Source organism: Phocoena phocoena, chromosome 1 (genome assembly GCF_963924675.1).
Source record: "Phocoena phocoena chromosome 1, mPhoPho1.1, whole genome shotgun sequence".
NCBI lineage: Eukaryota > Metazoa > Chordata > Mammalia > Artiodactyla > Phocoenidae > Phocoena > Phocoena phocoena.
The window spans coordinates 37,698,159-37,770,247 of record NC_089219.1 but is presented as its reverse complement, the minus strand read 5'-3'; the positions used below and the strand labels follow the sequence as shown (position 1 = coordinate 37,770,247).

At 38.3% G+C, this 72,089-nt stretch overlaps 2 protein-coding genes and 1 non-coding gene across 3 annotated transcripts; 2 read left to right on the top strand and 1 right to left on the bottom strand.

Annotated features, from left to right (window-relative positions):
- Window positions 1–22,756: 22,756 nt before the first annotated feature.
- Window positions 22,757–22,829, top strand: TRNAG-UCC (transfer RNA glycine (anticodon UCC)). Its single transcript has one exon. It is a non-coding gene; the product is annotated as a tRNA-Gly (tRNA).
- A 3,718-nt stretch (window positions 22,830–26,547) lies between these two features.
- IPP (intracisternal A particle-promoted polypeptide) lies at window positions 26,548–66,533 on the top strand. Its single transcript, XM_065890382.1, has 10 exons — window positions 26,548–26,567; window positions 27,260–27,263; window positions 29,217–29,554; window positions 36,982–37,413; window positions 43,157–43,312; window positions 44,855–45,022; window positions 48,391–48,528; window positions 49,702–49,824; window positions 51,838–52,058; window positions 64,536–66,533. The coding sequence occupies exons 3-10, from the start codon at window positions 29,263–29,265 to the stop codon at window positions 64,758–64,760; spliced, it is 1,755 nt and encodes a 584-aa protein (XP_065746454.1). The 5' UTR covers window positions 26,548–26,567; window positions 27,260–27,263; window positions 29,217–29,262; the 3' UTR covers window positions 64,761–66,533.
- Window positions 66,534–68,607: 2,074 nt separating this feature from the next.
- On the bottom strand, window positions 68,608–70,531 carry TMEM69 (transmembrane protein 69). Its single transcript, XM_065894511.1, has 2 exons — window positions 70,490–70,531; window positions 68,608–69,321 (listed from the first exon to the last, which is right to left on the bottom strand). The coding sequence occupies exons 1-2, from the start codon at window positions 70,529–70,531 to the stop codon at window positions 68,608–68,610; spliced, it is 756 nt and encodes a 251-aa protein (XP_065750583.1).
- Between the last annotated feature and the right edge of the window lie 1,558 nt (window positions 70,532–72,089).

The window sequence follows — 72,089 nt, the reverse complement described above, 5'->3', positions numbered from 1 at the left end:
ACTGATCTCCTTGGAGTGGGTGCCTTAATTTGAATTCCCCTAGAAACAGACCCTGAGACAGGGATTCAAGAACAAGTAGTTTATTAGGTGGTGCAGGAAACACTAGAAGGGAAGTGAGGAGTGAGAAAGGAAGGGAGGGAGGTCCATAATGGACAAATGATCAAACCAGCTATCACTGTAGGTGACTGGAGCTTAATGCCATGCAGAAACTGTGGGAAACTGTGTTGAATACAGGCCTCAGGGTTTGCATGTCAAGGGTGAGAGAATGGTGTTATATACACCAATTCCCATCAGTCATTTGTTGAGGACTGCTCCAGGGAGTATTAATTCCCTCCACTGCCACCCCTGCCACTGTATTTCCAGCCTGCCAGATACAGGGGCTGTGTGACCTTCAGGCAGAGATGCAGATGCAGGCAGGTGGAAGTTTGTTAGTGAGCACTTAGTGATAAAGCCCTAAGGTGAAGGGCAGAGCACCGAAAGCATCTGCCACAAAAGGGCTGGAGCATGGTATACATCATGTCTTTGTGGGACTTGGGGTACATTTGGGGAAGCTTTAGGGCCTCAATGGCAAAGGTAGGGAGCTGATAATTCCCTTTTTTCCCCCTCCTCTACTACAAACTACAGTGTCAAGGTCAGAGCTGGAGGATGCTTGCTGGAGAATTCTGGCAGAGGGTACCAGGCAATGGGAAGATTCCTTGAAGAGGTGTTTGGAGGATAAGAATATAAACAACTTCCCTTAATACCTGTGAGACACCTCTGAGTACTCCTTGGAATGTCTGAGGAGACTTTTGAGGGGGACTAAGGTCCTGTATGGCAAATGGTTGGCTAAGCACCACTGTGATTGGACATTAATATTAACACTGTGATTGGACATTAATATTAAGATGGCTTCTTTTGAACCCATAGTCTGGTGAGGCCTAGAATATTCAGGTTGCATAGAACAGTGGGGAGACTCCATGAGATGGCATATATCGATACAAAGGGGCTAAGGCAGTACTGAACACAGAGGCATATTCAATAAAAGGCAACTTTTGTTACTTTGGTGATCTCAGTCAATAAAAGGGGTCATCAAAGACAGAAAAGGCACATTCCTCAGAATGCCAAGTCCTTCTTTATATAAAGTTCTACCTGTCTGTCTCAGACTTTGGGGAGTAAAAGGGAATCAGTCAATCACTTTCCCTACCCAACCTAGACTTTCTGATCTAAGGTATTTGTGTCAGTGTGTATTTATGTATATAGGTGATCACATCCATCTGCATGTCTCTGTATATGTAAATGATGTGTGTGCATTGTACATGTGTTATTGTGTGTATATGTCTGTGGGCATGTGTGTTAGTCTGTGAGGTTTGAGGGGTGGTACCAATATTGCCATGTTCTCCTCTGCAACTTGAACCAAGCCCAGTGGTCTCTCCTTCAAAGCTGCCCTGTGATCCTGGATCCGGGAGAAATTAGAGGAGCAAGTTCTTGGGGCCAGCCTTATAGAGACTAAGTGGTGGGCTAAATAGATGACTGATGGTTCAGCCAGGCGCAGCCCAGGGAAGAGCCTAAAGAACACATTTGTCAACATGAAGCAGAGACAGGAAACAGAGAAAGCAGAGAGAGGTGAGGACAGGAGTGGGATGGGGCAGCTCAAAAGCTAGAGCCAAGAGCCAAGAACTGAGAAGCTCTTTTCTGTGATGTACAGGATCCAGATAATGATTTTCTAACCCCTTATCTCAGGAGGCCCAGATTGGCCAGGCAGAACTTCCTGGACAGTCTGTGTTCAATGCCAGCCCAAGCTGAAGCAGGGCCAAGTTACAAAACAAACTGGATGAAGGCGGAAACACAGCTTGGCTTCCCTGGGACCCAGCACAGCAGCCAGCGTCTGAGCAGATGCGTGTTTCATGTGCAGGAAATCCACTAGCCACTTTGGCCATACAGGAAGCAATCGTCCTCACAATAACAGTGTCGTGTGTTTGCACAGGGACAAACAGTTTATGAGGCCCTTTAACAGTATTATCTCATTTGGGCCTCATTCGGGCCTTTTGGAAACAGTGTCATATCCGTTTTATAGATGAAGCAATGTAAGCTTAGGGGTTAACTGATTTTCCCGTGGTTATATAGTAACTGGTTAGTGACACAGCTAGGACTGGAATTCAGGTTTGTCTGTCTCCAAAGCCAGAAAATTCTGTCTCTTCTGTTTCCTTTCCAACTGGTTTCTCATTGCTCCCTTCCTGGAGACATACAGGGGCCCCTGGAAAAGCAAGGGTCCACTTTATTGGGCCCCAGAAAGCCCAAGAACCTGGTCGTTCTTCAGCAGATAGTGTCCGCAGCTCAGCCACATGATGCTCTTCCTGCCAGTCCACCCAGGGAACCTTGTGTGAGCTGAGATAGAGGGGACCTGGGAGCAGAATGTCTTAGGACGTGTCCAGATGTGTTAGAAACCTTGCCCAGTATGCGTCTGGGCCTGGTTCAGCTCAGGCACAGAGAAGGAAAGCAGAAACGCCTCCAGGGCTCCTCCACTGGAATCAAAGTACAAGCCCCTCAGCCTCAGAAGGAGACCTGGATGCCCTTAATTCCTGGCTATGAAAATAGCCATTTTCTCCAGGAAGATTCTTGGATTACTAAAAAGATTAATCCTCATTGGTAGAGGAATAAATGAATTGAGTCTGTTCCTCTGCATTTCTTTGTACTTTTTGTTCTTCTACCATTCAGCGGGCTTACTGCTTCACTTAGTTCTTCAGGGAAGAAATGACATAGCAGGCCAAAAAGTTGTTTCTTAGCTTTTGAGAGTTAAAACCTTAGGCTTCAAGTGCATGTGATGTAAAAGCAAGCTTCCTGTGACTAAGACTAGCTTGCAGTATGTTGAAGTTGGGCAGAAGATTTGAGGGAAAGAGGATACAGGAGATGTTGTACCTAAAGTTGACTGATAAGGTGTGGTTGTGACAGAAACTTCAGTTTTAGAGAAAATCCAAGCACAAGGTAAACCTTGCAACCTTTTCTAGGTAGAGACCACAAAGGCAGCAAGCCCCAGAGTGGAGATGGCTGGGTGGTATAGCTGGGCAAACAAATCTGAGTCTACCTCACAGAGCTCCTTGCTCCTCAGTGCAGCAAGGGGCAGTAGCAAGATTCCTGTGCTCCGAAGAGTGGCATATAAGTGATAAATGATTACAGAGAATCCCAAGTTTCTTGAGCTTCTAGCTAGTTAGATCTAGAGATCAATAGAATGATCCTGGGTCCCTGAGTGGAGTATGAGAGTGGTATGAAAGAGCTGAACCTAAAGGAGTCAGGGCGATTAGAATGATGAACAACCCAACAGTGATCCACATGCCTCTAAAAATATAAAACTATATATGCACAGCATGTGCACAAGTTTATTTTCATTGTGATAATATTCCTAATAGCAAAAAAAAAAAAAAAGAATGAGGATGATCTACCAATTCCACTTCTGGATATACACTCAAAAGAATTGAAAGCAAGGACTTGAATGGATATGCGTAGATCTGTCTTCATAGCAGCATTAATCACGACAAAATAAAGTGGAAGAAACCCAAGTGTCCACTGACAGATGAGTGGATAAACAAAGTACGGTATGTGCATACAGTAGAATTGTATTCAGCCTTTAAAAGGAAGGAAATTCTGACACATGCTACAACATGGATGCACCTTGATGACATTATGCTAAGTGAAATAAACCAGTATAAAGCATGCTGCTTTTTGGTTAGAAAGGGGGGTATATTCTAAGGATGAAAAAACTGCAAAAAAATCTTAAACATTATTCAACAATTTAATTGTTGGTAGTCGTATTGATAATGCAAGTTGAATCTAATAATGTATATTATAGAATAAAACAAATAAATGTTAATATTATTAAGAACCAAGATTTTCAGTATAAGAGAAAGGGGATACAATATTAAATTCTAAGGTAAAGGAAAAATGCAATGTTCATTTTGAATTGGAAATATTAACATTAATTCAGTTTTTTTTTAAAAATGTATTTTCCAGCTCTGTCTTTTGAAAGCACCTGCAAGCAATAACCTGTAGTAGATGCTATGAATGCCCTGTCCCACACATCCTCTTACACCTGCTCTGAGTTCACCTGAAGTGAATAGTTCTAGTACACACTTATCAACTCAAGCTCCTGATGAAAGTGCTGGGATTTAAAAATCTAGGGATAGTTCTAGAACAGTGAGGAATGAGAGTTGGTGGGTAAATAACCCAGCATTTCTGTCCCTGGGTGGGACAGTTCTGGGGCACATTCTAGGTCGTTCCTCAGAGGGTTCTCAGCAGGATTGAGCCCCATTTGCTCACAGTAGTAATTTGTTCATTAATACACGCTTTATTGGCTTTTTTCCCTTTGCTGATTCATTTCCCCACTTCTTGATTTGTATTTCTGGGGATCATCTTCCAAAGAAATTACCTGACCTCAAACCCTTGTCTCAGGGTCTGCTTTCAGGGGAATCCAGATGAAGAAAAACCCTGATAGTAATCAGTGCAGCCCATACTGTGACCACTAATTATTATTTTTCACTAAAACTAGCCACAGTTCCTTAAAGAAATAGCTTATGAAAGGTATGAGGCAGGTAGAGTACAAGGTGAACCCAGGATATCTTATCATGCCAGAAAACAAGGAAGCTCTCAAAGACTAATGGAGACATATAAACACAAGGAGCCAGTTTGAAGGAATTCTCATTGACCAACTCTGGGATTATTTGAGAGTCAAAAAGAAAAATGACTGTGAAACAACAAGGTCCTACTGTATAGCATAGGGAACTATATTCAATATCCTGTAATAAACAATAATGGAAAAGAATATATATATACATATAACTGAATCACTTTGCTGTACTGCAGAAATTAACACAACATTGTAAATCAACTATACTTCAGTTATATATATATGTATATATATATATATTTTTTTTTTCTTTTGCTGCACCACTCAGACACATAGGATCTTAGTTCCCCAACCAGGGATCGAACCTGTGCCCCCTGCAGTGGAAGCACAGAGTCTTAACCACTGGACCTCCAGGGAAGTCCCAATAAAATCAATTTTAAAAAAAGAATGATGACTGTATTTTTTAAATATTTGAGTAAATAAAATTTAAAAGTCCATAGTGACTCTCAGAGAGAGACAGAAAAAGAGAGAGAGCTAATTGAAAATAAGCTTGTATATACAATATTCTGAAAACTGGCAACTAAATGAAATTAAGCATTTACCCTGCCTTTTTAGGAGGAGCTATGTTTAATCCCCAGTGGAAGAGGTGAAGCCTTTCTTTACAGGGAATGTAAAAAGGTAATATTGATAGGATTAACAAATTGCCATTTTTCTACTCCTCGTAAAATAATTGGTTAAGGCATGGAAAAAGAAATCAGTGGATGCTGAAATCATTGAGTGAAAGGCTTTTGGGGAACAAGATATTTGCACTGTGCCAAAGTATCACCCACAAGTTATCTTGTTGCTAATTGCACAGAGAAAAACCAATCTTGACAATTTAGAGATCTGGGAGTCATTAACTTAACCAAGTCCAATTAATGGAATAAACTAGCATGATGAGCCTCATGATGTGATACAGTATGAAGTGCACAGCAAAACCTATGAAATATTCTTGCCTAAATGTTTAATTGAATTTAAGCAAATTTTCAGCCTTAACTTTCAGTTACAGGAAATATAGGAAATATAAGAGCAAGATAGGGAATTCCCTGGCTGTCCAGTGGTTAGAACTCTGTGCTTTCACTGTCCAGGGCGCAGGTTCAATCCCTGGTCGGGGAACTAAGATCTCGCAAGCCACACAAGGTGGCCAAAACAAACAAACAAACAAACAAGATACATTACACCATTAAGACACATATAGACAATCCAGAACATAGGACATTTATGAGGTAACTAATGAGTCTCTTCAAAGAATTGATGTCATGAGAGAGAAAAAAAGGGTAGAAGAATTTTTCTAGATATGAATACACTAAAGAGGCATAACCAAGTCCAATGCATGAACTTTGATGCAATATTGGTTTGGTAAAACAAACACAGCTATAAGAGACATAATGAGTGTCTAGTCTGGGCATCGGTGTGATAATGCTGGTCTCATAGACTGAGTTGGGAAGAATTTTCTTGAAGACTTTGTGTACTGTTTGTGAATTAGTATTATTTCTTCTTTAAATGTTTGGTAGAATTTATAAGTTAAGCCACTTGGGACTGGAGTTCCTTTTGTGGGAAAGGTTTTTAACTAAAAGTTGAGTTTCTTTAATAGATACACAACTATTCAGGTTGTTTCTCTTTTTTTGGCAGTGCCGAGCAGCATGCAGGATCTTAGTTCCACGACCCGGGGTCCAATCTGTGGCCCCTGCAGTGGAAGCCCAGAGTCTTAAACACTGGACAACCAGGGAAGTCCCATTATGTTTCTTTTTGAGTGAGGTTTGGTAGTTTATGTGTTTCAGAGAATTTATACATTTCATCTAAGTTGTCAAAAATTTTGCATAAAGTTGTTCATACTATCTCCATACAGTATTATGATTATAATGTCTATAAGAACTGTAATGATATCTTCTCTCTCATTCCTGATATTGGTAATTTATACCTTATTTTTTCCTGATCACTTTGCCTAAAGTCATATCAATTTTATTGATCTTAAATAATCAGTTCTAGTTTCATCAGTTTTCTATGGTTTTTCTGTTTTTTATTTCATTGATTTATGCTCTTTTTTAAGATTTATTTATTATTTATTTTTAATTTTATTATTTATTTTTGGCTGCGTCAGGTCTTAGTTGCAGCGTGCGAGATCTTCGTTGAGGCATGTGGGCTCTTTCACTGCGGTGCACAGGCTCTTCGTTTCAGCACGTGGGCTTCTCTCTAGTTGTGGTGTGCGGGTTTGCTCTTCTCTAGTTGTGGCGCGCAGGCTCCAGGGTGTGTGGGCTCTGTAGTTTGCAGCACACAGGCTCTCTAGTTGAGGCACGTGAGCTTAGTAGTTGTGGCACACGGGCTTAGTTGCCCTGCAGCATGTGGGATCTTAGTTCCCTGACCAGGGATCGAACCCGCGTCCCCTGCATTGTAAGACGGATTCTTTATCACGGGACCACCCGGGAAGTCCCACATGCTCTTATTTCACTTATTTCCTTTTTTCTGCTTACTTTGGGTTTCATTTGGGTTTTTTTTCTACTTTCTTAAGGTGGAAGCCTGGGTCATTGAGAGCTTTTCTCTTTCTAATACACACATTTATGCTATAAACTTCCCCATATGGAATGCTTTACCTGTATCTCACACGTATTGATATCATGTTGATATGTTCTGTTTTCATTTTCCTTAAGTCCAAATTGTTTTCTAATTTCCCTTTTGAGTTTTTTTTTTTATAGATTTATGTATTGATTTATTTTGGGCTGCGTTGGGTCTTTGTTGCTGTGCGCACGAGCTGGGAGCTGCTCTTGGTTACGGTGCGCGGGCTTCTCATTGTGGTGGCTTCTCTTGTTGCAGAGCATGGGCTCTCGGCACATGGGCTTCAGTAGTTGTGGCACGTGGGCTCAGTAGTTGTGGCTCGCGGGCTCTAGAGCACAGGCTCAGTAGTTGCGGCGCATGGGCTTAGTTGCTCCACAGCATGTGGGATCTTCCCGGACCAGGGCTCGAACCCGTGTCCCCTGCATTGGCAGGCAGATTCTTAACCACTGCGCCACCAGGGAAGTCCCCTTCTGAGTTCTTTGGACAATGTGTTACTTAGAAATGTGTTAATTAACAAATAGAGAATTTTCTACATTCCTTCTATTTATTTCTAATTTAATTTTATTTATGGTCAGAGAACATATTTCATATGATAAGAATCATTTTACATTTATTGAGACTTGTTTTAAAGCCCAGAATATAGTCTACTTTGGTAAATATTCTATGTGCACTTGAAAACAATATCTATTCTGCTGATCTATAGTCTGTTGAGTTTAGAGTTCTATAAATGTCAGTTAGGTCAAATGAGTTGACAGTGTTGTTCAAGGTTTCTGCAGGATACACATGCCATCAAGGTCAGAGACAATGAGAATTGGCACGGGTTTCAAGGCATTCTTGTGATCTCCAGCTTGTGCTTGTGGCCATTATTTCTCCAGCCTTTTTTCTCTCTGTGTTTCCTTTTGGCTGTTTTCTATCGCTATGTCTTCAGGTCAACTGACTTGCAATATCTGCTGCTAATCTCATCTAATGTATTTTTTTTCATTTCATTCTTTTTTTTGCCTCTAGAAGTTTATTGGGACTTTTTTATATCTTCTGTGTTTTTCTTTAACATGCTCATGCTTCCTTCTACTTTTTTGAACATACAAAATGTATTTATAATAATTTTAATGTCCTTGTCTATTAATTCTATCATTTGTGTAATTTCTGGATCTGTTGCTTACTGATTGATTTTCCTCCTCATTATAGGTTATATTCTTTGCTTCTTTACATGACTGGTAATTTTTGGTTGGATGTCTTAACTTTGTCAATTATTGGGTGCTGGATATTTTTTGCATTCCTATAAATATTCTTGAGCTTTTTTCCAAGAAATAGTTTGATCCTTTCAAGGTTTGCTTTTAAGCTTTGTTACTTGGGACCAGAGCAACTTTTAGTCTAGGGCTAATTTTGCCACACAAGTGAAGCAATACTCTTCTGGGTACACTACCTGATGATGTATTCTGGCTTTGGGGGACATGAAACATTTCTAGGCTAAGTGAGGCCAGAATTTTTCCACTTATTTTCCAAAGACTTGGATAGTTTTCTTATGCACATGTACTGATCAGTACCCAGATGAAGACATGAGGAGAACCTTCTGAAGATCTCCAAATTGCTTACCCTTTTCAGCTCCTTCTTCTTTGTGCTGCTCTCTCCTCTCTGGTACTTTACCCTGAAAATTCTGTCCAACTTGGCCTCCTCAAATTCTCAACTTTGTCTCCTCAACTCAGGGAGAATGCTGAACTCTGGGTTCTCCCTCCTTGAACTGTGGCAGGGGATGCACTCCACGAAGTAAGCTGGGGCAATTATAGAACTCACCACATTTGTTTCCTTTCTCTCAAGGATAACTCTCCTGTTCTACCTGTTTTCTAACATCTGAAAGTTGTTTCAAATATTTTCTTCAGATTTTTAGAATTTGTTTTTTACGCCAGAGGCTAAATTATGGTTGGAAGAAAAAGTCTATGAGGAGATACTTTGAGACTATGTAAATGTCCTGTTCTCCAACATATTTTTATACGCTTATTCCATTGATTATTCTTATTTATATCATTTATTGCTAAGGTGGTTGGAAAATAATGATTTCCTGTCTACTATTCTTTCTACGTTGATAAGTTGGCCTGTGTGAATGAGAAATGTTGCCCGCCCTGTCAGTCAGCAAAGGGTGCTGCCGCCGTCACAGCAGCCACCCCCAAAGGTGAGCCCTGTGGGAGCTCAGGATGGAGACAGATGGGCTCCCTGATGCCCGGCCCTCAGCCACTGCAGCCACCCCAGGGGTGCACCCTGAGTGGACTCAGGATGGGAAAGAACAGGATACCGGCTCTAGAGAGCTAAGATGAATATCAGAGGAATGATTTCAGTGAGCCCAGACTCTTGCATCTTCCCATACATAGAAAAGCGCTAAATTCATTTACTTGAGATATCTGGTTTTCTTTAATTAACAGTGATCTTTGATGTTTTCACTACCTGGTCGTTGTTGCAAAAACTCCTATGTATCCCGGCTCCTCCCTTACCTCTTTGGAGTAGTCCCTCAGAGCTGTCTGAGAGGCTGCCTCCCAGGGTTGAGGTCCTTAGAAAAACCACCAAATAAAACATAATTCTCAACTTTTAGGTTGTGCATTTTTTTTCAGTCGACACCTGTTACCATGAAAAATAGCTTTCCCTTTTCCCTCTTTCACTTGTGTATTTAGGTATTTAGTTACTGTGGTGGACAGACTCTGAGGTGGGCTCCATGATCTTTGCCTCTTATATGATCCCTTCCCTTTGAATGTGCGTGTAGACCTGTAACTTGCTACTAACCAACAGAATACGGCAAAGGTTATCTGTATGTGATTGCATTACCTAAGATTGTAACTGTCTTACTTGGAGAGTATCTTTCCTTTGCTGACTTGAAAGAAACAAGCTGCCATGTTGTGAGCTGCCATATGGAGAGGAACACCTGGCAAAGAGCTGAGGTGGCCTCCTGTTGACAGCCAGCCAGAAACAGAGGCCCTCAGTCTAGCAGCCTGCAAGGAACTGAATGCTGCCAACAATCACACGAGCTTGGAAGTGAGTCCCTATCCAGTCAAGCCTCAGATGAGATGGCAGCCCTGGTAAACAAGCTAATTATAACTTCGTGAGACCCTGAAACAGAGGATCCAACTAAACCATGTGCTGGTTCCTGATTCTCTGGGACTATGAGATAATAAATGCGTGCTGTTTTAAGTTACTAAATTCATGACACTATTGTTACATAGCAACAGATAGCGAATACAGTCACTTAGTTTTTCACATCTTTTAGTGTCAGGACTGAAAGGACTCATGGATCTTTTTCCTAATTAATTTTTTAAACTAGAATATACATTAAAATTAAGTATATAAATGAATTACACTTAGAACTAGATCTTCAAATTACTGCTGCACAAGATAATCAGTCAAGATTTTTAGGAAGAATTAAGCCTACTCTCTTTCATTACTCTCTATAGAAAGAAATTAAAGAGCTTTTTATACCATTCATAATGAAGTGAAAACTTTTTTTAAAAATTGTCATATTTATATCTTTTAACTTTATAGTTTGTGCTATATATAATTTACACAAAAATAAATATACCTATATTTGGAATACACTTAAAATATCTTTCTGACGGAGTATATAATCAAACAGTTTGGAATATACTGTCCTCTGTGTGTAACATTTTTGCCCTATTATCAAAGGTGCCTTTTTTTTTTAACCCAAAATCCTTCAGGTCTTTTACTCTGTTTAGGACAGTAGTTCTCATCCCTAGCTGCACATTAGAATCACCTGGGACTTTTTAGAACTTAAGAAGCTGGTGCCCTACCCCAAAACAATTTAATCAGCGTCTCTTGGGGTTAGGCATAGTAACGTTTTATTTATTTTGAATTATTATTTTTAAAGACCCAAACTCCCCAGTGGCTTTTGGGGGAAGGGTTTTTATTTTTTATTTTATTTACTTATTTATTAAATTTATTTATTTTTTGGCTGCATTGGGTCTTTGTTGCTGCGAGCGGGCTTTCTCTAGTTGTGGTGAGTGGGGGCTACTCTGTTGTGGTGTGCGGGCTTCTAATTGTGGTGGCTTCTCTTGTTGCAGAGCACAGGCTCTAGAGCGCAGGCTCAGTAGCTGTGGCGCACAAGCTTAGTTGCTCCGCGGCATGTGGGATCTTCCCGGACCAGGAATCGAACCCAGGTTCCCTGCATTGGCAGGTGGATTCTTAACCACTGCGCCACCAGGGAAGTCCCAGGCGTGGTATCATTTTAAAAACTCCTCAGGTTATTCTAATGGGCAGCCAAGGTTGCGAACTACTGCTTTTGAGATAAGCAACTGTCTTTGAAAAGTGCTTTGTGAAAAAAGACCCAGTTGGAAAAACATCCTGTTTGAGGTGTGATTCTCTGGCTAAACCCAACTCCCTGGAAGCCCTGAAACTGACCCCTAGAGGAAATGTAATCCAGATCACAAAATGTTCAGCCAGCATTCATCTCTTTTCTTAACCAAAATAAATCCATGAGTATTAGATAAAGGTCAAAACCAATGCATGTTTTAGATGGAGAGTAGTCCTCAACCAAGATTCAAGAAGTTTTAAGTTTTGAGGGAAGTAAAGACACTGGTGGACTGTGAATTTTGAGTTCAGTTCTATTCTCATGTGTAAATAGGCTATTTACCTGTTCTTTTATTCCCTATTAATTTGCTTGCCAAATTAGTATATGCAATGACTCTGCAGAATAATTGAGCACTTCTGGACTGGGCACCAAAATGAAGTAGTAGGTACTTCCTATAACTTGCTGACACACCTTTTCTTCCATATCCCTCTTCCTGAAGGAACCACTGAGATGTTTTCTATCTCCTCTGCATTTCAAGGTTATATATTTCTTTGGCTAATATAAGAAATTCCATCTTGTCTCTGTCTCTGGTAATTCTACAATAAATTTTCGTTGAAACCTAAAAGCAAGCTTTTTTATCAAAACACTTTTCTTCGTTACTCCTCATTTCCAGCTCAAATTTTTATTTCTCAGGAGAAATGAAAAAGAGAAAAACAAACAATAGTGAGCTTCTGGTTAATAAATTCAGGCTATGTGAAATAGATTGCTTAATTGGAAAGTCTCCATTCTCTAATCTTTAACATAACCATGTGAGGAGAACAGTGATATTATCCAAATCATGTACTAACAACTCAGGATCTTTTTAAAAAATGAGGTATGTTCTAACAGTAGCAGTTAGTTCCCTCTGATACCAAGATTGTGGTGTCTAAATACCATTTCTCATTAAAAAGGATCTAGAGGGAATTCCCTGGTGGTCCAGTGGTTAGGACTCTGCTCTTTCACTACTGAGGGCGTGGGTTGGATCCCTGGTCAGGGAACTAAGATCCTGCAAGCTCTGCAGCATGGCCAAAATAAATAAATAAATAAAAATAAAGGATCTAGAGGTCCTTGGATAAGTGGCTGATTCTCAGGCCTGGGACGAGAAATGTCAAGATGAGCCTGAAATATCTTGTTGTGCCCAAAAGCAAGAAAGTTATCAAAGACTACTGGTGGTACATCAAAATGATACAGGAGCCAACTAGAAAGGGATTCCCACTAGCCAAAAATAGGATAATTTGAGTATTGAAAAGAATGATGGCTTCAATGAGTTGAACCAAATCAAATACATAATCTATGATTTCATAATGATACTAAAATGTACTGTGAAATAAAAGCCATATTTTTATGGCATGACAAGAGAAATTTAAACAAAAAAAATCTCTGCACTTCGGCCTCCTCTCTCCCCACACTGTGCATTGTGTACCTGCATTATACATCACCAAATCTCCCCCAATGACAGAAAGACTTATTCAACCTAAAGAGCAAAATTCTCCTACATGAACAAGACAACTCCTTAAAGATAGCATTCCTTCTTGATCTCATAAGGGGTCACATGACCCACCACGATGATGCATAGATCTGGATTATGTAAACTGTCAGTAATACATCATTTGCATACAGATGGCCAAAAGGCACATGAAAAGCTCATCATTGCTAATTATTTTCACTTTCTTAACGGTGTCACTTGAAGCACAAAAGTTTTAAATTTTGATGAAGCCCAATTTATCTATTTTTTATTTTGCCACTTGTGCTTTTGGTGTTGTATCCAAGAAGCCATTACCTAACCCAAAGTCATGAAAATTTGTGCCTATTTTTTCTTTCTTTCTTTCTTTTTTTTTTTTTTGGCTGCATGGCTTGCAGGATCTTAGTTCTGTCACCAGGAATTGAACGTGGGCCCCAGCATTGAAAGCACTAAGTCCTAACCACTGGACCGCCAAGGAATTCCCTATGTTTTCTTTTAAAATGTTATGGTTTTGGCTCTCATATTTATGCCTTTGGTCCATTTTGAGCTGACTTTTGTATATGGTGTGAGGGAGAGGTCCACCTTCATTCTTTTGCATGCGGTAAACAGTTGTCCTGCACCATTTGTTGAAAAGACTCTGCTTTTCCCTTTGAATTGTCCTGGCATCTCTGTTGAAAATCAATTGACCATACAACATACTTCAATTAAAAATAAAATGCATGGACACTGAGAGGATATGCATCAAAATGCTAAAGGTGGTGGGACTTTCCTGGTGGTCCAGTGGGTAGGACTCCGCACTCCCGATGCAGGGGGTCCGGGTTCAATCCCTGGTCGGGGAACTAGATCCTGCATGCGTGCTGCAACTAAGAGTCTGCATGCTGCAACTAAAGATCCCACATGCCACAACTAAGACCCCGTGCAGCCAAAATAAATAAATAATTTTTTTTAAAGTGCTTGGTGGTTATCTCTGGGGGGTGAGGATTATGGGTGATTGTTATTTTTTACTTTATGCTTTTACGTATTTCTAGTTGTTTGCAGTGAACATATATTGCTTGTAAAATTAGAAGGAAAACAATAGGGACTTCCCTGGTGGCGCAGTGGTTAAGAATCCACCTGCCAATGCAGGGGACACGGGTTCGATCCCTGGTCCGGAAAGATCCCACATGCCACGGAGCAATGAAACTCGTGCATCACAACTACCGAGCCTGTGCTCTAGAGCCCGCGAGCCACAACTACTGAGGCTGCGTGCTGCAACTACTGAAGCCCGTGTGCCTAGAGTCTGTGCTCTGCAACAAGAGAAGCCACTGCAATGAGAAGCCCACGCACCACAACGAAGAGTAGCCCCTGCTCGCCGCAACTAGAGAAAGCCTGCTCACGTCAATGAAGACCCAACGCAGCCAAAAAAAAAAGAATTGTCATTAAAAAATGAAAAAAAAGGGCTTCTCTGGTGGCGCAGTGGTTGAGACTCCACCTGCTGATGCACGGGACACAGGTTCGTGCCCCAGTCCGGGAAGATCCCACATGACGCGGAGCGGCTGGGCCCGTGAGCCGTGGCCGCTGAGCCTGAGCGCCCGGAGCCTGTGCTCCGCAACGGGAGAGGCCACAACAGTGAGAGGCCCGTATACCGTGCAAAAAAAAAAAAAAGAAAAAGAAAGAAAATCAATTGACCATAGACGTGAGGGTTTATTGCTGAACTCTCAATTCTATTCATTTATCTATATGTCTATCCTTATGCCAGCTCCACACTGTCTTAGTTACTGTAGCTTAGTAGCAGGTTTCGAAATTGGTAAATGTAAGTCCTCCAACATTGTTTTCTTTTTTAAAATTGGTTTGGCTATTCTGAGTCCCCTGAATTCCATATGAATTTTAGGATCAACTTGTCAGTTTCTACAAAGAAACCAGCTGGGTTCTTTTTAATAGAGATTTCATTTAATCTGAGATCAATTTGGGGAGCATTGCTATCTTAACAGATTGTTTTATGATCCATGAACACATGATGTCTTTCCATTTATTTGGTTCTCCTTCAATTTCTTTCAACCATGGTTTGTAGTTTCAGTTACACTCATTTCTTTTGTTAAATTTACTCCTAAGTATTTTATCATTCTTGATGCTATTATAAATGAAATTGTTTTTTTAATTTTGTTCATTTCTAGTGCATGGAAATACAACTGATTTTTGTACATTGATCTTGTATTCAGCAACCTTACCAAATTCAATTATTAGTTCTAATAGTTTTTGTGTATGTGTGTGGATTCTGTAGGATTTTCTATACAAGATCATGTCATCTGCAAATAGAAACTGTTTACTTCTTCCTTTCCAACTTGGATGCCTTTTGTTTCTTTTTCTTTCTTAACTTCCCTGGTTAAATCTCCCACACAATGTCGAATAGAAATGATGAGAGCAGTCATCCTTGTCCTATTCCTGATCTTAAGAGGAAAGTATTTAGTCTTTCACTATCAATGCTGTAAGCTGTGGGGGTTTTTATACATGCCCTTTATCAGATAGGTGGAGTTCCCTTCTATTCCTAGTTTATTGTGTGTTTTTATCATGAAAAGGTACCTATGTTTTAAATGGATCATTTTACTTGCTCTGTAGAGAATGGATTGGAATTGAACAAGATCTAAAAGAGGGAGACTGGTTAGGATGCTATTGTGATAATCCAGGTGAGAGATGATGATGGCTTGCAGTTTTCCAGGCAAGAAATGATGAAAGAGGGTGGGATAACCCAATGGTAATCAGAATATAACAAGAGATATTGAGAGAATAGGATTGATAGAACCTTGTGACAATTGAATGTGATACTAGGCACAGCAGATAATGTTGCAGATCTTCTTTACTAGGCTGGTACAACCATCCCCCAACTGCTGTGGCTGTTGGCTGATAATGGCTCACATTTGCGCTTCTCTTTTTTTTTTTTTAATTTATTTTTGGCTACATTGGGTCTTCGTTGCTGCGTGCGGGCTTTCTCTAGTTGCGGCAAGCGGGAGCTACTCTTCCATGTGGTGCGCTAGCTTCTCATTTTGGTGGCTTCTCTTGTTGCACAGCACAGGCTCTAGGGTGCACGGTCTTCAATAGTTGCAGCACACAGGCTCAGTAGTTGTGTCAGGTGGGCTCTAGAGTGCAGGCTCAGTAGTTGTGGTGCATGGGCTTAATTGCTCTGTGGCATGTGGGATCTTCCCGGACCAGGGCTCAAACCCATGTCCCCTGCATTGGCAGGCGGATTCTTAACCACTGTACCACCAGGGAAGTCCATATCTGCACTTCTCTTGACAATTGACATTAGCTGCCTCATCCAGAGATGTCTGGAAGGTTAAATGACTTTCATCCCTGTGGAAGCCAATGACTAACTGGTGTGAGAGTTCACCATACCGAAAGGGATTATATATTATATATTATTATATATATTATTATATATTATATTATAATTATATATTACTAAGATTCTGATCCTTGAACTGCCCAGTGGAAGTGAAAAGCTGCCGCTTTGACATGATGAATTCAGTTATTAATGGAAACCATATATTAAGCTGTTGAGATCCACTATGATAACTGGTCCCAGAAATTTACCAAGCAATTTGCTGAAGGACTTTGGAGATAATGAAAATACTTGTGGTTAGAAAATAAAGGAAAACAGGACTTCAAAAGTTATGTCAGTTTATGAGGTGTTGGAAATAGTTTATATTTTGATTGTGGCAGGTACATGACTTTATACTTGTGATGGACACTTGAGTGTGCCTTGCACACTTCCAACAACAGGGAACATAATTGACCAAAGCCCTAGCTACTGGGCCCAGAAATCCATCACCATATTTGAACCAATGCTACATTTCAATGGGTTATTCTCAGATAACAACTGGGCACAGCAAGGGTACTAAGGCAGGTCTATTGGGGAAAGGTCCTTAGAAGGTCAACTTTAGCTCAAAGATTCCCAAAGGCCTTGCTTACTGATCTTTCCTTAGATTTCCTAGCATTCAAGGACACTCCCAACCTCTTTTCCTTCTCTTTTCACTCAGGATCAGGCTTGCATTGTTATCAGAGAACTCTCCCACCCTTGCCTGGCTCCCTTCTCATTACTATCACAAGCGTTGTCCTAAAAGAAAAAAAACTCCTTGGACTTCCCTGGTGGTCCAGTGGTTAAGATTCTGCACTTCCAACACAGGGGGCATGGGTTTGATCCCTGACTGGGGAAATTCCACATGCTGCGCACTGCAGAAAGAAAAACAAAAAACTTTGTATGTTTAATCTCACATTGGCATCGGCTTTAAGGATAACCTGGACTAGTACAATACACTTGTGAAAACTTAGAACTGTGCAGTCAAAAGGAGTGAATTTTATTGTATATAAATTATACCTCAATAAACTTGACTTTTTAAAAAATCGTTGGGCTTCCCTGGTGGCGCAGTAGTTGAGAGTCCGCCTTCCGATGCAGGGGACACGGGGTCGTGTCCCGGTCCAGGAGGATCCCACATGCCACGGAGCGGCTGGGCTGTGAGCCATGGCCGCTGAGCCTGCGCGAATGGAGCGTGTGCTCCGCAACGGGAGAGGCCACAACAGTGAGAGGGGCCCGCGTACCACATAAATAAATAAATAAATAAATAAAAATAAAAGAGTTTGTTAGTTTTAAACATTTATCAAGAGTAGGTGAGTTATGCCTGTTTCTTCTCCACTCCACTTCAACCGCCTGTTTCCAAGATCTCATCCTGGCTCAGGTCGCCACCTAGAACTGCTGAAATTCCACATCTCACAATGACCGCATCCACCTAGCCTTGCAATTTGCTTCCTCAGTTACTCCCCAAATCTGTATGTCCTGGTCTCTCAGGGCTAGTTGGAGACAAAAGTGACATAATGACTGAAGTTTACAACCAATGAGAACAGAAAAGGTGAGAGATCTGGACATAGGGGAGAAGAGTACCTAGGCTAGACAGAGAAACTGGCCTTATAGTCCCCTCCACTGACTGCCAGCAATCAGATCTCTGGGCACACCTAGTTCTTTAAGGAATCAAAAGACTGATGTCAAACAACTTGACTGGGGTTTTATGTACAGCAATGTGTGAGAGCCATTTGTCATACAAAACAAAACAAATAACAACAAAACTAAACAAATAGAATAATTATTTCACTCAGAAGAAAAGCCAAAAGTCTTCTACTGGCATACAGAGCACTACATGATACTGCTCCTAGCTACCCATCTGCCTTCATATCCTATGAGCCTCTTCCCCCTTGCTAATGTTTCTCTAGTAACAATGGCTTCCTTGTTCCTTAAACATTCTAAGCATATTCTCACCATAGGACCTTTGTGTTTACTTTTCTATCTGCCTAGAATTCTCCTCTACATGGTCTCTCTCTCCAAGAAGGCCTCTGATCAAATGTTATCTTCTTAGAAGGCTGTCCCTGATCACATTGTCTAGAACAGCACTCCCTTCCTCACTATGTCACTCTCTATTCTCTTATCCTTCTTTATTCTTCTTCATAACACTTATCATCCCCTGACATATCATATTTATTCATTTTTTTGTTTATTTTCTGCCTCCCCAACTAGCATGTAATCCCACAAAAGCAAGAACTTTGTTTTGTTCACTGCTATATCGCCACGACCTGAAGTGCCAGGCACATTGTGGACACTCATTAAGCACTGGTTGAATAAATGAGTAAGTGAAGCTCACTATCATGACTCCTTTCTCTTCCTTCCTCAGTTCAGTAAAAATAGAAAATTACCAAGAGGAGAATCTCCGCAAATGGTAGACTTAGGACTTAATCTGGGGGCCTCGAGTATGTTGTCATGCTACACTGAACAAGTTTCTTGTGGCTTCTGAGAAGGACTCTTCTAGTCCATTCAACCACTATCTTATTAACATTCTCAAGGTCCTTGACCGATTTTCTTTTCATAGTACCTACCTAGCAAAACCTTAACCCTAGATCAATTCAAATGGTTGATTTTCTGCATCTAGGCAGGTTGTGGAGCACTGCTGAAGAAAAATCATTCAGCTGGGTAGACTGATGCCACTCTAAATTCATGGTCACTCATTTCAACAAACAAAGACATGTAAGAAAAGTAAGAGCTAATGTTTATTCCTGAAAATGGCATAAATACTTTACATGCATTAACTCATTTCATACTTATAACACCACCATAAGTAGATAGATATTCATTCCATTTTACTAATGAAGAAACTGAAACGTAGAGAAGTTAAGTAACTAGCCAAAAGTCACACAGCTAGTAAGAGTCAGAGTCTAAGTTTTCAACTCAGACATTCTGATTTCAGAGCCTGAGTTTTTAAGCACTACTGCCAGGAAATTTAACAATGTTTCAGTAGTCAGTTCTACCTCTTTTCTATCTATAACCAACAGGGCTACTTTGTTACCTAACTCCCAGGGGTACTATTCATGCCTACATTATAAGCGATATTTAGACAGAAATTTATAGCCTTAAACCTATATTTTAAAATAAGAAAGACTGAAAAGTCAGGAACTAAGCAAATGAAAAACTTAAACTGATAAAGAAGAAAAGAATAAATCCAATGAAAGCTAAAATAAGGAAATAATAAACATACAAACAGAAAATAATGAGGTAGGAAACAAAGATAAAGTGGAGAGGATCAACAAAGTCAAAAGTCAGTTCTTTGAAAAGAATAATGAGATTGAGAAACCTGTGGCAGGATTTATCAAGAAAAAAAGATTCGTAAATAAATATGAAAAAGGAGCCATGACTATAGATAATAGCAGAGATTAAAATTTGAGAATATTGTTAACAATGTTGTTTCATTGTCTGTGAATGAATTTGAAATTTTAATTAAATAGAACAAATTTATAGAAAAATATAAATTAGCAAAATTGCTCAAGAATAAAGAGAAAATGCGATAGAGATTGAAAAAAATCTTTGCACAAAGAAAACAACAGATCCATATATTTTTACAGGCAAGTTCAACAGCTTCTATCTTACTCAATTCCAATCTTACTCAGACTCATGTAGAGAAAAAAAAAAAAGAAAAAGGAAAAACACTCCTAAAACCATGTCAGGGGTTAGTTAGTATAATACTGATACTTAAATCATAAAAGAGTAGTATAACAAAGGAAAATTAAAGGTTAGGCTCACTCATGAATATTGATGCACATATTCTAAGCAAAATCTCAGCAGGATTTCCCTGTTGGTTCAATGGTTAAGATTATGTGCTCCCAATGCAGGGGGCCTGGGTTTGATCCCTGGTCAGGGAACTAGATCTCACATGCATGCCGCAACTAAGAGTCCACATGCCACAACAAAGATCCCAGATGCTGCAACTAAGACCTGGTGCAGCCAAATAAATAAATAAATATATTTTTAAAAAGTGTTAGCAAAGTAAATCCAGCAATGTTAAGTTAATGATAAACACATGAGGACCAAGTGAAATTTGTATCAGAAATGAAGATTATTTTAGCATTAAAAAACCTATTAATGCAATTTAGCACATTAACAGGCTAAAGAAGAAAAATCATATGATCATCTAAACAGATACAGAATTCATAGCACCACTATTTACAATAGCCAAGACATGGGAGCAACCTAAGTGTCCATCAACAGATGAATGGATAAAGAAGATGTAATATATATATCTATATATTTCAATGGAGTATATATATATTCCATTATATGTATATAAAATATTACTCAGCCATAAAAAAGAATGAAATAATGTCATTTGCAGCAGTGTGGATGGACCTAGAAATTATCATACTAAAGTGAAGTCAGTCAGAGAAAGACAAATATCACATGATATTACTTATATGTGGAATCTAAAAAAAAGTGATACAAATGAACTTATTTACAAAAAAGAAACAGACTCATAGACATAGAAAGTAAACTTGTGGTTACCAAAAGGGAAAGGCAGGGGGAGGGATAAATTAGGAGTTTGGAATTAACAGATACACACTATTATATATGAAACAGATAAATAACAAGGACCTACTGTATAGCACAGGGAACTATATTCAATATCTCGTAATAACCGATAATGGAAAAGAATCTGAAAAAGAATATATATAGAAAGAATCACTTTGCCGTATACCTGAAACTAACAACATTGTAAATCAACTATACTTCAGTTTTTAAAAAAAGATACAAAAAAGGTGTTTGCTAAAAGGCAATTCATGAAATACTCAGGAGATGCAATAAATTTAGGGATTAAAAGCATAACAAATACCATATGTGTTCAGTATTATCATCGCTATCAGTTGTAGTAGTACTAATTGTAGTAGTTGTAGATGGATTTGAAGGGAACTACCTGATAAATATAAGCCTACCAAAAAATAACCTACAGCAAACATTATATTTAATAGTAAACTATTATTTAAAATCAGGACCTGTGTAAGGATACTTGATTTATTATTACTTTTTTTAAAAAATTAAAACGAATGTTTTTAATTTTTTGGCCACGCCGCATGGCATGAGGGATCTTAGTTCCCTGAACAGGGACTGAACCTGAGTCCCCTGCAATGGAAGCGTGCACTTTTAACCACTGGACCACCAGGGAAGTCCCTATTATTGCTATTTTTGTTTTATTAATAATTTTAAAGTGCTAACAGTTGCTAGATACTAACTGCTTTATATATGTTAAATTAATCCTTACAACAATGATATGAAGTACAATAATTAGGCATTGTTTAACTTGAGAAATCTGAGTTTCAAGAAAAGTTAAATAGATTGCTTAAGGACTCAGTGGCAGGGCTAAATTTTGTACTTAGGCATTTGGCTCCAAAGTCTATGCGTTAATACCTACACTACTCTGCATCTGCAGTCAACCTCACACTGGAGATCTTAGCTAGCTGAGTAAGACAAGAAAAATAAACATAAAGTATAAGGTTTGGAAAAAAAGAAGCAAAACTGTCATATGTGCAGATGATATGATTATTTACACAGAAAAATCCCAAAGCCCCTATGGATAATTTTTTAATTAATAAGTGAATTAAGTAATGTTGTTGTCCATAAAATCAACACACAGAAGTACCCCAACAAACAAAATGTAATCTTAAAAAGATATTATTTATAATAGTACAAAGAGAAAGTACTCAGGAATAAAGTTAATAAAAGATATATAAGACCCTTATGAATAAAAATATAAAACTTTAAACTTTTCTAAAATTTAATTTTATTAATGGATAAAAGTATTCAATATTATGAAGGTGTTAATTCTCTCCAAATTGTCCTATAGGTTTATTGAAATATTAGTAGAACCTCTCCTTCCCCCCTTGTATGTATTTGTGTGTGAAACTTGACAGGTTGGTTCTAAAATCTATGTGGAAGAACCAGGTGTTCCAAGAATAGCCAAGACACCACTGAAGAAGAACAAGACAGGGAAACTTATTCTACCAGGTATCAAGACCCATTACAAAAGTATAGTAATTAAAGCAGCAGGGCATGTATGAATAGACCAATGTAACTGAATAGAGAACTGATTCCAGCCCAAAAGGAAACATAAAATGGGAAAGAGCTAGCATTGAAGATTAGTGAGGAAATATGAAATATTCAGTAAATAATGTTGTGACAATTAGTTATTCATATGGGGAAAAAAATTGGATCCCTATCCCAATCCATACTCAAAAATTAACTCCTAGTGACTTAAAGAAGTAAATGTGAAAAGAGACATTATAACACTTTTAGAAGAAAATATAATATAATATCTTTATAACATTGGGGAGGAGAAGAATTTCTTAGGCAATATACGAAAAGTGCAAAACATAAATAAATAGACTAATACACTGGTAAAATTATAAATTTCTGTTCATTAAAAGAGACAACGAAGGAAATTCCCTGGTGGTCCAGTGGTTAGGACTCTGTGCTTCCATCGCAGGGGGCACGGGTTCGATCCCTGGTCAGGGAACTAAGATCCCACAAGCCACACAGTGTGGCCAAAAAAAAAAAGAGAGAGATAATGAATAAAAAATTGACAACACATATAATCAAAAAACATCCTAAATAAGAAACTAAAAATTCAATGGAAAACTGGGCAAAACACATGTATAGCCATTCTACACAAAAGGAAACTTAACTGGCCTATGTATTAGTTTGCTTTGACTGCCATAACAAAATTCCACAGACTAGGTCACTTAAATCAGTGGTCTCTAACATTTTTGGCATCAGGGACTGGTTTTGTGGAAGACAACTTTTCCACGGGGGTGGGAGGGGAGATGGTTCAGGTGGTAATGGGAGCGATGGGGAGCGGCAGATGAAGCTTTGCTCCTCAGTGCCCACCTCCTGCTGTGCAGCCGGGTTCCTAACAAGCTGTGGACCGGTACCACTCCACGGACCAGGGGTTGCAGACCCCTAGCTTAAACAACAGAAATTTATTTCTCACAGTTCTGGAGACTGGAAAATCCAAGATCAAGTTGCCAGCCAGGTAGGTTTCATTCTGCGGCTTCTCTCTCTCGACTTGGTGATAGGCAGCCATCATCTCCCTATGTGCTCTTATGACTGCTTCTTTATGCAAATGGGGGCTAGTTGGCCACCTTTTCACTAGACACTTACATGGCCTTCTATCATGCATGTGTGGGTGGAGTGAGGGAGAGCAAGCATGCTCTGGTGTCTCTTCTTATAAGGGCACTAATCCCATCATGAGGGCCCCATCCTCATGATCTCATCTAATCCTAATTAACTCCCTCAAGCCCCACCTCCAAATATCATCACATTGGGAATTAGGGCTTCAACATACAAGTTGTGGGGGGACAAAATTCAGTCCATAGCAGCTTATAAACATCTTTTTACTGCCTGATTTCATTAATAATCAGGGAATGTAAATTATAATAAAAATAAAATACCATTTTACACTCATCAGATTATACAATATCGAAACATCTGATGATACTAGGTGTTGGCAAGGATGTGAAGCCAGGCAACTCTCATTTGCTGCTGGTGGAAATGTAAACTGGAAAAATGAGTTTGGATAAGAAGTATTTTCTAATGAAATTGAAGATGCACATATCGAATGTTCCAGCAATTCTGCTCCTAGGTATATGCTCTAAGCACCAGTTTTCATATTGCTAGGTGCAATACAATAGTAAATTGTGAAATTAATTTTAGTGGTGCTGAGGTATAATTTTCTGAAAGGTAAACCGACGATTTTCATAGGAATATAAAATAAACACGTCAAAATGTTATTTATCTCGTTAATTAATGAGTGAGCCAGTAAAATATTACAGGAATGTTGTACGAATTTGCTAAGAAACAAGAATATTGAAATGAATTCACTAACAGAGGCAAAGTGGTTTAATACCCTATAGGTCAATAAAATGTAATGTTTGAAGGTATCTTTTCTCCGACGTGGACAAGAATTATTCTAAATATTACCAGTTTTCTTGTAAAAGATCTTAGTCAACAGAAAGACATCCCTATGCATTCAAATTCTTCCAGTGTCTGCTAGACAATGCCCAGGCTTACACTGAAAAGTAATTTCTTTTGCTCATTTCCAAGTCTTTGACAATTTTTCCTTACAACAGTTCCCTTTCAGCATTTTTTGGGTAATGAAATCAAAAAGAAGCAATAGAAATTTAGTGCATTGCTGGTAGTAAATATAAATAAGTGTTGGGGCCCAGGGTAGGTTGCCCCAAAATGTACCTCAATGGCATATTGATCTTTTTTTTAAATTTATTTTATTTATTTATTTTTGGCCACGTTGGGTCTTTGTTGCTGTAGGTGGGCTTTCTCTAGTTGAAGTGAGCTGGGGCTACTCTTTGCTGCAGTGCGTGGGCTTCTCATCGTGGTGGCTTCTCTTGCTGTGGAGCACCGGCTCTAGGTGCACAGGCTTCAGTAGTTTTGGCATGCAGGCTCAGTAGTTGTGGTGCATGGGCTTAGTTGCTCTGTGGCATGTGGGATCTTCCCAGACCAGGGCTCAAACCCATGTCCCCTGCATTGGCAGGCAGATTCTTAACCACTGCACCACCAGGGAAGTCCCAATTTTTTTGAATTAAAGTAACTTAAGAGATGGCCAACGCAAGAGAGACACTCTAACCCTCCTTTCTATCTCCCTGAAAGCAGGAAATAAATCTCTCAGGTGAAAGGTGCACTCCCTGCATTTGGAGGTAGAAGGATACTCTTATCTCCAGAGATAGGGAATTCAGGTCAACAAGCCTGTATAAACAAACCTTGTTACTTCCTCCCATTTACTACCCCAAGCCCAAACTGTTTAGATTCTTCGCTAATTGAACTCCCAAAACCTAGTTTCTTTGTCCTGTCAATTCTTCATAAATTGATTGTTTCTCTGTTTAAATATATAAAAGCTGTCTGCTTTGGCCACTTCTTAAGCCCCTTTCTATGAGTCCTCCCTGTGAACAACTAAATTTCTTTTTTTTCCTGTTAAACTGTCTTGTGTCAATTTTATTATTAGTCCAGACACAAGAAATCAAGATGAGTAGAGGGGGAAATTTCCCCCTCCCCAACAAGAGTTTTGTGAAATTTTTGTTTCAGATATGTATATCTATCTGTGTGGTAGGTATGTGGTATCCGGTTTGATGTAGAATGTTTTTGTTCACTGTGAGCTGGAGTCCGAAAGTTTGAAAGCCATTTTTAAATGTGCCATATTATGAGGTTCAACAGTTTAAATAACTGGACGTTTTGAGTTGTCCCTTCACTCAAAGTAGACATCCACTCATAGCGCGGGGCTCAGTCAGGCAGAGACTCAAAGTGATCTGAGTGAATGGTAAGGAACAGAGAAGCGCCCAGCCCTGCGTGAAGGGTGCGGTGATGTGGGGGTGTTTTTTTGTGTGTGTCTGTGTGTGCGCTACTCACCATCTTTACTGTTTTGAAAAAATCCCATAGTTCTCCTCCTCAGTGACCCACATGCAAATGAGAAGTATGCTGCTTTGTAAACCGACCTAGGAAAATGATTTGTTGTAAACTTAAATAACAGTGTTATAGAATTTGTAAGAAAGATTCTTACAAATTAATACACACAAAAAAGGAAAATATATTGTACCTAGCAGAAAAAGAAGTGACATATACACCTGCAATTCCTTTCACTGCAGAAATGACTTTGTCCAGATCTTGGGTGTGGGTAACATTGAATTCTACTGTGTGTTCCCTCCGTGGGGCAGTCAGGAGCTTTGGAAGGATGGATGGGCCTGGAGGTGCAAACTGCAAGCCGTTTAGCCAGCCAGTTGTTGACTTCCTGGGGAGCAGCGTCATAGGCTGCGTGAGGAGAGGAGATCCCGACTCTTTCATTAGCACTGAGGCTCGCTGGTTGCCTGAGACGCCACAAGAATCGAGAGAGGGTAGGCGGCGTGGAAACGGCAAGCCGGCCAGCCCCAGAAGGCGGGAGCTTAAGCTGGCCAAAGGCCATTGCCCTCCGGGAATCAAGCACGAGCCCAGCGGCGCAGCAGCCGGCACCGAGAGCCGCCGCTCTACGTGAACGAAAGAGCAGAGCGCACGCGCAAACCCGCCCTGCCATCGGAGCGGAGAGGCCCCCCTCAGCCGGCCGGACCTCGCCTCAAGCCCTCAACGATTTGCACTGCCCATTCACCCGCGCCTTGTCACCCCGCCGGGCTTTCCCCGCCCCGTCTGTGCGCTAGCTTATCGCGGCTGCGCACGCAGAGCCTGAGCGGGCGCCAGCGGGAAGGGGAAGCGGCGGGTAAGAAGGGCCTGTGTCCCGGGGGCGCCTTTGACGGGATTGGGAATTTTCTCCTCGGCTGTCTCCGGCTCTCGGGATCCTTGAGGAGGAGAGTGCGAGGAGCCTCAGGAACCGGCTTCCTCCTGCCGTTCAGGCGTGCCTCTAATAATCGAAGTGTTTTCGCCCGGAACGTCGTCTAGTCCGGTCCCTTCCTGCCGCTCTTCTCCCCGCCCCCACTGGGGAATCCGAGGCCGAGTTCCGGCCCGTCTGTTGTCACCAGAAGTATTTGAGGTGTCTTCCCCGCCGTTTAGGTAGCACCGGAATGTTTATCTGCCATTAGTGTCGCAGCAGCTTGGGGGTAGCTCTCCAGGTCCAGCCCCCAAGTCAAGCACAAAGAGCCTCATTTTTTTTGACGCTTGCTAGTCCTGGGATTCTTTCTGACACGCTTTGCTGAATGAAGCAGCTTCCAGATCCTCGCAGCAGTGACTTCGAGGCCACTAAACATAGGTCCTCTTTACTTCCTCTGGGCGTCTCCACCGTTTCCTAAATAATCTGCCTTTCAAGTTTGTGTCTCTTGGGGCACGTCCCTTACATCCGTATGCGATGTCCCTGAATTATGCTCTTTCCTTTTGGAAGTAGGGTCATACCACGTACCGCCTTTTGGAATGAAGTACTCCAGTGGCAGTGGGATAGTATCAGCAGTTACTAAGAAGCGTAGTAGTAATAGAGTAGGATTTCTGCTGTCGGCTGCCAGAGTGGATGGATAATTCAGTAACTTTTTTGTAGCAGGAGGCAGCATTTTAGTTCAGTAGCTGTGCTTGATGCCCTGAAGTTGGGGGCAGAGGAGGTACCTTGTAATTAAACAAACCAGTTGGGTCCAAAATCTGCTGATAGGAAGAAATCTAAAACAGAAGAAAGCCTGACAGCCATGCCATGTTTAATAATATCTGCAGGTCAAATTTCTATGTAGAGACAAATACACTGTTTGCTTTTATATGCCAGTTAAGTGTAATATGTTGACATTTATGTTGATGCTGATGTGAAGTTTTAGCAGCTACCTCGGAACTTTTCAATAAAATTTCTCAATAAGTTAATTCCTAGATAATCGTGATAATCAGCTTAGTTATTTTTACTTTAATAAGTTTGACTGAATGCTATAAATTTAGCCCCCCCTTTTCTTTAACATCAGGTCACACCATTTCTGTCAGTCTTATTACTAATTTTCCTTGATGCCTAAATACCTTAGTCATCTTAGATTTCCCCTGTGCTTCATCTCCATATCTCTTATATTACTGGATCTCATGGTTTCTTTATTCAAAAAGTAACTTGGATTTATCCCTTTGATTCTCATTGTTAAAGCTGGAAGGCTGTTTTCTAAGACTTTGCTACCTCTTAGCTCATCCCCTGAAAGCTCAAATAACAGTTCTGAAACATGACTATTGTCATGTTTATTCTCCATAAACCTGTAAAGGTTCATGTTAAGTTGCTATGCTTGGGTTTCAAAGCTCCTTCTCTATATGCACATGATATGATGGGAAAAACCCAGGATTTAGGGTAAGAAGACCTGGGTTTAAATACCAGGACTGTCATTATACTAACTCTGTGACCTTGGGAAACTGAGCTTCAGTTTCCTTCTCTTATTTCAAATAACAATATCTTTTTCTTCCAGCCTCTTAATTATTGTGAGAATTACAATTGGCATAATGTGTGGAAAAGTTATCAGAATTAAACAAAAACAACCTAAGCTATTATTGTTATTTCTTTGTGCTCATTTATTTTACAGACATTTGAAAACAAGATATGTTAGATACTGGTGCTACAGCTATGAAAGATAGTCCCTAAGGAGTTGTCTTTCAGATAACTTTCAGAGTGTGTGTGTGTGTTTGTTGTGTCTGTGTGTCTGTGTAGGGAGTAGGGTGGTAAAATGTCTAACAAGGTAGAATGTGATAATATACTGTAAAATAGGTAAGGTTAGGGTGAGCACCAAACCCAGAGGAAAGAGGAACAGGGAAGATTTCCTGGAGGAAAGTAAGTTTGAATAGTCTTGATTTATAACAAAGATCCAGAAAGAAAAGGAGGGGGAAGGGTGCCATGAAAGAGATGTGTTTAGAGAACTGCAAATTGTTAGGTTTTGTTGGAGTATTAAGTTCAAAGGATTATAGGAGGTAGGACTGGATAGGTAGAGGTGAAATTTGAAGGGCTTTGTGTGCTAAGGGAAGTGTACAAATTGAAGGATCTTAAGCAGACAGTTGGCCTGATCACAATTGTTTTTTGAAAGTTCATTTTGGCTGCCGTGTATGCTTCCTTACGGCAGTGTACAAAAATATCTTTATATCTTTGTGCCTTTCCTCATTTTCTTTACTCCACCCAAAAGGGTTTATGCCCTCTCCTCATATCTTAATACACTGTCACTCAGTGTCCAGTTCAGGTTCCATTTCTGCTGTGAAGCGCCATCTAATTATTTTAGGCCCCATTATTTATTCCCTTCTTTGAAACCCTGTTAGAAATAGTACCACACAATTTAGCCCTTATTTGTTTCATATGTGTTTTTATGTCCCTAAATAGATTGTAAGCTCCTTGAGGATAGGGAATGTTTCATACATGTATGAATAGAAGACATGTTAAACACAAAAATAAATTGTTTGGTCTCTTTGGTTTTTTTTTTTTCAGGGACCAGATTATGGGCAACAGTCCTTTTAATTAATGTGTCATCATCATGGCTAATGAGGGCTGTGCCAAGGCTGGTGATAGTCCTTTTTCATCAGATAAACATGCTCAACTCATCTTGGCCCAGATCAATAAAATGAGAAATGGACAGCATTTCTGTGATGTGCAGCTGCAAGTTGGAAAGGAAACTTTCAAAGTTCATCGGCTGGTTTTGGCTGCCAGTAGTCCTTACTTTGCAGCTTTGTTCGCTGGAGGAATGAAAGAGTCCTCAAAAGATGTTGTACAGATTCTAGGAATTGAAGCTGGAATCTTTCAAATACTTCTAGATTTCATTTACACAGGTATGTTAAGTGAACTTGTAGCTTTGAGTGAAGAATGATGCAATCACTCACGTTCTGCTATGGGAATATAACTTGATCTAACATATAGAAAGTGATTTAACAATATGTTATTATGAGCCTTCAAAAAGTTCATATCGGGACTTGCCTGGTGGTCCAGTTGTTGTTAAGACTTCACCTTCCACTGCAGGGGGCTCGGGTTCAGTCCCTGGTCGGGGAACTAAGATCCCTGAATGCTGCATGGCATGGCCAAAAAAATCAAAACAAAACGAAAAGTTCATATCTTTTGACCCAGTATTCCTTTTCTGGGAATCCTAAGGAATTAATTAGTGATACAGGCAAATATTTACATTTATTGTAACATTATTTATAATAGTATATAATGGAATACAGTTTGATTGTCCCTCAGTAGGTTATATGGTTAAATAAATTATGGTACATGTATATATAATGGAATAATTTTTAGTTCTTACAAATTATATTTGTATATATGTACACACACACATATACATTCTCATGGAAGAATGTTTGCAATATATTAAGTGAAAAAAAATCTGGATATAAGATTCACCACAATTTTGTAAAAAGAAAAATTCATTTGTGTATTTGTGCACAGGAAGAGACTAGAATATTTATAAGTGTTTATCTCTAAATGATGGAATATGGAAGATTCTTATTTTTCCATTTTTTGTTTTTTCCTCAATATGTCTATAATCAGCATGTATTAATTTAAACAAACTTTTATTTTTTAAATGTTTTTGAAGAGTTTTAATGACATTATAAAATGTACACAAAAACCATAGTGTAAAATATGTCTTATATGTAATATAAATATACATGGAAAAAAGATTTGAAAGAGATACACTAAAGTATTAATGTTAATATAGGGATTTCCTGGTGGTCCTGTCTTTAGGACTCCACACTTCCTGCAAGTCGTGCAGTGCGGCCAAAAAAAAAAAGTGTATGTGTATGGGAAAATGTGATTTTCATTTTTGTGCTTTTCTGCCTTAAAGTTATTTTGTTTTAGTTTTTTTTAAAGATTTAATTTTTTATTTTTAGCTGCATTCGGTCTTCGTTGCTGTGCACGGGCTTTCTCTAGTTGTGGGGAGCAGGAGCTACTCTTCGTTGTGGTGCGCGGGCTTCTCATTGTGGTGGCTTCTCTTGTTGCGGAGCACGGGCTCTAGGCACGTGGGCTTCAGTAGTCGTGGCTCACGGGCTCTAGAGAGCAGGCTCAGTAGCTGTGGCACACAGGCTTAGTTGCTCCGCGTCATGTGGGATCTTCCCGGACCAGGGATCGAACCCATGTCCCCTGCATTGTTGACAGGCGGATTCTTAATCACTGCGCCACCAGGGAAGTTCCTAAAGTTTTTTTCTGTAGTGAATATATATTACTCTTACAATCAGGAAAAAATGTTTGAAAACAAAGACTGTGTTTGTTTACACTCTAGTTTTGAGAATATACCTTGCTCTCCTTAAAGGACTACTTGGTGGGATATGGCCTGATAAAGTATTGTTTACTTAAAGCACGTTATTTAAACCTGGAAAATGAGAAACCAGGGCTCTAACCCGTGTCCCCTGTATTGGCAAGTGGATTCTCAACCACTGCACCACCACTGAAGTCCCAAGGTGATTTCTTTTCTTTGTGTAGTTTCATATTCCTTTTTGGAAATTTTCAGAAAACAGCTTTTAATTTGCGATTGTAAAAATTATTATCATGTTAAAAAAATAAATTAAAAAAATAAAAATGATTATCTTTTATCTGCTGAAAGCAGTGCAGCTCTGCCTATTGACTAGTGTACAGATTAACATTGAGGGGTTCTTGACCTCATTTTTCTAAGTGACTTATGTGAGCTGATTAAACTATTTCATAAATGCCCCTGCTTCTCTTATTTGCAAAGTATAAATTAATACAGATTAATCCAATGCAATTAGTGTCAAACAACATAAAAACAGAAGAAGTTCCACAAGTTGCTTATTCTGCCTCTGCTGTCTGATGGTAGCAACAAGAGATATCTAGTGAAAGAGAATGTTCATGGCATCATCTCCATATTGCTGATGATTAGCACTTCCATCAAAGGAATAAAAAGTAGTAAAACCTAGAGAAATAAAAGCTACTGAGCATATCTGGGGGGTAATAATGTTGTAGAATATTGACATTTAAGGTAAAATTGGTTAACAGTAAAGAACAGCATTTGGCTGCTAGTAAAAGATATAAAATAACAAGACAGGAGTTAATTTTTCCAACAAAAATGAATCCATAGAAGCCATCCCAAGGCTGGTATGGTGGCTTCTTGATGTCATTACTAGCCCGTTATTCTTCCAACATTTTGCTCCACCATCTATAGCTTGTAGCTTCTAATCTCATGATCCGTGAACTTTAGCCAGTGGAAGGCAGAAGAGGAAAAGGTAAAAGGACCTGCCGGCTGAGTCTAACCCTTTTTAAGCTTTTCTGGTAGCCCTCCCCAATAACTGCTACCTGTATCAAGTTGGCCAAACTCAGTCAAAACTTCACCCCCAGGGCTTCCCTGGTGGCGCAGTGGTTGAGAGTCTGCCTGCTGATGCAGGGGACACAGGTTCGTGCCCCGGTCCGGGAAGATCCCACATGCCGCAGAGCGGCTGGGCCCGTGAGCCATGGCCGCTGAGCCTGCGCGTCCGGAGCCTATTGGGAGAGGCCACAACAGCGAGAGGCCCGCATACCGCAAAAAAAAAAAAATTCAACCCCATCTGCAAGGGAGGATGAGAAATTTAATTTTCAGCAGGACACAGTTGCCACTCACAACAAAATCAAGGGTTCTGTTAGTACGGATTAAATGAAAATGAATATTGGGTATTTATTGGACAGGGAACTTTGTAATCTTTGATACAATTAGTTCTTTAAAAATATGATCTTTGATTTTCATTGTAATAGCATTTCCTTTTTTGGGATGGGGCAGCAAAACCTGTTATTCTATTAATCTCTCCTCTGGACATTTTTTTTAAATTAATTAATTAATTATGGCTATGTTGGGTCTTCTTTGCTGGCACAGGCTGTTCTCTAGTTGCGGTGAGCGGGGGCCACTCTTCACCACGGTACACAGGCGTCTCACTGCGGTGGCTTCTCTTGTTGTGGAGCACGGGCTCTAGGCGTGCGGGCTTCAGTAGCTGTGGCACGTGGGCTCAGTAGTTGTGGCTTGTGGGCTCTAGAGCACAGGCTCAGTAGTTGTGGCGCATGGGTTTAGTTGCTCCGTGGCATGTGGGATCTTCCCGGACCAGGGCTCGAGCCTGTGTCCCCTGCATTGGCAGCAGATTCCCAACCACTGCGCCACCAGGGAAGTCCTCCTCTGGACATTACTAACCGATCACAATTCTAATAGGTCTTAACAGATTCTTCTCACCATAGATTTTTACGCACTTCACTTAAAATCAAATGACCTGGGTTTGTGATCTAGCTCTGCCACTAACTAGCTGTGTGATACAAAGCATTTCATTTAACTTTAGTCAATTATTCATTCATTCTTTCAATATATATGTGAATATATTTTTTAAGCTAGGCACTGGGGATATGATAGTAAACAAGACAGGTGTGGCCTGTGCCTTTACAGAGTTTTATAAGTAATGTAAAGTAGGTACTTAAAAAATAGAAATGAGCTTGTGAGAGCCTCATTCTCCTTATTCACAAACTGGGGATAGTAGCACTTTTTAATTCATGTGAAGGTTGGATGAGATAAATTTTAATAAATGTAAAAATACTTTTGTTTTTAAACCCTCAGAAAGTATATTTAGATTTCATAAGGTGAAGGTCATACTGCTGGGGTAGAACTAGAATTTTATTTTATTTATTTATTTTTAACATCTTTTTTGGAGTATAATTGCTTTACAGTGTTGTGTTAGTTTCTGCTGTATAACAAGTGAATCAGCTATATGTATACATATATCCCCATATCCCCTCCGTCTTGCGTCTCCCTCCCACCCTCCCTATCCCACCCCTCTAGGTGGTCACAAAGCCCTGAGCTTATCTCCCCGTGAGATGCAGTTGCTTCCCACCAGCTATCTATTTTACATTTGGTAGTGTATATATGTCAATGCTACTCTCTCACTTTGTCCCAGTTTACCCTTCCCCCTCCCCGTGTCCTCAAGAGTCCATTCTCTACATCTGCATCTTTATTCCTGTCCTGCCCCTAGGTTCATCAGAACCTTTTTTTTAGATTCCATATATATGTATTAGCATATGGTATTTGTTTTTCTCTTTCTGACTTACTTCACTCTGTATGACAGACTCTAGGTCCATCCACCTCACTACAAATAACTCAATTTCGTTTCTTTTTATGGCTGAGTAATATTCAATTGTATGTATGTGCCACATCTTCTTTATCCATTCATCTGTCAATGGACACTTAGGTTGCTTCCATGTCCTGGCTATTGTAACTAGTGCTGCAATGAACATTGTGATACATATCTCTTTTTGAATTATGGTTTTCTCAGGGTATATGCCCAGTAGTGGGATTGCTGGGTCATATGGTAGTTCTGTTTTTAGTTTTATAAGGAACCTCCATACTGTTCTCCTTAGTGGCTGTATCAATTTATATTCCCACCAACAGTGCAAGAGGGTCCCCTTTTCTCCACACCCTCTCCAGCATTTATTGTTTGTAGATTTTTGATGATGGCCATTCTGACCAGTGTGAGGTGATACCTCACTGTGGTTTTGATTTGCATTTCTCTAATGATTAGTGATGTTGAGCATCCTTTCATGTGTTTGTTGGCAATCTGTATAACTTCTCTGGAGAAATGTCTGTTTAGGTCTTCCGCCCATTTTTGGATTGGGTTGTTTTTTTTTTGATATTGAGCTCCATGAGCTGCTTGTATATTTTGGAGATTAATCCTTTGTCAATTGCTTCGCTTGCAAATATTTTCTCCCATTCTGAGGGTTGCCTTTTTGTCTTGTCAGGTTTCCTTTGCTGTGCGAAAGCTTTTAAGATTCATTAGGTCCCATTTGTTTATTTTTGTTTTTATTTCCATTTCTCTAGAAGGTGGATCAAAAAGGATCTTGCTGTGATTTATGTCATAGAGTGTTCTGCCTATGTTTTCCTCTAAGAGTTATATAGTGTCTGGCCTTATATTTAAGTCTTTAATCCATTTTGAGTTTATTTTTGTGTATGGTGTTAGGAAATGTTCTAATTTCATTCTTTTACATGTAGCTTACTGTTTTATTTTTATTTTTTAATTTTATTGAAGTATAGTTGATTTACAATGTTGTATTAATTTCTGCCATACAGCAGATATTGATAGTTCCCTGTGCTATACAGTAGGACCTTGTTTTTCCATTCTGTATATAATAGTTTGCATCTGCTAATCCCGAACTCCCAACCCATCCCTCCCCCACCCCCCACCCCCTTGGCAACCACAAATCTGTTCTCTATGTCTGTGAGTCTGTTTCTGTTTTGTAGGTAAGTTCATTTGTGTCATATTTTAGATTTCACACATAAGTGATATCATATGGTATGTCTTTCTCTTTCTGACTGAGTATGATAATCTATAGGTCCATCCATGTTGCTGCAAATGAAATTTTTAAATTCTTTTTTATTTTTATTTATTTATCTATTTATTTTTGGCCTCGAGGCATGAGGGATATTAGTTCCACGACCAGGGATCGAACCCGTGCTCCTTGCAGTGGAAGCACAGAGTCTTAACCACTGGACTGCCAGGGAAGTCCCTGTTTCTTTTTTTTTTTTTTATGATGAGTAGTATTCCATTGTATATATATCCATTCATCTGTCAGTGGACATTTAGGTTGTTTTCAGGTCTTGGCTATTGTGAATAGTGCTGCCATGAACAAAGGGGTACTTGTATCTTTTTGAATTATAGGTTTGTCCCAATATATGCCCAGGAGTGGAATTGCTGGATCATATGGCAACTCTATTTTTAGTTTTTTGAGGAACCTGCATACTGTTTTCCATAGTGGCTGCACCAACTTATATTCCCATCAACAGCGTAGGAAGGTTCCTTTTCCTCCACACTCTCTCCAACCTTTGTTATTTGTAGAATTGTTTATGATGGCCATTCAGACTGGTATGAGGTGGTACCTCATTGTAGTTTTGATTTGCATTTCTCTAATAATTAGCAATGTTGAGCATCTTTTCATGTGCCTGATGGCTATCTGTATGTCTTCTTTGGAGAAATGTCTATTTAGGTCTTCTGCCAATTTTTCAATTGGGTTGTTAGTTTTTTTGTTGCTGTAAAAGTGCTTTTAATAATCTGTAAAGCCTTATTAAGCTGTAGGGCATTCTTTTTAGTACTTTCAAGTAACTCTTGGTTTCATCCAGTAGCAGTCATTCAGTTACCTTCCATCACAACCCATGATCTTATCTTCTCCAAATTTGTAATGAATTCTCATTTCATTCAATTAAGTCTTATCGCAGTTTTCTCTGCAGCCACTACCATTTATTCCCATGGTAGATTCCATTTCCTATACTTTTCAAAAAACCCCTGTTTGCATTCATCAAGCCATAGTCTTCCTCTCACCATAATGTCTTTGGCCATTCATTCATATATAATAATTTTTTTGAGCACCTAGTGTGTGCTAGGCATTGGGAATACAGAAAGAACAAGCCTTGCCCCAACAGAGTTTATAAATCTATTTGGGAATACAAACTTTAGACACATAGTTTAGTTGAATGTTTTAAAGGGATAAAGGGAAAGTTTAAGATTGAATGGAGAGTTTATCCTTATTAGGTAGAATTACAGTGGTTTTTTTCCCTTCTAAATATAATTGAGTATTTGATGTCTTCCCAAAGTCATTATAAACATATATGGAAGTGGGGACTTCCCTGGTGGCATAGTGGTTAAGAATCCACCTGCCAATGCAGGGGACACAGGTTCGAGCCCTGGTCCGGGAAGATTCCACATGCCGCAGAGCAACTAAGCCAGTGCACCACAACTACTGAGCCTGTGCTCTAGAGCCGGCGAGCCACAACTACTGAGCCCGCGTGCTGCAACTACTAAAGCTTGCGCGCCTAGATCCCATGCTCCACAGCAAGAGAAGCCACCACAATGAGAAGCCTGCGCACTGCAACAGAGAGTAGCCCCTGCTCAGTACAACTAGAAACCCCGCACACAGCATCGAAGACCCAGTGCAGCCAAAAATAAATAATTAATTTAAAAAAATAATAATAAGGGGAAAAAACCCTATTATATGGGGTTGTAGTGAGGGTTAAGTGAATGTATAAAGCAATTAATGCTGTGCCTGGTTCATTGTTAAGTGTTACATGAATGTGGGGTACCATTATCATTTAAGTTCTGCACCTTTCTACAAGTTCTTTGTTGCCTTTATACTTAGTATCTACCCGGCAAAGCCTAAGCTATCAGTGGAATCAAGTATTGAATATAATGGTCTTTGAATATAAGTCAAATGTTTATTTTATTTTATTGGTTATTTTGTCTCCTTACTTCCCTAGGTATAGTGAACATAGGAGTGAATAATGTCCAAGAGCTGATTGTTGCAGCAGACATGCTACAGTTGACTGAAGTTGTTAATCTTTGCTGTGAATTTCTGAAAGGACAAATTGATCCACTGAACTGCATTGGGATCTTTCAGTTCTCTGAGCAGATTGCCTGCCATGATCTTTTGGAATTTACAGAAAACTACATTCATGTCCATTTCTTGGAGGTTCATAGTGGGGAAGAGTTCCTGGCACTTACAAAAGATCAGTTGATCAAAATTTTGCGAAGTGAAGAGCTTAGCATCGAGGATGAATACCAGGTCTTCTTAGCTGCAATGCAGTGGATTCTGAAAGATCTCGGAAAGAGAAGAAAACATGTGGTGGAAGTGCTAGACCCAATTCGATTCCCTTTATTACCTCCTCAGAGGCTTTTAAAGTATATAGAAGGTAATTTTTTTGTTTCATGTTAAGTTAGTCAGCTAATTATCCAGTGACCTTTCCTCTGTTTGAAACGTGATAGTGTTTTAATTTTTCAGTTCAATAAGCAGACATTTATTGAATGATTATTATATGCAAGATACAACTTCTGTGTTTTGTGGGTAGATAGTAGTATTTCGGTATTTCTTTTTTTCTTTTTTTTTTAAAGTTTTTGGCCACGCCACGCATCATGTGGGATCTTAGTTCCCCAACCAGGGATCGAACCTGCGCTCCCTGCATTGAGCGTGGACTCTTAACCACTGCACCTTCAGGGAAGTCCCAGTACTTCAGTATTTCTACCCATTATTTTAATCAAATCTTTAAATACTTTCTTGAGATTAAGTACCAAGGGAGATAAAATTACTGACAGAGTTAAAATACTAGTGCTAGTTTTGGCAGTACTAATTATTTTAGTGTAAGATTTCTTCTTGCCACTGAAAAATTCACCAAAACCCAGCATTTGAGGAAAACATATATGCTAAACACAAAAACAAAACTCAATAAATATTGTAACTCCTCTCATTATAAAATGAATTGTATATTGATATAATATAGCTTCTGTGTAGCCTTTGAATATATTTAGGTTCTAAACTTTGAAAATACTTTTCACCATAGTATAAAATAAATTTTATCTTTATATTGGAAAAATTATAACTAAATTTACTTATAAAAACTACTTTGGACCTGGTTTCAAGATTTGAAGGTTTTACTCTTGTCATGCACTGAAGATTTAGGATGTGACTGAATTACAAATATTTTATTATGAATTAAATACAATATTAGCATTAAAGTTGTAATTCTGTGAAGGAATTATATTTAATGTGGATTTTTAGTTTTTTCCCATTCTTAACAGTGTTAACAGAATTTTGTAGGTTTTTCTGAGTGATATCTTGTATTAATGTATATGCAGTTAATTCTCATTATTCATATATATTCAGTTCTCATTATTCACGGTAGTTATCCTCTATAAATTTGCCAAGAACACTGAATTGGCAAATATTGAGCCATTGTTCCTAGGGAAATACAGGGTAAGTTCTTACAAGCCTCTGGTTACAACATTTTTGTCAGCTGATCAATACATAACTTTGTTTTATGTGTGTGTCTGTCAGAACTACATCATTTAATATTATATGTTGTTGATCCATTATCTCTATAAGGCACATCACAGCCTTCTTGCACTTACAAACACTAGACAGCACTTTAGCAGTATGCTTGGGGGCTATTTTAAACAGTGAAAAAACCAGCAAAAAACACACAAATGTGAAAACCATGACACTAAATAGAGTGTGAAGAGGGCACTTGTTTATAGTGAGAGCTGAAGCAAGAAGGCAGAATGTCACCTCTTTCAGTCTCACCTGGGAACATGCATGTTAGGTGATTCAAATTTTTTGCCACTCTGTGGCATGTCTGTGAACTACGAGGAAAGTGCTGTGAATGTTGATTTGGGTTACAAATCCATTTTAGTGAGTAGATGTAGTCACAAGTAAGAAATCCACAAAAAATGAAGACTGACTGTATTTAAATGGTAAAACAAGAAGAGAGAAATTATCCAGACACATTTTTGCATGTATCATGTGAGAATTTAGGAGTGGAACAAAGGCTTTCATGGTTGAGTTGGCTTTTCCCAAGTGCTGCAGATACAGAGTGCTAAAGGAAAGTTCCTCTGCTAGGAGCAAAGGAAAGTTCCCTAGAATTGGGACATGTCTTCCTACAGCTTTTTAGTGTTGTAATACAGTGTTTAAGACTTGCACTGCCCAATAGTTATCACCTAAAGATATTTTACTGGAGTAAAACTGCAAGGAGGCAAGGGAGAAATAAATGGATGATTTTTTTTAAAGTTAACCTTAATATGTTTCACTATTTTTGAAACTTTATCTCTTTGATCATATTGGAGAAAAGATGGACAATTTATACAGAAAAATAATGAGAGTCTACCACAAAATTCAGTGAAGGAGCAAGAGACTTAATTGAAATGGTTAAATTATGTTATGTGAAATGTGTAGATTTTCCCCCTGGTGTATATTTTTTTGTATTTACCACAGGAATAATTCAGGCAATTTAATATTATTAGTATATGATAACATATGATTTTTCTTGCATTTTAGAGAATGATTTTACTTTTCAAAAATGGTACATACTCTTATAAAAAGTTTAGGTAATAAAGTATAAAAAAAACAACAAATCATCCAAGTCCATCACCCAGAAATAGCCAGTTATAATTAACATTCATTAAACATCATTCTAGATGTCTCTGTATAGGAGGATGGATGATAGGTGGGTGTATGGTTGCATGGATGGATAGAAAAAAAAATTTATAAGAATAAGAATCATTCTATCATACTATTTATACTACAAAAATGTATTTAAATCTCACTAAAAATCAACAAAGAAACTAAAGTAATAACTAATTTCAGATAAACGTTTCTTTATCCCAAGAAATATTCATTCTAAAAAGTTTTTGTAGAGTTAAAAACAAAAGATGAAAATCATTAAAAGGTGAAACCATAGTTTCATTTTGTGTTTCAATTTTAAAGTTTAGACTCTCTGCTAAGAAAAATGAGGTAATTAGCATTGTTATTTTTCTCCCTACCCCCCTCAAGGTTTACACAGCCTTTACATAGATTTTTTTCAATCATGATTCCCCTAGCTCTGTGCTTTTGCTCTGTATTTAAGTGGATTTAATGCTCTCTACCAGTTTTTTTAACGATAGTCTTTTTAGTCCTGACCTTTTTTTTTTTTTTTTTGGCAGCGCAGCAGGGCTTGTGGGATCTTAGTTCCTCGACCAGAGATTGAACCCAGGCCACAGCAGTGAAAGCACCGAGTCCTAACCACTGGACCGCCAAGGAATTCCCTGAGCTTTCTTTTTTTTTTTTTTGCAGTACGCGGGCCTCTCACTGTTGTGGCCTCTCCCAATAGGCTCCGGACGCGCAGGCTCAGCGGCCATGGCTCACGGGCCCAGCCGCTCCGCGGCATGTGGGATCTTCCCGGACCAGGGCACGAACCCGTGTCCCCTGCATCGGCAGGTGGACTGTCAACCACTGCGCCACCAGGGAAGCCCTGAGCTTTCTTTTTTGATTCATCATTTGGTCGGTTGGATTTCATCACTAAGTATTTTTTTCAAGGAAGGCTCATGATAACTGTTATTTCCTGATTTTTTTTTTCTCACATCTGAGAAGTTCTGCCTGTTGCTTTTTAATTTAACAGAAATTTGGGTGGGCATAATATTCTTAATTTATGATGATTCCCCCAGCCCACCCCAAGTTTGTAAGGCATGGTTTTCTTTTTTTTTTTTATGACTTGCTGTTTCTGCTTGGATGCCTAAAGAATCATCCTTTTTTGCGTTACGCGGGCCTCTCACTGATGTGGCCTCTCCCGTTGCGGAGCACAGGCTCCGGACGCGCAGGCTCAGCGGCCATGGCTCACGGGCCCAGCCGCTCCATGGCATGTGGGATCTTCCCGGACCGGGGCACGAACCCGTGTCCCCTACATCGGCAGGCGGACTCTCAACCACTGCGCCACCAAGGAAGCCCCATTATTCTTGATTTGTGTTAAAGTTTGCCATTTTTCCTTAGACTATATCAAATACCCTTTCCTTTTTTTTTTGGCCAAGCCTTGCGGCTTGCGGGATCCTAGCTCCCCAACCAGGGATCAAAGCCACGTCCCCACACAGTGGAGTCCCAACCACTGGACTGGCATGGACGTCCCCACCCTTTCCTTTTAAAGGTTCAATTTTAATTTCATTTTGGGAAATTTTTCCTGTATGAAATTCCTGAAAACCTTTAATGTTTCATTTGGTAGTCTTCATCCTTTCACTGGAACTTTTTTGTCTTTCATATTTATCATCTTCTAATGTTAAAATATTTTGTCTTTTGCTCTATATTCACAGTTTTCTCAAGTCTTTACTCCAAATCGCTAATTTGATTTTTTTCTGATGAGTTTCTTGTTTCCAATTTATTAACTCTGCACTACTGTCATTTCAGTTCTCACTTTGTTTCCTCAGCAATGCGTCTCATTTTATTTTATTATTATTTTTTAATTTTTGGCTGCATTGGGTCTTTGTTGCTGCACATGGGCTTTCTCTAGTTGCGGCGAGCGGGGGCTGCTCTTTGTTGTGGTGCATGGGCTTCTCATTACGGTGGCTTCTCTTGTTGTGGAGCACAGGCTCTAGGCACTCGGGCTTCAGTAGTTGTGGCACACGGGCTCAGTAGTTGTAGCTTGCAGGCTCTAGAGTGCAAGCTCAGTAGTTGTGGTGCACGGGCTTTGTTGCTCTGCGGCATGTGGGATATTCCCGAACCAGGCCTAGAACCCGTGTCCCCTACATTGGCAAGCGATTCTTAACCACTGCGCCACCAGGGAAGCTCACGATGCATCTCATTTTGCCTTTGAGTTCTTTTTTTTATATAGGATCTGTATTCTTAAATAATTCTATCCTGTGTATGGGGAGTCTGTTTCTGTTTGTGGCTAATGTTTTCTTCCAGACTGAATTCTTCAGTCTCTTTCTCTTCTTTTTCCTGGGGTATAGTTACATAGCTGTATTGCTTTTTCATGATATATTGCTCATTCTTAACTTGGGCAACTCTGTTCAAACCTGCTTGCTCTGATAATTCTCTTTGACACCCTTTCTACCTTAGTGTAACTACTTTGTTTCTCCCATGTAAAATTTGAGGGCTCTGTGTTGTGTTCTCACCACTTCTTTCTAGCCTGAGGCATAAGGTAGTGAAAGAATAGAGATCTGCTAAGGCTGAGGTCCTTGCTTGGGGGCCTGGGCTCTGAGGTCTCTCTTGTAAGATCCTACTACTGTATTGATCTGTTTTTAAGACCTACTTATCCCAGCCAAGGATGTGTCTCACTACTGTGGATTTTGGCTACCACTAAGCTCTGTTAAATGGCAAACCCTGTTGATCCTCCCTATCTTTACCGATGGGCCTGTAAAGGATTTTTCTTTTAATGGTTTTATTCTTTGACTTCTCAGTTCTGCTTTTTATCTGCTATTTGCCCTTTCTCCAAATTCTTACGTTACTAGTGAGACTTCTCAATATTTTGTTAGTTGACCTTTTCTCCTCAATATTGTTTTTTGGACATACAGACAAGGATTAGAGACAGTTCCTTACTGGCATATGTGGTGCTTTTGTGCAAATTAGAAGATAGTGCCCTTTCACGGAGGCCAGTTCTTATAGCTTGCCAAGTGGGACACAGGTTGGCTTTCATTCACAATTCATCTTTTCAGCTAAGCACCCTTGAGTAGAATAACCTACCCAATCATGCTCAAAGTCTTTTTAGGAAATGGACTTCATCCGACCAGAATCTTCTGTTTCTTGCTTTGACTATCATTTTCAAAGTGTATGACATAATTTTATATCCTTTTGTTAGCAGGTTGTAAGTATAGAATTTTGGGCAATTTTATTTTTTCATTTTGTTAGATAATTGTGCTCCTGTTTTACTTGGCATCTTTGTTTAGAGATCCTCATACATGTGTTTTCAAATTGGATCTAATGAAGCATGTTTTTTAAAACAATCTTTGATTTAAGGAAAGTATATATTCTTTAGTAGCAGTGAGAAAAATAATACTTGGTATTGTTGGAAACATACTCCATTGTTTGATGATGAGTTTTCATTTTTTGATTGTTGAATGTATTTTATTTTCATGGCAACATGTCTTTTCAATATTATTTAAAAATTGATTAAAACATTATCTTTTTCAACATTGCTTTAGGAATATCCGATTTTAATCTTCGTGTTGCATTGCAAACACTTTTGAAAGAGTACTGTGAGGTGTGCAAATCTCCCAAAGAGAACAAATTTTCTAGTTTTCTGCAGACATCTAAGGTTCGACCTCGGAAGAAAGCAAGAAAGTACCTGTATGCAGTAGGTGAGAACCTTTTAAAAAGTAATAGAAATTATTTTCAGGATAAAAACCTTTTAAGTTTTTGTTGTTATCATACATGTCAGAGTGTGCAGGTATGTCAGATAGGCATACTTAATTTCACATACAGGCTACAGATTTAGAAATTGTATTTATATAGTACAGTGGACACATCTAAGAATAAATAGCTATTTATTTGACATCTGTTATTCTGTGATTTAAATCTTTGGGTTCTTATATACCCAATTATTATCAAATAACTGCCTAAGATATACTGCTTTAAAAATTAAATATTTGAATTCTTGTGAGAAATAGGAAAATAAATCTCACACATTTTAACTATTCACAGCGTCTTAGATGGTCATTAGGGATGATAGGAACTAGTGGTCTCCAAAGTGTGGATATGCAGGATAACCCATAGGAATATCGTATGAACCTTTCCATTTTTATTTTATTTTATTGTAGTGTAGTGTAGTGTTGTGTACTTTATTGGCCACCCTGCGCAGCTTGCAGGATCTTAGTTCCCCAACCAGGGATTGAACCCAGGCCACAGCAGTGAAAGGTCCGAGTCAGAACCACTGGCCGCCAGAGAATTCCCTCCATTTTTTAAAAAAAATAGCATTAAACTTTATCAATATTTGATATATATGTCAACAGATTGTCCAGATTTATATACATAATATAATTTATTATATATAAAAACTTTATGTATAGTGTAATTTTTAGTATGTATGTCATTGTATAATTTTATATATACTATAATATATAAATGTGTAATTTTTGAGTGCTGGCTAAACTTTTTTAATGATGGGATGTGCAGTCAAAGAAGGATTTCAACTCACTATTTTTTTTATTATTAATTAATTTACTTTTTGGCTGTGTTGGGTCTTCGTTGCTGTGCATGGGCTTTCTTTAGTTGCGGTGAGTGGGAGCTACTCTTCGTTGCAGTGCGTGGGCTTCTCATTGTCATGGCTTCTCCTATTGCAGAGCCCGGTCTCTAGGCGCGTGGGCTTCAGTAGTTGTGGCATGTAGGCTCAGTAGTTGTGGCTTGTGGGCTCTAGAGCTCAGGCTCAGTAGTTGTGGTGCACGGGCTTAGTTGTTCTGTGGCACGTGGGATCTTCCCGGGACAAGGCTCGAACCCGTGTCCCCTGCATTGGCAGGTGGATTCTGAACCACTGTACCACCAGGGAAGCCGCAACTCACTATATTTAACTGAAAAAGACATTAATAGAAGTCACAATGAAACTTCCTAACTAGACAGATAACCAGTTCCTAGATTTATGTTTCATCTAACATTTGATTATAACCAAGACCAGGTGGTAGAACATTGTGGTTGACCTCATTGCATTTTAAGCCATAATCTTTCAGGACCTGGCACATTTAAGAATAATAGATGTATATATGGCAGACTCTAAAGCACTTATTACTTACTATGCAGTAGTTATATTGAATGTCTAGACATAGAGGGCTAGATTTTTCTTGTTACTACCATTTCCATATTTAGCAGTAAGGGATTTGCTGTGTACCTCCTTTCCTTCCTTTATTCAGGTGGATATACTCGGTTGCAGGGGGGTCGTTGGAGTGATAGTAGAGCCCTCAGTTGTGTAGAACGTTTTGACACCTTTAGCCAGTACTGGACCACTGTGTCTTCACTTCATCAGGCTCGATGTGGACTGGGAGTAGCAGTTCTGGGAGGGATGGTCTACGCAATTGGAGGTAATAATGAAAATGTCTTATTTCCCTTATTAGTCTCTAGCTCTAAGTTGACTGCATTCTTATATGCCTTATATATATTGCTAGATACTATGGGGTGTATGCAGATACAGTTGTGCTTAATAAATATTTATTGAATAAATGAATGAAAGAAAAAGGAAACATAAGATATTGAATATTTTACACCAGAGGGACACGGTAATTTATTACAAGGCAAATACTTAGGTTTGGTTTTAATGAAAAGTTGTTTATGAAAATGTGGTGCCAAAATTTAGATCAACATTTGTGATAAAAATTTTTTTAATTCTGAGAGCTGCATTATGAATCATTTTAAATTAACCAAGTATCTGGGCAGTGGGATGTATAAAAACCATGTCAGCTAGACATTGGGATATATTTCTTGATTAAAATCACTGTGTTTTCTGAAACTATTACTATAAATTCTAAAATGATTAATGACTAAAATTAAAAGGGGATTTGAATTTGGGAGAGAAATAATTATTAAAGAGGGATCTAAAGAGAAATAAATACTAACACCTTTGATATAAATATTTACTTCTGAATAATTTGTCTTTATAGCAACCAGCCTAGGTAGATCATCTCTAACCTTTACAGCCAAGTTTTTTGCTTTATTTCTATGGGTCATTCTAAAATACTGAAAGCTGTAAATCAAAAATCATATTATTGTTTTCCAACTATGATACCGTCAGTTTAAAATGAGAGAGATGTAGGGAATATTTGATTTTTATCTTTTGGAGGGAACATAATCATCACTCAAAAACTGTTTATTAAATCAATAAATGTCATGGTGCATCTGAAAATCCTAACAAAGAAATTAGAGTTTTGAGCAATAACCATCTGTCAGTATAAAGACTATAACTCTATATAATCTTTGGCTAGAACTCTAATAGTTCTTTTTATGTACATTTTGGCAGTTGCATTGCATGAACTCTCTCCAGTTTAACCTAGGGTCACAGTGTCCTTTGCGACACTTCCATATATATGTATCCCCTTTCCTGATACCACAGAAGTACAAATGGGAGCCCGTCAAAACTGCTATGACTGGGCTTTCCTGGTGGCGCAGTGGTTGAGAGTCCGCCTGCCGATGCAGGGGACACGGGTTCGTGCCCCGGTCCGGGAAGATCCCACATGCCGCGGAGCGGCTGGGCCCATGAGCCATGGCCGCTGAGCCTTCGCGTCCGGAGCCTGTGCTCCGCAACGGGAGAGGCCCGCGTACAGCAAAAAACAAACAAGAAAAAACTGCTATGACTTTACTAGCCATTATTAATACTATAAACATTACTATCTTAACATATTACTTAATATATAATTTTTAAATAAATGTTTTTTACCAAAGTAATTCAGATTTGCTGTAGAAAATTTGGTAAACCTGAAGCATATGAAAAAGAAAATAAAAATCACCCATACTATAATCATACCACCCAGAGATAATCAGAGGCAATAGTTTATTTCCTTTTCGATACATTCATATCTGGGTTAATATTCTAAGTATTATATTTTAAAATTAAGATATAATTCACATATCATAAAATTCACCATTGAAGTGTACAGTTCAGTGGTTTTTAGTATATTCACAAAATTGTGCAACCATCACCACTAATTCCAGAACATTTTCACCACTGCAAAAAGCCACTGTTATCATTTAGGGAAAAGTTTATGTGAGTGTAGGGAACTTTTTACTAGCCATGTTCCCAGACTCCAGGTAAGGGTCAACCTTGTGAGCAAGCCTTTCTAACCATAGGCAGTTTTAGGCCTTATGGTGACTCTTTTCTGCACAGTAAGAGTTTCGTATACATCAGGATTCTAGGCCCTCATAAGATTATATGTGCTGCAAATATATTTTCCTACTCCTCTGCTTCATCTTTTACTCTTTTTATGGTAGCTTTTGATAAATGAATGTTTTTAATTTTAATGTAGCCAACTCTATTATTTTTTTCCCTTTATGGTTAGTATTTCTTATATCGTTTTAAAGAAATCCTTTGTCTACTGGAAAGTCATGAGGATATATACCTTTATTGTTTTCTAAAATTTTATAGTTTTGCCATTTACATTTATGTCTGTAATTCACCTGTAATTGAATTTTTACGGATAGTATTAGTAAGGAACCAGTTTCATTTTTCTCCCCATATATATAACCAATTCCCAGCGTTTTTGTTTCCCCACTGCTCTGTCATGCAAACTATGTCATATACCAAGTAATCATATATGTGTGGATCTGTTTCTAGAATTTCCTTTCTTTCCTACTGGTCTCTCTGTTTATTCCTATCTTAATTATTAAAGCTCTATTTTAAGTCTGATAGGCTTATTTAATAGGCATTTTCTCTTTCCTTATTATTCTTTTTGGGAGTGCTTGACTATTCTAGGTCTTTTATACTTCCATATAAAAGTTAGAATTAGTTTATCAAATCTGTTTTTAAAAATAATAATGTATGATTCCACTTATATGAGATACTTGGAGTAGTCAAAACCAAAAAGACAGAAAGTATAATGGTCGTTGCCAGGGGCTGGCGAAGGAGAGAATGGTGAATTATTGTTTAATGGGTATAGAGTTTCAGGTTTACAAGATGAAAAGGATTATGGGAATGGATGGTTGTGATGGCTGTACAACAATATGAATGTGTTTAATATCACTGAACTGTATTCTTTTTTTTTTTTCTGAACTGTATTCTTAAAAATGGTTTACATGGTACATTTTATGTTATGTGTATTTAAATACAATAAAAAAGAAAGGGTTTTTTAAAAACTGGGATTTCATTAAATCTATAAATCATTTTGGGAATTATCTTCTTTACATTGACACTTGTAACTCATCAACATGATACATCTCTTCATTTATTTAGATATTCCTTAATTTAAAACTTTATCTAAATAAAATTTATAAATTATATCCATAAAGTTCTTATAAATCTTTGATTAGATTTACTCCTAGGTATAGTATATTTTAAAATTCTATTTTAAATGGTATTTAAAAATGTTTTTTTCATTTTCTATTTGTTGCTAGATAAGCATTGCATTAAAACTCAAATTGTAGCAGAGCCAGCTATCTAAACTATGAAAATATAGAAGTGTTAAAATGCAAATTGTATCCTCAAAAATTACATGGATTGTTTGGGTGGTAGAATTAGAAATAGATAATAGCCCACTTTGCTTCATTAAGTGGGTTTTAATAAATGACAGTGCTATGGATTCAAAATAACACTTGGTGGGCAAATAAATTTTAAAGAATAGTATAAAATCAGACATAATAATTGAATTTCTGACAACACAGAATGTTGCTGAATATTGTATTGTGGTTCTAGGCTATTAGTATTACTAAATCTTCTCATATGTGTCTCTTTTATTTAACTCAGGTGAAAAGGATTCAATGATTTTTGACTGTACTGAATGCTATGATCCAGTTACTAAACAGTGGACAACTGTAGCTTCAATGAATCACCCCCGCTGTGGCTTGGGAGTGTGTGTGTGTTATGGGGCTATCTATGCTTTGGGTAATTATACTCTCCAATTTAAGGATATCTAATATTATTTAAATTCTTAGTCAAATTCTGCTTACTTTAGAAATTTTCCTTCCTTCCCATAACAAACTTGTGTCTTTTTAGCTTTAAAAGTTCTTATTCTCAAAATTATATTACTTGGGAGATATTGCCAAGTATGGAATTCTTAGAAGGAGATGGACATAAAATATAGATGAGATGTCTAGGGGAGCATTTTAGCTGACTAGTTAAATTTCATGGTTAGGATAAACATTCTGAATACACAGACGTTGTTTCAAAAAGTTGTTTTGCAAAGTACCATATTTCCTATGCAATAGATTGAAGTTTTTGGTTTTGTTTTGTTTTATTTTTAAAAAATGTCTTGTGAGGGCTTTCCTGGTGGCACAGTGGTTAAGAACCCTCCTGCCAATGCAGGGGACACGGGTTCAAGCCCTGGTCCGGGAAGATCCCACATGCCACAGAGCAACTAAGCCTGTGCTCCACAACTACTGAGCCCACGTGCCACAACTACTGAAGCCTGTGCACCTAGAGGCCATGCTCCACAACAAGAGAAACCACTGCAATGAGAAACCCGTGCACTGCAATGAAGAGTAGACCCTGCTCACTGCAACTAGAAAAAGCCAGCGCACAGCAACAAAGACCCAACACAGCCAAATATTAAAAAAAAAGATCTCTTGTGAAACCTAGGCAGAGAGTTAAAAGACCCAAGTTCTACTTACAATCAAATTCTAACTTTTCATGTGATCTTGGACAGATAACCTCTCTGGTCCATAGGATAATCATCCATAATATAAAGTTGTCAGATTAGATGTTTTCTAAGGTGTTTTTCTTTTTAAATATTTATTTATTTATTTGGCTACATCGGGTCTTAGTTGCGGCACGCGGAACCTTCACTGTGGCATGTGAGATCTTTTCTTCGCGGTGCGTGGGCTCTTCCGTTACTCCGGCGGGCTTCTCTCTAGCTATAGCGCGTGGGCTCTAGAGCACGCGAGCTTAGTTGCCGTGCAGTATGTGGGATCTTAGTTCCCCGACCAGGGATCAAACCAGCATCCCCTGCATTAGAAGGCGGATTCTTAACCACTGGACCGCCAGGGAGGTCCCTCTAAGGTGTTTTTCATAAATAAAATTCCTTTATTCCAAAAATAATATTTTTCTGTTTGGTTTCAGGTGGTTGGGTTGGAGCTGAGATAGGGAACACCATTGAACGATTTGATCCCGATGAAAATAAATGGGAAGTAGTTGGCAACATGGCTATGTCACGCTACTACTTTGGGTGTTGTGAAATGCAAGGTAATTGCTTTATAAAATATTTTTCCTGAATATATATTTCTTAAAAAAACTGTTTTAGCATGAGGCTTTATTTTCACAAAAGTATATTTTATGTCTGTTAGTTTTGAATAATTGACACTAACAGTGTGGAAATTCTGCTTCTAATCTCCTATATTTTTAAACCTCTTATATCTTTATTTCTGTATTGCCAAAATAATCATTTTTTCCCCAAAATAAACAAAGCTAGAATTAAGAATTCCAGATGGGCAAAAATACCTAATTAGCAAAATAAGCATTTGAACTGTCATCCATTATTGTTATTTTCTCTCCCTTGTAGGCCTTAGTATATATTTCTAAGTAGGGAGAGATTATCAAAAACAATCTTCATAGTGTCATAGGCTTCTTCAGTGTTTTTTTATAGAATACATTGTGATTCAGTACACACACAATGCTATCACAGATTTGAAAAATGTTGTACTACATACTAAAGTGGTATACAGATGTTATTTTAATTGTAATTGTCTATTATACACTGAGAGGTAATTAATAAGCACTCTCAAATAGAACCTTATTCTCTGTCCAGAAATGGAGAACAGATTTACATGTACCTGTAGAGTAGGAAGCAGTCTGCCCATTGTTATGTGACAATTCAGCATGCTCTGTTCCCAGCTGAAATTTTTTCTGCCTTCTGAGTACCTTCTCAGATTTCTGCTAGCAGCTAAATACTCAAATTACATGGTGCAGACTATGTTCTATTGTTTAATATTATAGTGTTCTCTAATTGTTTTTTTATTTATTATTTTTATCTTCCCATCTAAAATCATAGAGCTAGAGAGGCATCTTGGAGATTCTCTATTTCAACCCCTTTATTTTTAGATGAGGAAGCTGAAGATCAGGAGGCTGTGAGTTGTCTTTTCCCATAGTTGGTTACTAGCAAAGCTGGAGCTAGAACCCAAGTTTACTAACATTTAGCTCATGTTTCTTAAAATGCCATTCCTTGGGACTTCCCTTGTGGTCCAGTGTTAAGACTCTGCACTCCCAATGCAGGGGGCATGGGATCGATCCCTGGTCAGGGAACTAGATTCTGCATGCTGAAACTAAAGATCCCGCATGACACAACAAAGATCCCACACGCGGCAACAAAGATCCTGTGTGCCACAACTAAGACCCTGTGCAGCCAAATAAATAAATTTTTTAAAAATGCCATTCCTTATAACTTCTCACTTTAGACCTCTAGGAACAACAGTAGATACTCAAAAAAAATAATTGTTGATTGTCAGAACCATTATTTTCAGTTAAATTTAATAAGGAACTCTGTGAATTACAGTCTACTGTACAGTATCTGATACCTTAATCTAGCCATAAACTATTCTAATTTAAATTCATTTTGTCCATCTGAGCAACCGTTAGGTTGTCACCAACAGGGTCATGTCATTCCCAGTTTAAGTGTATGACAGTTTTTAAGGGGGAACAAATCCTTCTCCCCATCCTTTTTTACCTATATGTGGTAGCAATGGATCTGGAACTTGAGATCATTAAGCAAACAATAAGATCAGAAATCCTTGTCTGACAAATTGTTTTGTTATAGCATCATTAAGTTCTTTGAAAATCCAATGCCACTTTATTGTACGTGGGCCTCTCACTGTTGTGGCCTCTCCCGTTGCAGAGCACAGGCTCCAGACATACAGGCTCAGCGGCCATGGCTCACGGGCCCAGCCACTCCGTGGCATGTGGGATCTTCCCGGACCGGGGCACGAACCCGTGTCCCCTGCATCGGCAGGAGGACTCTCAACCACTGCGCCACCAGGGAAGCCCTTCAATGCCACTTTAAATTCATACCCCTAATTCTTTGTAACATGCTTAAATGAGAGCTGTGATAAACTAGACAGAAGTCAATTTTCTCTCTTAAAAGAATATTGTAAGCCCTGCATTAAGTATAATATCAGATAGCAAACTTAAATCACAATTATTACTTTTTATAATTATTTGTATCCTATTTTCTATAGCATCTGAGCAAAAATATTCCATTTCCAGGTTTAATTTATGTGATTGGGGGCATCAGCAATGAAGGAATAGAGCTTTGTTCTTTTGAAGTTTATGATCCACTTTCCAAGCGTTGGTCTCCACTTCCTCCAATGGGAACCAGAAGAGCATATCTTGGGGTGGCTGCACTCAATGACTGCATCTATTCTATTGGAGGGTGGAATGAGACACAAGATGCTCTTCACACTGTAGAAAAATATTCCTTTGAAGAGGTAGGTTGGATGATTTCAATTGTTTAGTGTCCTGTTATTCTTTTAATGTCTGTAATGATCTGTAGTGCTGTGTATTCTTTCATTCATGATATTATTTATAGGTTTTTTCCCTCTTTTTTTTTCTTTTCAAAGAATCAACTTTTGGTGTCATTGATTTTTTTCTATTGATGTCCATCTTCTATTTCATTGATTTCTGTTACTATTACTGTTTCTTTCCTTTCTTCTATTTGTTTTGGGTTCAATTTGCTCTTCTTTTTCTAGATTCTTAAAGTAGAAACTCAGCTGATTGATTTTTAGACCTTTCTTTTTCTAGAACATAAATCTTTAAAGCTCTAAATTGTTTTCAAGCACTGCTTTAACTGCATCACACACATTCTGATATATTGTATTTTAGTTAGCATTTACTTCAAAATAGCTTTTAATTTCCCTGGTAATTTCTTCTTTGACCAATGAGTTGTTACAAGTATTTTATTTAATTTCCAAATATTTGGGGATTCTCTAGATATCTTTATGTTATTGGTTTAATATAATTCTACTGTGATCACAGAGCATATTTTATGTGATTTCTGTCTTGGTAAATGTTTCACGTGCACCTGAAAAGAATTTGTATTCTGCTGTTGTTGAGAATAGTGTTCTATAAATGTCAGTTAGGTCAAGTTGGTTAGCATTCAGGTCTTTTCTAGTCTTTCTTTTTTTTTTTGGCCACACGGTGAGGCTTGTGGGATCTTAGTTCCCTGACCAGGGATTGAAACCATGCACCCTGCAATGGAAGTGCAGAGTCCTAACCACTGGACTGCCAGGGAATTCTCTTCCCTAGTTTTTCTAATTTGTTCAATTGTTTTGTCAATTACTAAGGAAGAAGTGTTGAAATCTCTATCTGTAATTATGGATTTGCCTGTTTCTCCTTTCATCCCTGTCAGGTTTTGCTTCACATATTTTGAATCTCTGTTATTAAATGTGTATACATTGATTATTATATCTTCTTGATGAATTGATCTTTTTATAGCCATGAAATGTTTTTCTTTATCTCTGGCAGTATTCTTTGCTCTGTAGTCTATTTTATCTGATATTAAGGTAGCCAAGCTATCTTTTGATTAGTATTTGCATTGTATACCTTTTTCTTTCCTTCTACTTTAAATCTATGTCTTTAAAGACTACATCTCTTGTAAGATAATACATAGTTGTGGTCTGTTTTTTCCTACAATTTGACAATCTCTGACTTTCAAATGGGCTCCTTAGAATTTTTACTATTTATATATAATGTAATTATAGATACAGTTGGGTTTTAGACTCTTATTTTGCTGTTTTTCTAACTACACAATCCATCCTTGTTTTTTCCTCTTTTCTGTCTTTTTTTTTTTGGCTGCACCACACGGCATGTTGGGATCTTAGTTCCCCAAGCAGGGATTGAAACCACACCCCCTGCAGTGGAAGCACAGAGTCTTAACCACTGGACAACCAGAGAAGTCCCCTTTTCTGTCTTTATATTGTGATTGTTTTAGTATTCCATTTTATTTCTTTTGTCCAATAAACTATATCTCTTCACTCTTTTTCTTAGTGGTTGCTTTTGGGTTTGCATTATATATAATAGGTATTTTAATGCATTACATCTACATTCAAATAATATCATACCAGTTCACTTTTTTTTTTTTACATCTTTATTGGATTATAATTGCTTTACAGTGTTGTGTTAGCTCCTGCTGTACAACAAAGTGAATCAGCTATGTGTATACATATATCCCCTCCCTCTTGAGCCTTCCTCCCACCCTCCCCATCCCACCCCTCTAGGTCGTCACATAGCACCAAGCTGATGTCCCTGTGCTATACAGCAGCTTCCCACTATCTATTTTACAGTTGGTAGTGTATATGTGTCAGTGCTACTCTCTCAATTCGGCCCAGCTTCCCCTTCCCACCCTGTGTCCACAAGTCCGTTCTCTACATCTGCGTCTCTATTCCTGCCCTGCCACTAGGTTCATCAGTACCATTTTTCTAGGCTCCATATATATGTGTTAGCATATGGTATTTTTCTCTTTCTGAGTTACTTCACTCTGTATGACAGACTCTAGGTCCATCCACCTCACTACAAATGACTCCATTTTGTTCCTTTTTATGGCTGAGTAATATTCCATTGTATATATGTACCACACCTTCTTTATCCATTCATCTGTCAATGGATATTTAGGTTGCTTTCATGTCATGGCCATTGTAAATAGTACTGCAGTGAACACTGTGGTACATGTATCTTTTTGAATTATGGTTTTCTCAGGGTATATGCCCAGTAGTGGGATTGCTGGGTTGTATGGTAGTTCTATTTTTAGATTTTTAAGGAACCTCCATACTGTTCTCCATAGTGGCTGTATCAATTTACATTCACACCAACAGTGCAAGAGGGTTCCCTTTTCCCCACACCCTCTCCAGCATTTATTGTTTGTAGATTTTTTGATGATGGCCATTCTGACTGGTGTGAGTGATACCTCATTGTGGTTTTGATTTGCATTTCTCTAATGATTTACCACTTCACTTTTTTTTTAAAGAATTTTTATGTATGTATGTATTTATTTATTTATCATTATTTTTTTTTTGGCTGCATTGGGTCTTCATTACTGTGCATGGGCTTTCTCTAGTTGCAGCGAGCAGGGGCTATTCTTTGTTGCAGTGCACGGGCTTCTCATTGTGGTGGCTTCTCTTGTTGCGGAGCACGGGCTTGAGGTGCGCAGGCTTCAGTAGTTGTGGCATGCGGGCTCAGTAGTTGTGGCTCGTGGGCTCTAGAGCTCAGGCTCAGTAGTTGTGGTGCACAGGCTTAGTTGCTCTGTGGCATGTGGGATCTTCCCAGACCAGGGCTTGAACCTGTGTCCCCTGCATTGGCAGGTGGATTCTTAACCACTGCACCACCAGGGAAGTCCTGCACTTCACTTTTAATGTAAGAAACTTACAAAAACATACTTACATTTCTCCCTTCCATCCTTTGTGCTATTGTTGTACATTTTACTACTATATATATAGTAGACCCCACAATATGTTGTTGTTATATTTGCTTAAACAGTCAATTATATATAAGTAAATTTTATTGAGAAAATATTTCATAATTCTGCATATATTTACCATTTCTAGTTCTAGTCATTGTGTACAACTAAGTTTCTATCTCATATCATTTTCTTTTAGCCTGAAGAACTTCCTTTAATATTTCTTTTTGTGCTGGTCTGCTGGCAATGATTCTCTAAGCTTTCATTTTCTGAAACTATTTTTCTACCATCATTTTTGAGAGATATTTTGCTGAGTATAGAATTTTAGGTTGTTCTTTTTTTCCCCCATCACTTAACATTGTTGTTTACTTATCTTCTTGCATTGTTTCTTTTTCTTTATAATTTTTAATGGAATATAGTTGATTTACAATGTTGTTAGTTCTTGCATTGTTTCTGATGAGAAGTCAGTAGTCATTCTTATCCTTGTTTCCCCATGTATGTAATGTCTTTTTTTTTCCTTTGACAGTTTTTTTAAAAATATTTATTTATTTTTTGGCTGCATCGGGTCTTAGTTGTGGCATGTGGGCTTTTCATTGTAGTGCGCAGGCTTCTGTCTAGTTGTGGTGCCCAGGCTCAGTAGTTGCTACGTGCGGGCTTTGTTACCCCGTGGCATGTGGGCTCTTAGTTCCACAGGAGTCGAACTGGCGTCCCCTGCATTGCAAGATGGATTCTTAACCACTGGGCCATCAGTGAAGTCCCTCTTTGACAGTTTTTAAGATTTTTCTCTTTATCATGGGCTTCCAGCAATTTGAATATGGTATGTCTTGTTGGATTTTGGTGTTTAACCTGCTTGGAATTCATTGAACTTCTTGAATCTGTGGAATTATAGCTTCCATCAGATTGGAATGTTTTCAGCCTTATTCCTTCAAATATTCTCCTGCTGTCTTTCTGGGACTTAAGTAACATGCATGTAAGGCCACTTGATATTGCCCCATAGGTCACTGAGGCTCTGTTAATTTCTTCCCATCCTTTTTCTCTCTGTACTTCAGTTTGTTTTTGTTGGTTTTGTTTTACAGCTTTACTGAGGTATAATTGACAAAAAAAATTGTATGATTTTAAGGTGTACAGTGTGATGTTTTGCTATATGTATACATTGTGAAATGATTATCACAATCAAGCTAATTAACATACCCATCAACTCACATAGCTCCCTTTTCCTTTTTTTTATGTGTGTGGTGAGAGCACTTAAGGTCAGCCTTCTTAGTAAATTTCAAGTATACAGTATAGGGGCTTCCCTGGTGGCGCAGTGGTTGAGCGTCCGCCTGCCGATGCAGGGGACACGGGTTCGTGCCCCTGTCCGGGAAGATCCCACATGCTGCAGAGCGGCTAGGCCCATGAGCCATGGCTGCTGAACCTGCGCGTCCGGAGCCTGTACTCCACAACAGGAGAGGCCACAACAGTGAGAGGCCCGCGTACCGCAAAAAAAACACAAAAAAACAATATAGTATTCTTAACTATAGTCACCATGCTGTACGTTAGATTGCTAGAACTTACTCATCCTGCATAACTAAAACTTTGTTCTCTGTGCTTCAGTTTGGATAGTTTCTCTTGCTGTGTCTTCAAGTTCATTAATCAATGTCTAAACTTTTAATTTGCAGTGTCTAATTCCATTTAGGAAAATTTTCATTTCAGGTATTATATTTTTTAGCTCTAGAAGATCTTTTTGGTTGTTGCTTTTTAAATGTCTTCCATTTCTCTCCTCATCATTTTCATGTTTTCTTTTAGATCCTTGAATATATTTATGATGTCTGTTTTAAAGTTCTTATCTGCTAATTCTATTATCTTGTCATTTTTGGATCTGTATCTGTTGAAATTTTTCTTCCTGGTTTAAGTCAGAGTGTTTTTGCTTTTCCACATTTCTAGTAACTGATTGGATGTTGGACATTGTGAATGTTATGTTGTTGAGTATTTGGATTTTGTCTTCTTCCTGTAAGAAGTGTTGAGTTTAGTTTTGATAGGCAGTTAAATTATTTGCAAATAAGATTGATTTATTTGAGACTTGTTTTTAAGCTTTGTAGGGAAGGTCTAGAAGATCTAGGTCTTTTAGGTATAGTTTAGCCCTACCACTGAAGTATGTCCCTTCTTGACTCTCTACTGTATGCCTTAGCTGTTCAACAAGGTCTCTTCATTTTGGCTTGTCAAAACTAGAATATCATAAAGACGCAGACGTAGAGAATGGACTTGAGGACCCTGGGGGCGAAGGGGAAGCGGGGACAAAGTGAGAGAGTAGCATTGACATATATACACTACCAAATGTAAAATGGATGGCTGGTAGGAAGCTGCGGCATAGCACAGGGAGATCAGCTCGATGCTTTGTGATGACCTAGAGGGTTGGGATAGAGAGGGTGGGAGGGAGGCGCAAGAGGGAGGGGATATGGGGATATATGTATATATATGGCTGATTCACTTTGTTGTACAGCAGAAAATAACACAACATTGTAGAGCAATTATACTCCAATAAAGATATAAAAAAACAACAACTAGAATATCATCCAGTCTTGTGTGAGCTCTGAGAATTGTTAAGCTTACAACTCCTCGAAAGGAAAACTGTTTCTTTGCTCACAATATTTTGACACCAAATGTGTGGGTTTTCCACACCAAGCTCTTCTCCAATTCTCTGTGGACACCACCAACTGGGTGTCCTACAAGTCAGTTCAGTTCTGACACTATCCCACAGGTTAAGGGCTCAGTCCCACAAGACTGCCCCTCACTTTAGACACCAGTCCTCAGGTTAACCACTAACTTGTTTACAAATTAAGGGTTCCCGTGATCCCTTCCTCAGGTTCAGTAATTCACCATAATGGCTCACAGAACTCAGGGAAACACTTTACTTAACTATTACCAGTTTATTATAAAGGATATTATATATTATTATAAATATAGAATAATAGAATATAATATAGAATAGAATATATAATTTTTATATTCTATATTATTATAAAGGATACAAATGAATAGCCAGATGAAGAGGTACATACAGCAAGATCCAGAAGTGTCTTGATTACAGGTTTCTGCCCCAGTGAAGTTTGGGGTATCACTTTCCTGGCATGTGGATGTGGTCATCAAACCAGAAGTTCTCCAAACCCCATAGTTTAGGGATTTTTCTGGAGGCTTCATCACATAGGCATGATCAATTGTTATTTCAACCTCCAGCCCCTCTCTCCTCCCTGGGTGATAGGGTATGGACTGAACATTCCAAGCTTCTAATCTGGGCTTGATCTTTCTGGTAAAAGGCTCCCATCCTGAGGTTATACAGGATCCTGCCAAGAGTTGCCTTATTAAGGAGGAGACATTCCTATCACCCAGGAAATTCCAAGGGATTTAGGAGCTCTGTGTCAAGAACTGGGGTCAGAGACCAAATATATGTCTAACTATGTCACATCTTCCTATTAGTTGTTTTTTGACTGTTCTCATAGGGGCTCATTTTTTTTTCTTTTTTTTCCACTTAAAAAAATTTTTTTTAACTTTCTCTTTGTTGTTTTTATTTTTTATTATTTTAATTTTCTTTCATAGAGTCTCATTTTATGCATGCATAGTTTAGGGGTATTCAGCCAGACTCAGGGGAACCTCTGTCCTCTAGCACTCTTCCTTGCATGTCTCAACTGCATAATCCTCTCTAAACTCTGATTTCTGTCTCCTGGATCAGCTGACTGTCATACTCTGCTTGGGATTCCCTTCCCTGTACTGCTATTCACAAAGCCCTCCAGGCAGAAAGCCTGGACAACCATGAAGCTCACATTGTTTGTTTCTTTTTCTGAATCACAGTTTTTCATTGCCTGTTGTCCATTGTCTGAGGACTTTATTTCATATAGTTTGTTGAGTTTTCTAGGTCTTTATGGTAGGAGGGCAAGTTTGGTAACAATTACTCTATCATGACTGAAAGTAGAAATCCATTCTGTTTCCGTCCTTTTAACATGATTCCATCATTCACTGAGCATTTCTTTACTATCTGGCATAACAAAATATTTCAAGTACAAGAAAGCTTATACTTCTCTGATCTGGCCCTGGAATCAGTCATTTCTCCAAGAAGCATTAGTTCCTCTTAGTGAAGGACAGTACTTAGAAACCAAGATTAGGCACTCAGAGTACTCATTGCTACTGGGGTATTGCTGCTTCTAGGTATTTTCAGTAAACAGCTAAACATAAACAGTAAACAGCAAATGTATATATGTGTATATATGTATTCACACACATATTCATTTATAAGTATTTCTATATCTGCATATATGTTATAAAACCATGAGTTCACAATGATAGCACCAATTCCAGTATACCTCAGATTCTTTCAGGCCTTCGCCATTCCCATGTTTGTAAATACCTTCTCTATCAGTTAAAAACTTGGCTCCTGGTATTCTCTATTTACTTATTTGTTCAATGAAACAAATCTACCTACCATACTAGCTGTCTTCTCCACCTGCCACCTCTGCATATTACCCATCTTATCATTGCCCATATGAGCGCCCCATTATTCTCTCATGCCCTCAGTTACTAGGTTGATGCAATTATGCTAGGAAAAGAAGAGAAAGTAGGTTGTATCTTCATTGAGTCACTGTTCTAGCATGCATTTGTTTATTAGTCCATTTATTCATTCACAAATACTTACAGACCTGGGGAAACAAAGGCAAACTAAATATATAAGGCCCCAGCTCTCAAGAAGCCTACATTCTAGTGGGGAATATAGAGAAATAAATAGACAAACAATTGCATTACAGTTTATTAAGTGCTGGGATAATGGAAGTACAAGGTGTGTTATGCCATAGACTTATAGGTTAGACAAATTTTTTCCAAATTAATTGCCATGGAATACTATTTTTTTGCATTGTTAATAGGAATTTGGTAACATGAGTTGCCCTGGTCAATTATACTTAGGGAAAGTTGGATTAAACAAAGTTGAATACATTTCTTACAGGACTTCTTTACACAATTTATTAAATAATATACTTCATGAATCTTTATGCTAAGTCTCTCAAATTTAATTGACCACACAACCCTTACTTTTGTTCGTGAAACATCTTGCGGGAGAAAAGTGTTTCAGGGAACATATTTTATGAAATATGGATTAGTGTTATTTGAATTTTATGGTTCTTAAACTAGTTTTGGTTATTAAAACATTCAAAACCTAAAGATTTTTAAATTTACTTCTTTCTCTTTATAAGTAGAAAGGATTTTTATTTTTATATTTTTTTATTGAAATATAATTCACAAACCAAACACTTGAGTTGTTTCAGTGTTTTGACTATTATGAACAGTGCTGCTATGGACATTTGTATACATGTTTTCATTTCTCTTGGGAATATACCTAGGAGTGGAATTGCTAGGTCATATGGTAACTCTATGTTTAACCTTTTGGGGCACTGCCAGGTTGTTTTCTAAAGGGGCTATACCATTTTACATAACCACAAGCAGTATATGAGGGTTCTAATTTCTCTACATCTAATGCTTATTATTTATCTTTTTTTATTATAGCTGACCTAGTAGGTGTGGACTTTTTTTATTATAGCTGACCTAGTATGAGGGTTCTAATTTCTCTACATCTAATGCTTATTATTTATCTTTTTTTATTATAGCTGATCTAGTAGGTGTGGACTGGTATCTCATTGTGGTTTTGACTGGTACTTTCCTGATGGTTAATTAGGTTGAGCATCTTTTTTTTTTTTTTTTGTGGTACGCAGGCCTCTCACTGTTGTGGCCTGTCCCGCTGCGGAGCACAGGCTCCGGACGCGCAGGCTCAGCGGCCATGGCTCACGGGCCCAGCCGCTCCACGGCATGTGGGATCTTCCCAGACCTGGGCACGAACCCATGTCCCCTGCATCGGCAGGCGGACTCTCAACCACTGCGCCACCAGGGAAGCCCAGGTTGAGCATCTTTTATGTGCTTATTGGTCATTTATCCTTCTTTGAAGAAAAATTTGTTCTAATTTTGTCCATTTTAAAATGGATTATTTGGGGCTTCCCTGGTGGCGCAGTGGTTGAGAGTCCACCTGCTGATGCAGGGGACGCGGGTTCGTGCCCCGGTCCGGGAGGATCCCACATGCCGCGGAGCGGCTGGGCCTGTGAGCCATGACCGCTGAGCCTGCGCGTCCAGAGCCTGCGCTCCGCAGCGGGAGAGACCACAACAGTGAGACGCCCGCGTACTGCAAAAAATGGATTATTTGTCTTGTTATTACTGGATATGAGTCCTTTATATATTCCAGATGCAAGTCCTTTGTCAGATATATGACTTGCAAAATTGTTTTCCCATCCTATGGTTTTCTTCATTTTCTTGATGGTATTCTTAGAAGCACAAAAGTTTTTAATTTTAATGTCCAATTTATTTTTTTCGCTTGTTGCTTGTGCTTTTGGTGTTATAACTAAGAAACCATTGCTTAATTCAAGATCATGAAGATTTATGCCTACTCTTTTTTTAAAGTTTTACAGTTATATTTAGGTCTTTCATTAATTTTTGAGTTAATTTTTGTATATGGTGTGAGGAAGAGGTCCACCTTCATTCTTTTGCATGTGGTAACCAGTTGTCCCAGCACCATTTGTTGAAAAGACTCTTTTCCATTTGATTGTATTGGTATCTTTGTTGAAAATCAGTTGACCATAAATGTGAGGGTTTATTTCTGGACTCTTAATTCTATTCATTTATCTATATATTTATCCTTATGCCATTACCACACTGTCTTAGTTACTGTAGCTCTGTGGTTTGAAATCAGAAATTGTGAGTCCTCCAACTTGGAATTTCTTTTTAAAAGTTGGTTTGGCTGTTCTGGGTCCCTTGAATTCCATATGAATTTTAGGATCAGCTTGTCAGTTTCTACCAAGAAGCCAGCAGGGTATTGATAGGGATTACACTGAATATGAGATCAATCTGGGGAGTATTGCCATCTTAACAATATTAGGTCTTTTCATCTTGAACATGGGATGTCTTTCCATTTATTTAGGTCTTCTTCAGTTTGTTTCAACAGTGTTTTATAGTTTTCAGTATCTTGCATTTTGTTGGTTAAACTTATTCCTAAATATTTTATTACGTTTGATGCTATTGTAAATTGAACTTTCTTAATTTCATGTTCAGCTTTTTTCATTCCTAGTGTATAAAAATTTGATCAATTTTTGTATATTCATCTTATATCCTGAAACCTTGCAGCACTTGTACTGTTTTTGTGGATTCCTTAGGATTTTCTAGGTACAAGATCATGTCATCTATAATTAGAGATCATTTTATTTTTTCCTTTCCAATATGGATGGCTTTTATTTCATTTTCTTTACTAATTGCCCTTGTTAGACCCTCCAGTATAATCTTGAATAGAGATGGCAAAAGTAGAATTTTTGTTTTGTTGTAAAGCATAATTTTGATTCTCATGCATGACAAGTTTCAAACTTTGGTGATATTTCAGGTTCCTTTCACTTTCTAAGTGGTCTCTATTATATGGGGGGAATAGAGAAAGTGAACTTTCTGAGGGTGCTTTCTCTTGCTAATGTTTCTCTATGGCTAAAAATGAATAGGTTTTCATTTCAAAGTTAAGTGCTTATCAGTAATGTTACCTTGGTTTTTCATGCATAAATCTGAAATGTTATTGTTATTTACTGTCTACTAAAGTCCTACATTATAGATTCAAACCCTAAAGATAATGTAAAACATGTTTCTGGTTTTACAGAGTTTATTTTGAGGGGACTCAAAATAAAAAGCAAATTGTAGTTAATACACTGATAGAAATGAAAGATAAACATTACTGAATGAGCCCCTTACTCTTCTTGTCCAGAGCCATTTTTGTAGGGGAGCAAAGGTTAGCTCTCCCTAATGATAAACATAAACCCAACATCCTGATTTATCTTAACCAGCTATAGGTATTTTTGTGAATATATCTATCTTTTAAAATGAGTATTTTTTCAGCTGTGAAAACTTTGTGATGTATTCTGTAATTTCATATAATCAAATAGCCTTCAAGTTTAATATGGTCCTTCAATTTCAAAGGATTGTCCCTGGTGTTAGTATTTCAGAATTTCATTTAAGTTCAGATCAGCATCTATAATGTGCTGGTTCTATACTGGGTACCGGGATGTGAAGCTCATTAAGTTGCTCTCCTCAAAAAGTTCACTCTCTAGCACTGATGAATAATCTTTTTTCATCTTTTATGACTTTATAAACTTTGTGCATCATATGCTTTATTTTCAGATTCTTTTTTTTTAATCTGGAAACTTTTTCTTTTCTCTCTTGATTATTTCTCAGGGACTTTATTAGCTTTCCTGTTTTCTGGGTATAGACATTTTCCCTGGAGTAAGACTTTACAGTCATTTTGGATATAGCAGCTTATTGAAATTTCTTCAGTGAATAATGTATACCAGGAGTTAGCAAACTTTCTATTAAAAGGCCGGATAGTGAACATTTTAGGCCTTGAGGGCCACATACAATCTCTTCTTTTTCCATATATATTTTTTTAAATGAACGTTTTTAAATTTATTTATTTATTTATTTATTTGGCTGCGTTGGGTCTTAGTTGCGGCACGTGGGATCTTCGTTGCTACATGCAAGATCTTTAGTTGCAGCATGCGGGATCTTTAGTTGCGGCATGCAGGTTCTTTAGTTGTGGCACACGGGATTTTAGTTGCAGCATGTGAACTCTTAGTTGTGGCATGCAGGATCTAGTTCCCTGACCAGGGATCAAACCCGGGCCCCCTGCATTGGGAGCATGGAGTCTTAGCCACTGGACCACCAGGGAAGTCCCTTAAATAACCTTTTAATATGGAAAGATCATTCTTAGTTTGTAGGCTTACAAAAATAGGCCCTAGTTTCCAATCCCTGATCTGTACTACCTTTCTGAAAATATGTTTTGCAAATTACTAACTGCACCAGATGGTCCTTGAAAAAAGGAATCCATATTCGAATAAATTTGGCCAGTGTTGTTTACTGTATTGTTCTCTTGGAGATTTATAAGACCTATTATATTAAAGATTTTAAAAAGTCCTTCCAGACTTCCCTGGTAAATTTCTAGATTATCTCTTGGTGACCATAACTTATAAGTAATCACAGATATATTTTTCATTACTTTCCTCTAAATTCACTACTTTAAACTTCAATTTAAAATGTTCTATATACTTATATGACTCGATTGTGAGTTTGAAATTTAAACATGTAAAAAGAACCAGAGGGACTTCCGTGGTGGTCCAGTGGGTAAGACTCAGTACTCCCAATGCAGGGGACCCAGGTTCCATCCCTGGTCAGGGAACTAGATCCCACATGCATGCCGCAACTAAGAGTTCGCATGCCGCAACTAAAAGATCTCGAGTGCTGCAACAAAGATCCCCGCATGCCAAAATTAAGACCCAGCACAGCCCAAATAAATAAATAAATAAATATAAATATTAAAAGAATAAATAAAAATTTTAAAAAAGAACCAGAGTACCTAATTTCTCAGCACTTTTCTCTGTTACCATGTTATGGCACTGCTAACTTCTTTTTTTCTCTTATCCAGGAAAAGTGGGTTGAAGTTGCTTCAATGAAAGTGCCTAGAGCAGGCATGTGTGCTGTGGCAGTCAATGGGCTTCTGTATGTTTCTGGAGGTCGATCTTCCAGTCATGATTTCTTGGCCCCAGGTACCTTGGACTCAGTTGAAGTTTATAACCCTCATTCAGATACATGGACAGAAATTGGTAACATGATCACCAGTCGTTGTGAAGGAGGTGTTGCTGTACTATGAAATAGTAAGCATAAGAGAGCACAGGAAACATTTTGAAAATACAGGGTCTCACCTTTTGCAAATCACACTTGTGTTTGGTGATAGGACCCTTTCATCTGTTGAGTTTTCTGTGAATTTGGTAGATAAATGAGTAAAAAATGATTTTTTTTAAAGAATTTGAGTGAGAAGCGATATGGAATATATCCTAAATCAATAAAGAGTTCACACAAATTTGCCAAGCTTACCAGTAGATATGCTGTTTATGCTCTAGAATTGTCCAATTAGGAGTAGAGTCCTATTTGTAAAAATGATTTGCTAGAAGCTTCTTGGCAAATAGTCCCTTTAGCTGTTTCTCCAGTGCAGTTAAGCTGTAACATGACCATTGTGTCATTTAAGAATATCAATGAGACAGTTTAAAGATATCTATACATTCATGATTCAATCCAGAGTGCAATTTTCCATGGTCATAGTTTACCCTACAAAGAAAAGCCAATGAAGCAACTTCCTACTTTTATTTTATTCCAGGAGTTTTCACTAGTCCCAAACTTTTTATTAACAGCAGGAAAACTGGGAGGGACATGTGGGAAATATCTAGCTATTTATATATATAAGTTTTCACCTGTTGATAACAGCATATAAAAAGCTTTTGCTCACTTATGGTTTTGTCTTGATGCTGGAATGCAGATGAGGAATTAATAGGAGGTTCTTAGTGACAGTCCTTTATTGCAATAGGATGATGTAATGGGTGATAGAGCCCAGCAGGTTGAATGCACCTTTTTCTAAATAGTTACCAAAAATACGTTTAGCTTTGGGAAGAGGGAATTTATTAGATTATCAAGCTTGGTAAAGCATACTCACACTTGGGCAAGCCTAAATATGAGTTTAGTACAAAGCTGCTGCCTGGCTTGGAGAAGATGGAATTATAGGTACTTGTAAAACTTTTTACAGATACTAACTCATAAGTGTACGCTGAAAGGCCTCTGACCCAAAACTGCTTCTCAAAACTTCTCATTTTCCCTGAGAAGCATTCTAAAGAATTGTTTTCTGTCCATTTCTGAGATGAAGATTCTTTGTGTACATGATCATCACTTTTAAATTATTTCTACTAGTCAGTTGGAGCCATATATATTAAAGGTCTTATACATTTAGGTTTACCTGGCTGTTCCAGGATTTGATTTGTATATCCCTGATTTCCCCTTTTCTGTGCAATCCTCCAGTATATTATAGGCATCAGTGGCTTATTTAGATAGAAAACCTTTGGTAAGCATTAAAGACTCAGGCAGCACTCATATCCAAAATATTTGGATAGACTCACAAAGATACTTTCCTTCATAACTTAACCATATGCATATATTAAGAAAAGCTTACGTAGTGCAGACAGAAAGCTCTGTATCCCATTCTTTGGGGTACCCTGAAAGTCTGAAGGGTCACAGATGCCTGGCTGGGATCTGTAAAATGTCAAGGAATGAAGTATCAAGATAATTTGTAAACTATTTGAGTTGTAACTCATGTGCCTTTAATATTTCTAGTTAAAGAGAATCTGCATTCTGGTTCAAGAGATTTACAAATTTTCCTATCATTTAATTTTCATTATTGCCTGATGCCAACCTAAAATGGCACTATGAAGGGAGGCATTTTGTACTGCTGTGGCAGAAATGTAGTCAGCACAATCAGTGTTTGGGCCTAATAGGTCCAGACAATGCCTGAAAATAAGTAATTATAAATATGCTTATTTCCTAGGTAATGACAGATTGTTTTAAAAAGAATGTACTAATAAAGTATCTTGATTTCTTTGCTTTTTCTTGTATTACTATTTAATTTAGTTTATTAGCAGCATTCCTGGATTATCAAAGTGTAGTAGGGCTGCCCATGATTTTTAGTGTTTCAACTTTAAGGACTTGCACATTTAGTTTTACATTTAATTGTTTTCTGAGCAACTGTTAACGTGATCTTCCTCCAAAATATTTAACAATTCAATATACTTCTAAATATCCTGTCCAATGTACTTAAAAATCGCACACTGTAGAGAATTCCCTGGTGGTCCAGTGGTTAGGACTCAGAGCTTCCACTGCAGGGGGAACGGGTTCAATCCCTGGTCGGGGAACTAAGATCCTGCATGCTTTGTGGCGCGGGCAAAAAAAAAAAAAAAAAGTGGGCAGTTAGCCTAAAAATATGACTTGCCCCTACTCTGAAAGATTGAGATCAGAGAAAAGTTTTAAGTTTGTGCAGTCCTCATGCAATTTAAGAGAAGCAAAGAAGTAATTTTCCTCACTGAAACAATCTGAGTAGGATCTGAGAAGGATCTTCTGAAGAGTATGAGCTTTCTTTCCTTCAGTATCAAGCTGTAGTAAACTCTTCTCTACATTAATAAAGAAGGATCGTGTGGTGATTTCAGCCACAGGCTTTTAACTGGTAAGCTTCTTAATGATCAGAACAAGCTCTAGCTCTATAGTGTTATATTTGTTAATATATAATTGAAACAACATAATTGAAACAACAGAATTTATTGTCTCACGGTTTTGGAGGCCTGAAGTCAAGGTGTTGGTGGAGTTGGTTCCTTCTGAGGGCTAAGAAGGAGGGATCTATTCAAGGCTTCTCTCCTTGGCATGTAGATCTTCATGTTCACATGGTATTCTCTCTGTATATGTTACATTTTCCATTATAAGAACACCAGTAATATTACATTACAACCTACCCTTATAACCTCACTTTAACCTTATTAATAACTCTGTAAAGACCCTATCTGCAAGTAAGGTCACATTCTGAGATGCTGTGGATTAGGAGTTGAACACACAATTCATAAAAAAATCTTGTAACAGGTGTGTAACAGAGTAAACAAGTTACCACTTTAGATTATGATCTTTCCACAGCAAGAATCATTAAAGTAAAAATTATATGTATATAATTTACTTACGAAATTTAAGTTACCTAATATTCGAATACTTATACAAAGGTAACGTATACCAGATGATACCATTTCCTGATTTAAATTCTTATAACATTGAAAATGTTTCTCCTTTTTTATGAGACTAAGCATCTCAAAAGACTAAGTTTTAAAGTTAGAATTCAAGGTGTTTCTTTTACTGTTTTAAAAAAGCTTTTGTGTGAGTTGACATGCAAAACTAGATAGAACATTAAGATGTCTCCAGCTTGACTTTTCCTAGTTTGTATATCCTAGAGGCTAACTATTTTTGACCAGCTGGTGTTATGTTTGGAGATAAGTTGCATCTATATTCTGCCAAATATCCTGGTAAAACCTGGAAAATGTGTCTAGCTTTTCTTTGAACATAGTTTTCCCTCGTGACACTGCTCCCTACTGACTTCAGAGCCACAGATCCTTTCAGTTCAAATAACTAGGTTGTGCCAGGTAAAAAGAGCTTGGAAATGCAATTCCCAGGGGCAACTGCAATGAAAACTCCACACTGGAGCCACCTATTATTTTCAGACACTCATGGATACCAAGTTTTCCTCTGAGGGAGGGAGGGAGGGTGTGTGTGTGTGTGTGTGTGTGTTTTCAATGATCCTAAAGCTCTAGCACAAAGGTTTTTCATCTTTTAATTTACATTTTTCAAAACAATTAAAACATTGAAATTTTTAAGTGGATGACTATAAAGTTCATAAAAAGACTGAATAAGAACTATAACCTAATATAACATGAAAAGGACTTGTTAAGGGTTTTCAAGCTGTTTCTCAGTGATTCCTTATAAAATAAAGATTTCTAGAAATGAAGAATAATTTGGGAAGAATAAATCACCACTGGTGGGGAAAAAAGAGCTAAACTGGAGAGGTAGAAAAAGGTGATGCCAAAACACAACCTTACAAGGCTTCTAGCCAACATGCTAACGTCATCTACAGAGTAGTTTTATATTTATTCTACTTGCCTAAGTCTCTTGGGTCCCTTCTCTGGATAAAAACCTTTAACTAGTAAAGTGATTACAAATGAAATAAAGGCCACTAAAGTGACTACTATCCTCAGGGCTTTGAACCAATTGGGATAATGTGGCAAGAGAAAAAGTTCAGTGTGTAATGCTATCCCCAAACCTATTATTACTGTGACTATAGCTTCACTGAGTCTTTCAGAAACAAAGAACGCAAGCCATGAAAACACAACAGGAGCTGTACTATTAGCTAAATTGAGGAAGTCTGGTTTGGCTGGACTACCTTGTGGCAGAGTAAAACCCCATCTGATCCCTCCCAAGAAAGATAGGAAACTGGCTCCATAAGCCATCTGAGTAAAAGCTAATATGGGAATATAAGTCTTTGTCATCACCATGACAAGTGGTGGAGCAATGAAGGGGATTAGTCCTGCCAGAGTTATGTATAATGCTGGCTTTGGGCTGTCAGGCAGGTAACTGATGGTTTGTGGTGGCCTGGCTGGAAGTACTGCTTGCTCTTGCTTCTTCTTAAAGCTGCATGGGGAAGTGTGATAATATTGTGTCTTGCACATACACACTGGAAATGATGAGACAAGCCAAGGCCTTGGAAACAAAGGGGAAAAGTTCTGCTGGAGGCCTGTTTTGAGAGAAAATTTTTCTATTCTCCTTCTGGCTCCTAGTCTGATTGTGGAAGGGTACTTCAGCATCTATAGGGAAAACAGAACGAGAAGACAAAAAACAGATTTAAAAAAAGGAAATCATCAAATGTTTTAGTCCCAATCTGAGACAATATAAAAACAAACCGCCTGCTTTCTGTTAGCACATCGAACTTAAAGAAAGGTTGGACTACAGGATGATGTTATTATTGCTGGCAAAGACTATTAAACAGCTATACAACATACAAAAGAAACTACTGAATAGAAACCAGTGATATATTTTGGCCTACCACTAAACTTATCCCATGAAAGAAATATCTGAAGGAGGAACAGCTAAAGACTAGGTCTTCAGTTTTTGGCATTCTAAACTGCCTCTTCTATTTATAAATTGCAAAAGAAGCAGCACTAATTACTGTGGAAATGCTATTTTATGTAGAGAAAATTAAGCTTTAGACACTGCATAATTTTCATAGCTTCATGCCTTTCTACATATGTCTGCCTAGAATTCTAGATTACCATTTTTCTATCTAGGGAACTTATCTTTAAAAATTCGGCTTGAAGCTTTCTCCAATCTGATGTAATCCTCCTATAAGTACCATATACACACTTCCATCATAATTCTCACAGTGAATTAAAATCTTGTGTTTACTTGTCTGTCTCAGTAGACGTGAGAGCCAGGACCATATATTTTTCTTTGCCTTAAAAAAAAAAAAAAAAAAAAATCCCCAGTGCCTTTCATGGTACATGGCCAAAGCAATAACCTCTCTTGCTGATTCTGTGCTTTAGTGAGTGGATTCCATACTTCAACAGTTAAGCAGATCAACATTAACTCAAAAAATGTTGGATTAAAGAAAAAATGAAAGTTATTTAAGAATCTTGGTGGTTACTCAAAATGCTAGGAATGATTCCATCTTGAGGCTATTTTTCCTTTTTGTCTAGAATGTTCTTCCCTGAGGTACCTGCATGGCTCATTGCCTCACTTCTGACCACCCTATTTATAAATGCAATCCTTAAGTCTACTGTCCCTATTCCCCTTCCCTGCTCTATAGTTCTCCACAGCACTTACCACTTGACATATTAGATGTCACTTATTTATACTTTACTCTTCCCCCGATCAACCAGAATATAAGAGGGTAAGGATTTTTGTCTTCTTTTTCACTATTGCCTAGCCAAGCAATGCCTGGAAAGTAATGCTCAAATATTTGCTGAATAAACCAACCTTTGAAGATGCTCGAGAAAACTTCTGGATGAAGTGAACCATAGTGGGCCCCATTGAAAGTCTTGCTTAGGAAGATGCCACACAGTTCTGATTAATGTATTTTTATAGCTCAGTGGAACATCTGAATCAGAAGCATGTTGCTGTGTACAAAACAAGATGTCATTTAATTTTCTTCACTTTATACATAAGTTTTAAAAAGTAGTAATTCGGGATAATTTCTTCCATATAACAGTTCCTTTGAAAACAATAATGTTTTCAAAATATCAGTAACATTAAGTAAATAGATCCTTTTCTTCTCTGAACCATTCTTTTAGCTTTTGCTGTTTGGTGTAACAGAAAGAGTAATGCAGAGACAACAGATCTGGATTTTTACAAATGCCTCCATCATTTCCCAGCTGTGTGACCTTGGGTAAATTGCTTCCTTGAAGTGCCAGCTTTCTTATCTTTAACACTGAAAGTCATAGCTTGTCTGGTCTATTAGTTATCTATTTTGGGACTTAGCTTAAAGTAATGATAGTAGCAATCAATACAATTAGCTGTGAATCAGGCATTGTAACTATGTAATTACTGTAACTGTTGAATAACCTCATCAACTTGGTGTTGAAAGGCAGTAATAGCCTGTTAAGTTAGAGTGCAGACTTTGGAGTCAAACAATCTGGGTTGGAATCCTGGCTCCACCACGTATTAGCTATGTGACTTTGGACAAATTATTTAACCTGGCTATGGTGCAGTTCATTCACCTATAAGGCTTATGATAACTACATAGGGTCGTTGTAAAAATTAAGTAAGTTAATACATGTAAAAAGCTGAGAACTGTCCCTAACACAAAGTAGGCACTCAAAAAATACTAGCTATTATTCCCACCTTACACAATGTAAGCAACCAGTAAGTGGCTGAGTAAGAGAGAATATTATGAATCCAGATCTGTCATATTTACGTAAGTCCCATTCTTAACCAAAAGAATAAGGTGTCTAAAAATCTAAAACCCACAGTTGCTGCTTAATTTAAAAACGTAGTGAACTAATTTCTTGATTACAGATCTTAGGGCTGGTTCAAGAAATCCTGTACACCAGCCCGTCAATGTCTTCATTCTGTATATATGTATAAGGAAGCAAGTAGGGAGTTAAGTTATCCCGGGTCTCTGAATAGATGTTAGATGACACCCACATCCACCTACTGACTCCCAGACACACATACCTGCAGGGCCCACACACTCACCTTTGTTCAAAATCACCTTCGTAAGGGATTTCAAAAAGCTCAACGCTCCCTCAACCTTCCAAACTCCCTAGGCACTGTGACATGTGCTTTCCAGCTCAAGAGTATTAAAGAGAAAAGTGACAGCCTAAAGGCCGGGGACGGCAACTGGTGAGGGGGTTAAGGACAAAGACCCAAGGGTTAATCCGCTCAATTTGGGTGAGAACGCTCAATATTTCCACTGCGCCAAATAAAAGAGTTGCAAACTGCAAGCCTTAGAGCAGACATCAGAGAAAAGGGGACGCAAAGATCCCCGGGAAACTTTGCCCAATAGTACCCGCGGCCTCAGTTTACTCCGAAGCCTTGGTGCCCCCCTTTCCCAACCTGCACCTGTGACAACAGCCCT

Excerpts from the sequence above, each read along its gene's own strand:
- IPP (XM_065890382.1), top strand. The coding sequence starts at position 29,263 with ATGGCTAATGAGGGCTGTGCCAAGGCTGGTGATAGTCCTTTTTCATCA. Across the intron at positions 48,529-49,701 it reads TGGGGCTATCTATGCTTTGG|GTGGTTGGGTTGGAGCTGAG; the intron begins GTAATTATACTC and ends GTTTGGTTTCAG. Across the intron at positions 49,825-51,837 it reads TGGGTGTTGTGAAATGCAAG|GTTTAATTTATGTGATTGGG; the intron begins GTAATTGCTTTA and ends TTCCATTTCCAG.
- TMEM69 (XM_065894511.1), bottom strand. The coding sequence starts at position 70,531 with ATGGTTCACTTCATCCAGAAGTTTTCTCGAGCATCTTCAAAG. Across the intron at positions 69,322-70,489 it reads TTTCTCGAGCATCTTCAAAG|ATGCTGAAGTACCCTTCCAC; the intron begins GTTGGTTTATTC and ends TTTTCCCTATAG.